This window comes from Pinus tabuliformis, chromosome 2_2, assembly GCF_031772625.1.
Source record: "Pinus tabuliformis cultivar Carrire ecotype Pingquan chromosome 2_2, CPIR1, whole genome shotgun sequence".
Taxonomy (NCBI): domain Eukaryota; kingdom Viridiplantae; phylum Streptophyta; class Pinopsida; order Pinales; family Pinaceae; genus Pinus; species Pinus tabuliformis.
In genome coordinates this window covers 522,346,957-522,419,045 of record NC_142300.1, presented here as the reverse complement: position 1 = coordinate 522,419,045, position 72,089 = coordinate 522,346,957, and the positions used below count along the sequence as shown (strand labels likewise).

Below are 72,089 nucleotides of genomic sequence, written 5' to 3'. Positions count from 1 at the left end.
GATTTTACTGTGCATACTTCGCTCACCGAAGAAATCAATTTTCTCAAACTTCCCACTTTCTTTTTTTATTTCAAAAAACATATGAATATCGATTTGAAGTTTGGAAAACTATTTCTTGTTTTTTAACTATATTTTTTAGTGAGATGAGCAAAAAAACATTTTCTTGCAATTATCTTTTGATTGAAAAATATATTGGAAGAAGTTTGACGTGTACTTTAACCTATCAAATATGCATTATTCATAAAAAAAATGCATGCAAGTCGTATAAGGGGCATAAAATATTTTTTTATCATTGAAACATTCAAATAAATCTAAGCTTACTATTGCTCTATCATGATCAACATTCTCGTCTTTGATTTCTAGTACATATTGCAATCCATGTTTGTGTTGCTGAAATTGCAATGACACTAATTATGCCAACTGGTAATGGATATCAACTATGAGACATATTTGTGATCATCATATTTGGGAAAGATTGGTACTCTCTGGTAGTAGGACAAATGTTTTCTGCAATGCTAGAGTTATTTACAGAGATAATTTTTACATAGTCATCACTATCATATTTATGCTTTGGAATTATTTCAAAATTTCTAATAGAGAAACTAGCATTTGCAATAGGTTTTGCCTCATGCTATTTAATAAACTATGTTGGTACAAGCATTGTTATTTTCATTTCTTCCTTCTTATTTGTCAAACATGCATGGAGTATTGATCTTGTCTTATTTATTTATTTTGTTAAGTTCGATATGTAACTAACACAACACCGTGGAAAATGCTTCTTGTTATGTTGTTACCAATATATGCGATGAATAATTGCATAGGTTGAATCCATTTTTCCTAGTCATGAGCATCGAATTGAAATTAATTCAACAGAAGAAAAAGAAAATTGATATACATTTAGCTAAACTTAGACATAACTACCTTTTTGTCTCTATTTCTTGTCTGTGTTCTTCTCTTTTCCATGTGCTCATGCGAATTTGCTTCTATAATAGTTCTCATTTCCATGTCTACTTCTCCGTCCATGTCTATCATTACATCATTAACAATATCTTTATTTGGGACCAGTTCAGAATTTGATATCTTTTTCTTATTCACAAATATCACACTCAAATCACTGCTTAAAATGACATTATAATTTATACTAAGTAAAAATTGAGTTATGAAGACAAAGTCAGATATCAAAAATTCATTGTTAATGTATATTATCATATCAGGTTCATACTTACCAGATAGAATTTGATTTCTATGCACATAGGTAAAATATTAAATATATTTTAGTTTTGATAAACTCTAATTTATATTTCCTTGTTACATATATTGAATTGAAAAATGAACAGATGTACAAATTGTTTAGATAATCTTTGGCAAAATCACATAACCAATCTGTTGTCGACGCGTTTCGAACCAACCAGTGTGGTTCATCATCAGGACAAGTTGAAGAACCAATCCGGCTTAGCTTGATTAAATAGAGTGTGCAGAGACTCCAACAGCTATAATGCTAACGGCTAATTTGACCTAAAGATCCTGGTCAAACCACTAAAATAGTTAATTAATATTTCTCGAAATAGGTAAATAAAGGCATTCATTTGTTAATTAAAAAATAGATGTATTATTATTATTATCTCAAATATTAAGAGAATTCATAGTATAATATTAATATTTTAATTATAATGGTCATTAATAAATTATATATATTAAATAATCTATATTTAATATTATTCAATATAATACAAGTAAAAGGTAATCAATTATTTTTAGAATATAGTTACCTAGATAATTGTGTAATAATTATTCAATGGTCCTTGGTAAGTTAGATCTTCATTATTTTGTTTTTTAGATTATATCATATTTATTAGTTAAATATAATGGTCCATTAAGATAATAATAATATATGTTTATTAAATAATCTATATCTAATTTATAATTCCAAACAAATTGTTAAATCAATATTATTCCTAGAATTTAGTCACATTAGGTAAATACCATAGTATAGGGTTGTTAAAGCCAAGTCTATTAATAATAGAATAACTAATATTATTGGTATATCCTAATTTATTCTATAAACCTAATGGTCAAATAATCAATATTAGTTCAATATTTTATGGAAATATTCAAAATACATTTTCCCTTGTATTTTTTCCCCTGGATCAAAATATCTAAATGTTATATGTTTCCTAAAAATTATAAAAACATCATTTTTAATTACAGTATATAAAAAAATTGAGAGTTATATAATGTAATAATCAAAAGATGATAAATAGAATAAAACACACCTCTTCGGAAAATTATGATTGTCTTTAACTGTATATGTTCTATTTTTGTTCATCTTCCCTACTTCGAATATATGAATGCAATATAATAATAATAATAACAATGATAAAAATTTCTAAAATCATAATACAAAAAAAATTCATACCTAACTATTACATGACATTAACGTATATTGTATAAATGTTTTAAGCACTCACATATTATCCACTTTTTGAGCTACAAACCTCATTGCTATAGGTTTTTAATGCATATTGTGTAAATGATCTAAGCACTTGCATACAAAAGGAAGGACACACTACTTACTTGGAAAAAATGCTACACATTTTGCATCTATGTTTGAAATGAGCTTGTTTTCCACACCGCATTTGTAATATGCAATATGAAACCATAGAACTTGAAGAGAAAATCACCCACGTCATGAAACTACCAGGACGACCATCATACAACCTGGGGAAAAAATATTTTTTTTCTAACTAGCTCCCCTGAAAAGTAATCAAACATGTGTTGGCAATGTGCATGCTAAAAATTGCATGATAAACACTTGGCCAATGCACCTACAAATAGAATAACTAAAACTGGTGGTTACAATTGGCACATTACCGCTTAAAATTTCAAGATATGTATCAGATACTAAATAATGATGATATGTTATTTATGATATCTTATTTTGAACACCTGAGCAATGAATCTGTGGAAATAATAAACATAATTAGTAGTTAGAATCGTCGCATTACCGTTAAAATTTCATGATATTTTTTAGACAATAACTAATGAAAATATGTTATTCATGATATTTTATGGCCCTTCCTTTTTATACATAATATGTAGTAGATACTAATTAATAATAATAGGAAATACACATAAACCGAACCTTTCATGCTCCAAACTTTAATAAGCCAAAAATCGCTAATTATTAATTTATTAATATTTAATTTTATGCGGGAGGGAGGTGTTTCGAAGAAGTACGTGAAGGGGGATGTATCTAGAGGCACGAACACTATAGTTGAAAGTATATATTTCTTTTTCTCGATATCTTTTATCCTATACAACACTTCTTCTTCATACGCATTGAAAATATGCTTCATTTAATATTGGATATTAATTATTTAATTAACAAATGTGAAATCACAAATTCACTTAGTATTCGGGAAGCTTAAAGAAAATGAACCCATGTCGACGTAGTGGTGGGGACAGTTCATCATCCACCCTTATTTCGCACCCGATATACACATAACCCAAATTTTTCATGCCCCAAAGTTTAAGAACCCAATACCATTAATTAATTGAATAATATGTAGCGTGTGGGAATGTATGTGAAGGTGTGAAACTATGAAACAAAGTTTTTGTTTCCTCCTCTGCATGCTCATTTTCCTACACAACACTTCCCCACACACATTAATAACCCAAAATTTCTAGTTAATTGATTAATATGTAGTCCTATGTGGAAGAGATGTGGACGAAAGAAGTGTGTGGATGAGGAATGTATGTGGAGTTATGAACATTGTGAATGAAATTTCATGTTCCTTGTTCTGGACACTCATTCTCTTGTACAACACTTCTTCCTCATACACATCAAAAATAAAATTCATTTAATACTGGATAATGACTATTTAATTTACAAATGTGAAATCACAAATGCACTTAATATTCGGGAAGTTCAAATAAAACTAGCCCACATCACCATAGTAGTGGGAATAGTTAATCGTTGACCCTTATTTCGCACCCAATATACTTGTAACCCAAAATTTTCATGCCCCAAAATTTAATAAGCCAAAACCACTAATTAATTGATTAATATGTAATGTTCATAAAAGTATGAAGAGATGTGGAACATTCCAGAAGAAAGTTTATGTTCCTTATTTTGCACATTCGTTCTCCCACACAACATTTCTTCCTCACACACATTAATAAGACATAATCACTAATTAATTAATTAATTAATATGTAATGTTATGTGAAATGGAGGTGTGCGATAGAAGTGTGTGAAGGGGGGGGAGTTTATGTTTCTTGTTTTGAGCATTCATTCTCCCACACAGCACTTCTTCCTCATATGCATTACAAAGGCACTACATTTAATATTGGATATTAACTATTTAATTGAAAAATGTCAAATAAAAATGCATGTAGCATCCAACAAGCTAAAATAAAATGAGCCCACATCAACAAAGTAGTGGGGACAATTAACTGCCCACCCTTTTCACACTTGATATACATGTAACTAAAACTTTTCATGCCCCAAATTTTAATAAGGTAAAACCACTAATTAATTAATTAATATGTAGTGTGCGAGAATGTATGCATTGGTATGGAACTTTGCAGAAGAAAGTAGTATTCGAGAACCAAGAATACCAAGATTCGTTATTTCTACTTTGATACAGGTTTTAAATGATCAAAGTCATCACATCAAATCATTGTAAAAGAAATTTTGATGCAACTTCCTTTCATCTCAAATATGAAATAAAATGTAAATGTAAACCAAAATTTTCATGCTCCAAACTTTAATAAGTCAAAGCTGTGAGTTAATTGATTAATATCTAGTGTTGTGTGGGAGGGAGTTTCACTGAAGCAGTGTGTGAATAGGGAACGTATGAAAAGGTACAAAATATTATGGGAGAAAGCTTTTGTTCCTTGCTGTGCACACTCGTTCTCCCACATAACACTTCTTCCTCGCACACATTAAAAGGAAGCTTTATCTAATATTGGATAATAAGTATTCAATTCACAAATGTGATATCACAAATGCACATAGTATTAGGGAACCGTGAATACCAAAATTCATTGTTTCTGATACATTTTTTAAACAATCAAAGCCTTCGAACATAGTTTTCAAAACCGCACATTGGATCATCGAAAAACCATTTTTTCCACAATTCCTTTGCATCCAAATATCAAATAAAATGAATCCATGTCGATATAGGTCAATATACATGTAAACAAAAATTTCCATGCCTCAAATTTTAATAAGCCAAAAACACTAATTAATTTTGTTGAATGGTATGTGGAAGAAGTGTTGAAAGAGGAAATGTATGAGGAAATGCAGAGGATTGTGAATCAAATTTTTTGTTCATTTCTCTGCACAATTGTTCTCTCACACAACACCTTTTTATTGCGTACACTAAAATGACACTTCATTCAATATTGGATACTAAGATTCTAATTAAATTTAAAATAATTTCACCCCTGATCGGGGTGAGAGTTGGTGAAGTGCTCTTGGTGAGATCCAAGCCAAGGGCAGTGCAACTACGAGACATAAGGTGAGGTGGCCAGATGAAGACACAATGAACATTGCAAGGTGTGACCTAAGGTGTGGGCTCCGATTAACAAGCTCATTTCAAAGGCCTGGCTCAAGAATTCCAGTTTGGTCAATTTCCGTGGTAGAATGACTCCTCCAAAATCAAAGGGTGGTTCTTACGCATCTTTGTTTCTCAGTTTGTGGGCATTTGGTGCAAGTATGTCCCTTTTGTCAACCTTAAATTCATCCTCCCTACTCTGGTTAATTGTCACTACTTCAATGTTAAGATTCTTATTTCTAAGTCGAGGAGATTGGAATGTTTTTAGAGTCCCTAGGAGTTATGTGAAACAATAATTATCAATTTTGATTTTTGAACCAGGCACCTAGGTAGTCTTTTTGTGTATTATGGTATTATGCTCTCTCTGATGGTTTTGCACTCTGTAAATAATGTTGGGGCTTTATCTAGTGTTATGGGTTTATGGGTTTTTTTCAAATCGTTTCCTTAATGATGAATTAGTTTCTTAAAGCGGTATGGAGAATTTTTAAGAAGAATTACCATGTTTGGCAGGTAACCTCAATCTCAAAGGGTTACTGGGTATCGAAGGAAAACAAAGGTGGCCCACTATGTTGGGGCTGGCTCAAATCTATGAAGTTTACTTGATTTTCTAAGTCTCTTGCTTACTATTGTGTTGTATTATGTCTTTATCTTTTTAGGGATACACCACTTCTAGTCTTGTAAAGCTTTTGTGCTAGGTTGTCTCTCTACGATTTGGTTTCCAGTTCAGACGGGCTCTTTGACGATAAGTGTTGTGGCTCTCAGTTTTTGGTTTAGTGTGCTCTTGTGTGATCTGCAAGTCAACCCTAAGGTTTGACTCTCCTCTCAGAAAGGGAATGTAGGAAGGGGGGGGGGGGGAGGGGGGTACCAAGCTCAAAGCCAGAGCAAAGGTTGTGGTCAAGGTGTTGCGAAATCTCCAGCCTTCGGAACCCAGGGCTCGAGGGTGACGTAGTACCTTTGGGAAGACCCAGTAATCTACTCAGGTTTACAATATTAATATGCCTTCCCCTGTCCGTTAGTTTATCTTAGGTTGGGAGACGAAATTAAAACCACAAGAAGAGAACATCAACCTACACTGAAAGGATTAGCAATCTTTGATCCAAGATCCAGGCCAGTCTCGAGGAATATATTCTTAGTTTTAGTAGACAATTTATTTATACTGGATTATGAAGAATATTGTGGCAAAATCAATGGCTTTCACTTATGTTGGTTCATCCAAACCAGATATTCAAACTTATATTGCATTGCTACACATTCTGAGACTCTTCAAATTTGGATGGATTACAATGCAGTTATATGTTCAACAGACTTGGTTGCCTTCTTTTGAAATGGAATAGAAAGGAATTTCCAAGCTTATAAAAAGAAAAAAAGTTAAAATAATTTCATGTCTACATAAAAAAGTTCCTTTTGAACCCTCATTCTCCTACACACACCCCATCTTCCGCACACCCTTCATTCTGCACACATTAATGGGTCCATACACATGTTCTCCCACGCAGATTAATTTGTAGAAGATTAAAATTAAAAAAAGTTTAAAATGAAATAAGAGGTAAACACACTAGGAGTCCTTGTCTTAGTGTCAGTGTCAATGTTAATGTCCATGTATTTCCTTTCGCACCTCCACAAAAATCTTTTAATTAAATATATTAAAATTTTAACTTTACCATCACTTGCACCTCTGCACTCCACACAATGAAAGCCTTGTCTACATATTTGTTCAGGCCTCCCCATAGCCCCCTTCCCCCACCTCCTCCCTTATGTAAGTGGCATGCAACCCTATCAATTATGGAATCATTGGGAAAAGCAGTAGTAATGTCAGACATAACAATGTCAGTGTCAGAGGGTTCACTGATAGAATGACCACTTACAAAATTAGTCTTTTTTTTTTCTAATAATTTGTTAAGAACTAAAAAATACCAAAAATAAACCACCCTCCACCAAGGGAATTATGTCACATAAAGGCTCATTTGGTCAATGGAAAATTAGAAATAAGATTTCCAGAAATTAGAAATATATATATTTAACATCTTCCTTAAACCTAGGTTAAAGTTACAACTCTACAAACTAATTGAGAGTCAACAGATTTTGACTGCGAAACTAATGGTTTTGTCCCTAGGGAAAAGAAGACTAATTATCAACCCTTATACATAAATCCAAACCTTCCCTATTAAATGGATGCTTGAAAAAGAAATAAAACATGAAAAATGATTTTGTAAACTAGATTTGCCATCAAAATATCCTTCCAAGACATCATAGCTCGGTGTAAGCTACAAAATTAGATTTTCCAAAGAGCCCTATCAGAAAATCATGGTTTGAAGTGATATCGCAAGCCCTCGTTGTTACTAACCATTATCAAGGTAAAATGGACTTGTATAACACTAAGCATATGGATAAAGTTCGAGATAGGAATTTGGTTTTACTTTTAATGAGTCTATTTTATGATGTTCCCCGATCATGTATTATTTAGGATGAAGGAAACGTATTTGGTGAGAGAGTTTTGTTGCTTCACATTGAGTTTTTAAACACAGCTAGAGTAGATTTCTAACTTGTTCCATTTTCAAAGAAGCTATAGAGGCTTGCAATTTTTGATATGGTATGAGAACCATGTTGGCAATGGCCATAAGAGCTAGAAAGCACATAGAAAGATGCTTCCCATGGAGTGGGATCTCCTTGTGGAGGCCGAAACGACCCAGGGAATGAGTATTGGAACACTGAAACCTCTCAACATGTTGCTGCATTTGCATTTGAGTTTAAGATGCTTACAATTAGAAAGGTAAGAATGGCCACATATTTAATGTAATTTTTTTCACTCAATTTTATAATGATTAGCATAGATTTATTTTACGAATTTAACATGAGTCAAGAAGATCAAATTTCTTCACTCACAAACTTCTTTAGAGTAAAAAATACAATGTGTTATTTTTCATTGTTTAAATTGTATTTTTGAATGATAAATAGAGTACATATAGGACCAAATAAACTTAATTTTTTCATGATACATGATTTTTTTTAATGATATAATATATATGTAGCTTACATTAAAATATTTTACATCACATGTACATTTAAACATTTTATCAAACAAATTTAAATATATTTTTTTTATATAAAACATTAAAATGATTTATTTTAACATTTTTTTTCTATATATAGATATATATGAAATTGATTTCGACATAAATGATGACACACCCTTCCACTGATGTGGACGCTGTGTGGCAACTGAACCACGTGATATTCACGTGTAGTCACGCAAGGGTTTTGGGGAGGTTTAATGAGGCTTTAGTTCCTCCACCGTTCACGAGGTTCTAGAGTTTCGTGCTGGCTCTATGGTTTTGTCTGAAACCCTTTCCTAGTCATTCACTTGCCCAGTTGGTAACCTGGTTGCTCTATCCGCTATTGGTTTGATTCCTGGTTGTGGCTACGTTACTCGGCCCTCCTCCATTCGCTGGCTCCATCACGTTCTCCCTACTATGGGTTCACTTTGAAGGCAGTTCGAAACTGAAAAGCCTTATTTGATTTACTGTCTACTGGCTTGATCTATTTGTATATGTGTGGCTTGACTATTAATAAACTGCTCTGGTTTCTCTGATAGGTTCTCGATTTGTTTGCTTTGGTGATTATGCAGTTTCTTCCATTGGTATCCTTCTTCTGCGATTTCACTTTTTCATGCTACTTTGTCTCTTGCTGACAATATCGCTCCTTGTGAGTAGTTGCGGATTTATATGGCTCTGTGGTTGTGGCTCTCTAGTTTTTGTTGGGGCTCTTGATTCTCGTTTCTCTCTTGGCATTGTTGCTGGTTTAGGGTTTGTTCAAACCCTCTTCTCACTCAGGTAACCTCAAGGTTCTCGATTGTCATTGCTTCTTTTTGTTCCATTTGCTTATTGTTTAGTCAGGTTATGCTACCCTAACTAATGTATTCGTTGTGCTGTGTAGGTGGCTCATGTGCCAGTGTCGAGGGCTCAGACTTGGTGGCTTGCCATATCTCCAGTCTTTGGTCTCAACCCTTGTTTGAAATGGGTAGGACCATTCCCTTAAGTTTTCCCTGGTGCCTGTTTGAGACTCTGTCTGTCAAATCAATATGTAGTTGTCTTCTCTGTAGGTTATGTAGGATTGTCATTTTTTTCCAGGTCTTCACAACTATACTTTGTAGTCAGTCTTGCAATTCTTATCTTTTTTTTGTGGTCGCAGTCTTTATATCTCACCCCATAGTCCTGCCTCTATTTTCGTTCTTGCCTGGTCATGTTGACCAAGCATTTCTAGTCCTCTCTTCTACAGATGAGATGGGACTCGAAGAAACCTGGAACTATGTGTCTATATATGGAATGTAAATATGGAACAACAGGGAACTTGAAATGCTAATTTTCTTTGACAATTATTTGTGTAACGTTTTCATTACATATAAGTGCATTTAGATGAAAATTTGTGTTATTGAAATGTTAAATTGTTTTGGTCTACGAGTACCTTTGGTTATGCATGGTAAAAAGTCGATTTCTGGGTATGCACACAGTTCCTGTTTTCTTTCCTCACTCCTAGTTGTTTATGCTAGCACAATCTTCATGTTCATTCTCCTTTTATAGTTTGCACTCATGCACATCTACAAAAAATGATTCATGAAATAATCTTTTTGATTACCTGAAAATAACAATGTTTATTCTTCTGGTTTACGCTTGTCAGCAAACTTTTACAATCTCAATATGTTTCTATTTTTCTCTATCTGGGTAGCAACCCCGTGCCTTCTATGAAATGTCTTTTTAATGGTTCAGGTAGCCTCATTCAATTGAGGAACTACTTGCTGTTACATTGCATAGTTACATTTCCTGTTATGTTGACAAACTAATTTTTTTTGTTAAACTCACATTCATAACTAAAAGAAACAGAAATAAAGAAAAGAAATTTACAATGGCTGTAACAACCTCCTTGGAAAAAAGTTAACAGTAAAATAAATCAATGTGAAATTTTCTAAAAGGTGCTTTAGGTGGTCTCTCCATCTATCGCCTTGCCATTGGATGCTCCTGCATTAGGCTCCCGGGGTGAATGAATCTCATGGCTCCTGTCCATGATCTCTTCAATAGAATATTTGGTGCGCTAAATCTGTCTAGTATCCATCCAGGTGTTGTCCTCTATCAGACGACCCTTCCACTCAACCAAGTACTGCAAGTACTGCTTCCGGTGTGTCTGTTGAGCTACCTGAGTGTCTAGTATTTGGTCAATCTCTAAAGGCTTGACTATGGGCAGCTACTTGATCCATGTCCCTATCTCTTTGTCTCCCTGGGTGTCCCGTGTGTGACCGTTTGAATGTTCCTCTATGTCTGGAAAAACATAGGGGTATAGGTCTGCGACATTGAAAATGGGCAAGATCCCAATCCCTGGGGTTAATTGTAGTTCGTAGGCATTTGCAGAGAATTTTCTTAAAATTCAGCAAGGCCCTATCTTTTTGAATTTCAACTTGTTGTACTTTCCTTTGAGGAACCTTTCCTTTCGTAGATGCACCAGTACCAAATCTCCTATATCAAACTGCACTTCCTGGTGCTTTAAATCTTCCTTTTGTTCATACTTCTGACTTCTATTTTGTAACCTATCTTTTACCTACTCATGAAGTTCACCAATCATCTTGGCTAATTCTTCTCCATTAGCACTCCTTCGTTCCAACCGACCCAAATCTTGTAATTCATGCACTCCTCGAGGGTGCATGCCATACAGGATTTGGAAAGGGTTTCTGCCTGTGCTCCTGTTTAGAGAGTCGTTATAAGTGAACTTTGCCTGGGCGAGTACGTGATCCCACTATCTTGAATTTTGTCCAATGAGGCTATGTAGCAGATTTCCTAGACTTCGGTTTACTACTTCAGTTTGCCCGTCTATCTGTGGATGATAAGCTAAACTAAAATTCAGTTTAGTGTCCAATTTCTTCCATAAAGTCTGCTAGAAATGGCTTGTAAACTTCACGTCCCTCTCTGAAAGAATAGATGTCAGCAAGCCATGTAACCTGACAATTTCTGTAAAGAATAGGTGAGCTACATGTGTGGCGTCACTGGTCTTCTTGCAAGGGATAAAATGCACCATCTTTGTAAAGCGATCCACCACTACCATAATTGAATCGTACCCTTTCTGTGTCCTTGGCAAACCCAAAACAAAATCTAAACTAACTGAATCCCAAGGTCTGTCCAGAACAGGCAATGGTGTCTAATCCCACATTCTAACTATGACACTTCGCTAGTTGACACATCTTGCATCTAGCCACATATCGTTACACGTCTCATTGCATCCTAGGCCAATAATAAAAATGACTTACTTGGTCCAATGTCTTGTCTACGCCAAAATGTCTGGCTAGACCTCCATTGTGCTTCTCCTGGATTAGATTTTCCCTCATTGAACACTCTAGAATGCACAACTGTCCACCCTTGAACAACAATCCTTCTTGCAAGTTAAAATCTAACCACAAGCTGTTGTCCCTCAACAACGGATTCTGGCAAGCTTCATATGCTTCATGAAAATATGCATTTGTCTCATACAGATCCTTAAGATGCTCAAAACCCAATGCATGTAGTTAGCTCTCATGCATAATCAAACTCCTTTGACTTAGTGCGTCTACCACCTTATTGGCTTGTCCACTGATGTGCTTTAACACAAACGTGAAACTTTGGAGATATTCCACCCATTTCACATGTTTGTGGTTTAACTTGTGCTGCTGCATAATATATTGCAGAGAAGAATTGTCTAAAAACAAGATGAATTCATTTCCCAACAAATAGTGTCTCCAGTGTTTCAGTGCTTGTACTACTGCATAAAATTCCTTATCATAGGACGAATATTTCTATCTGCTCTCATTCAATTTTTCACTAAAATAGGCCACCGGTTTATCCTCTTGACTCAACACTGCCCAATGGCTTTCGCACTAGCGTCGCAACGAACTTGAAAAGTTTGTTCAATTCTGGCAACCGTAAAACAGGTCGTTTAGTAATCTTTTTTTTCAGCAACTGAAAACTCTTTTCAGCTAAATCAGTCCAATGAAATGGCTGATTGACTTTCTTGACACTCTCTACCATGGGCGCGCAGATACTGCTAAAATCCCTTATAAACTTTCTGTAAAAACTTGCTAGCCCATGAAAACTTTGTACTTCAAATAAACTCTTTGGGGACAACTAGTTGACTATGGCTGCAATCTTTTCCAAATCCATCTTCAACTCATTTTCTGAGATCACGAAACCCAAGTAAATCATTTCCTTTTTGAAAAACATGCATTTCTTCAAATTTAACAATAGTTTATTTTGCTATAATTTTTCTAAGACACACCTAATGTGTCTGAAGTGTTCCCCCCTGGTCTTATTGAAAATAAGAATATCATCCAAGTATACAATAATGAACTTCCCGATGTATTCTTTCAGTATTTCGTTCATCAAGTGCATGAATGTACTGGGTGCATTACTCAATCCGAATGGCCCTCGTTGGTCTTAAAAGCAGTCTTCCACTCATCGCCTTCTCGAATCCGTATCTGATGATAACTGCTTTTCAAATCAATCTTGGAAAAGTAAGCTACTCCACTTAAACAGTCCATCATATCGTCGATGCGTGGTAAAGGAAACCTGTACCTAATAATAATCTTATTAATTGCTCAGGAGTTGGTACACATTCGCCACTCCCCTCCTTTCTTGGGAGCCATAACTGTTGGTACTGCTCATGGACTTAGGCTTTCCCAAATCAGTCCCTTATCCAACAATTCTTGTACTGTTTTCTAATCTCCTCATTGTCTTTTGAGCTCATGCGATAAGCAGCTTTGTTGGGTAAGCTGGCTCCTAGTATAAAATCGATATGGTGGCTGATACTCCATTTTGGAGGTAACTTATCTGGAAATTCATCCACTCGCTGAATTCATGCAACATATCTTGGATTTCTTCCGGTAAATCCTTAATTTCAGTATGAACTAACACTAGCCTTGGCCTCCGTATGACTGCAAATTTAATCTCATCATCTCCCAACTGTTGTAGGAACTCTTTCCCACCTAGTAACAAAGCTTTCGACCCATTACTTTCTGCAGTAGCTTCTTCCTTCATGGGTACCAATGTGTGTTTGACCCCATCTTTCACGAACTTAGAGCAATTTTTTTTTCCATCGCGTACCACCTTCCTGTCATACTGCTAAGGTCTTCCCAGCAGTATATGGCATACATCCATTGGCATAATGTCACATGTCACTTTATCCTTATATCTGCCAATATTAAATTCCACCTCACACTGCTTGTCAACAAGCAGTTGGTGTCCTTTCTATAGCCAAGACACCCAATATGGAGTTGCGTGTTTCAATCACTTCAGGCCCAACTTTCCCACCATCTCTATGGCTACCAAATTGTTCGTGCTTCCACTATCGATAATCAATTTACAACACTTCCCCTGCGACTTACACACAGTTCGAAAAAGAGCTTTCCACTGTGTCGGATCAGTTGATTCTTTAGCTGGCTTCAATAAAACTTTATTTAGTACCAAGGCTTCGCCTGTTTCAGGCATGTTCTCCACTTCTTGAGGTGGGGCCTCGGTCTCCTCAGGCTGAGCAACATATGCCCCCCTTTGTCCTGTCTGATCACTTTCAGGACATTCAAACGATTTTTGCCCCCATTTGTGGCACTTGTAACACTGGTAGGCAGTTCCTCTACCTCTACCACTACCTCTACCTCACTGGTAAGGCCTGCCTCCCCTAGTGTTACCCTCTTTTCCTATTGACCCTGTAGCTTTCGAACTGCTACCTTCATCATTACTGCTGGCAGTTCTACCTCTGCCATAGGACTGTCCCCTTCCTCGTCTGGAACCACGTCCTCTCCTCGCATTCTGCCTTCTGTTAAGTTTTTATTCCACTTTTAAAGCACTTTGATATGCTTCTTCTACAGATCTAGGAGAGAGAATATTGATCTCATCCAGTATCTCCATCTGCAACCCATTCACAAACCTTGCAGTTTTCTCTGGGTTGTCCTCGACATAACCTGCTCACAAATTTACTCTATAAAACTCCTCTGCGTACTCTTTTACAGTCATTGACCTCTGCTTCAGATTTTGTACTTGTCTATGCAGCGGAATCTAATAATATTTAGGTAAAAATTTACCCTTCAACTTGGCCACCATCCTATCCCACTTCTTAATAGGTGGTTTGTTGGATCTTTTCTGCTCCACTTGCACACTATCCCACCACAGTGCGACATGCCCCTTCAACTTCGTAGCTATAGACCTGATACTATTTTTGTCACTGATCTCTTCACACGTGAAGTATTTATCTAACTCGCTAATCCAATCCAGAAGCATTTCAGTAGATAGGCTGCCATCATAATTTGACAGTTCAGGTTTTAGTTTACTGTTTGCTAATAGGACAGATTTCAACAATATTATTTCTGGCCCTTCCCCTTCGGACCCATCTGTTGTAGCTATAGTCTCTGCATCACTGTCATCGCCATCCTCTGGATCCCTGCGCCTTCTTGCCTCCACTACTGCTAGCCAGGCACTTAGGACCTTGATTTCTTCACACAGTCCATCTTCGGCTCCTCTCCGAACACCTCTTCCTCTTCCTCTTCTCCCTACCTCCATAATTAAACTTTCTTCCCTAAGGAAAGAACCGCTCTGATACCAAAAATTGATGACAAACCCTTCCGCTGATGTGGACGCTACGTGGCAGCTGAACCACGTGATATTCATGCGCAGTCACTCAAGTGTTTTAGGGAGGCTTAATGAGGCTTTAATGCCTCCACCATTCATGAGGTTTTGGAGTTTCGCACCAATTCTATGGTTTTGTGTGAAACCCTTTCCTGGTCATTCACTTGCCTTGTTGGTAACCCGATTGCTCTATCCGCTATGGGGTTTGATTCCTAGTTTTGGAATGGCACTCAACCCTCCTCCGTTCATTGGCTTCGTCACGTTCTCCCTGCTATGGGTTCACTCTGAAGGTGGTCCGAAACTGAAAAGCCTTATTTGATTTACTGTCTGCTGGCTTGATCTATTTGTATATGTGTGGCTCGAATGTTAATAAACTGTTCTGGTTTCTCGGACAGGTTCTCAATTTGTTTGCTCTAACGATTATCCATTTTGTCCCACAGGTATCCTTCTTCTCTGATTTCACTTTTTCATGTTACCTTGTCTCTTGCTGACAATACCGCTCCTTGTGAGCGGTTGTGAATTTATATGGCTCTGTGGCCGTGGCTCTCTGGTTTTATCTAGGGCTCTCGATTCCCGTTTCCCTCTTGGCATTGCTGCTGGTTCGGGGTTTTTCAAACCCTCTTGTCACTCAGGTAACCTCAAGGTTCTTGATTGCCATTGCTTCTTTCTGTTCTATTTACTTATTGTTTAGTCAAGTTATGCTACCCTAACTAACGTATTCCTTGTGCTGTGCAGGTGGCTCATGTTCCGGTGTTGAGGGCTTGGACTTGGTGGCTTGACGTATCTCCAGTCTTCGGTCTTAGCCCTTGTTTGAAACGGGTAGGACTGTTCCCTTAAGTTTGCATTGGTGCCTGTTTGAGACTCTATCTGTCGAATCAGTATGTAGTTGTCTTCTCTATAGGTTATGTAGGATTTTCATTTTTTTTCCAGGTCTTCACAACTGTACTTTGTAGTCAATCTTGTAGTTCTTATCATTTTGTCATGGTCGCAGTCTTTATATCTTTCCCTATAGTCCAGCCTCTATTTTCGTTTTTGCTTGGTCATGTTGACCGAGGGTTTCTAGTCCTCTCTTCTACAGATGAGATGGGACTCGAAGAAACCTGGAACTATGTGTCTATATCTAGAATGTAAATATGGAATAGCAAGGAACTTGAAATGCTAATTTGCTTTGACAATTATTTGTGTAATGTTTTCATTACATATAAGTGCATTTAGATGAAAATAAGTTATGTTACTAAATGTTAAATTGTTTTGGTCTGCGAGTACCTTTGGTTATGCACGGTAAAAAGTCGATTTCTGAGTATGCGCACAGTTCATGTTTTCTTTCCTTGCTCCTAGTTGTTTATGCTGGCACAATCTTCATGTTCGTTCTCCTTTTATAGTTTGCACTCGTGTACATCTACAAAAAATGATTCATGAAACAGTCTTTTTGATTACCTGAAAATAACAATGCTTATTCTTCTAGTTTACGCTTGTCAACAAACTTTTACAATCTCAATATGTTTCTATTTTTCTTTATCTGGGCAGCAACACTGTGCCTTCTGTGAAATGTCTTTTTAATAGTTCAGGCAGCCTCATTTAGTTGAGGAACTACCTGCAGTTACATTACACAGTTACATTTCTTGTTATGTTGACAAACTAATTTTTTTGTTAAACTCGCATTCATAACTAAAAGAAACAGAAATAAAGAAAAGAAATTCACAATGGCTATAACAACCTTCTTGGAAAAAAGTTAACAGTAAAATAAATCAAAGTGAAATTTTCTGAAAGGGGCTTTAGGCAGTTTGTCCATCTGTCGCCTCGCCATTGGATGCTCCCGCATCAATAAATTAGTTAACATAAATTTTCAAATAGTTTATTTAAATATCTTTGGAAATATTTTTGAAAAGTATAAGATTTAAACATCTTACACATACATTTTTTACTTCTATTCATTTTTTTATAATAACTAATATTACTTTTCTATTTATAACATAATCTCTAATTTTTAATTTATTTTAAAGGGGAAATGGATGGACCAACTTACACATCCCCTGTATAGAATGAGTTGTAAAATGAGCTTTTCGGTTCAAAAATTTTAATAAATTATACGAAAGAGATTAATAGATTATATGAAAATTTTATTATTCTTTGGAGAGGTTTGATATGTGTTTTTCTTTTTTTTTTTACAAGAAGTTATGGGTTTAAATTTAAAGAAATAAAAGATATGTAATTTTATTTTGTAAAAGGTTATGGGTTTAAATTTAAAGAGATAGCAAATATATTTTTTTATAAAATTTAGCAGATAATTATTGTGTGGAGATGTGTATTTATTTCACAATCAAAATTGTTTAGAGAATTAAAAAATTCTTAAAAAAAAAGGCTTATACATCTATTTAAGGTTTAAAGTGAAAATGATTTTTTTTATAACATATTAACATTTATAATAATAGTTTTTTTAAATAAAAAAAATCTTAACCCTGAATTTATACTTTTCTCTTTAAAAGATAAATCTTATACATTAATTTATTGTTTAAAGTAAAAATGAATTTAAAAAATAAATTAAAAATACATCCTATATATTAATTTATTGTTTAAATTAAAAATGAATTTAAAAAATAAATTAAAAATAAATCTAGCATATTAACACTTACCATAATAAATTATTTTTTAATTTAAAATAAATTTTTATGACAAATTACATATTAAAAGTTATAATAATTCATAACAACAACTATTAGAATTATAATAGATTGTTGAATAAATCAATAATTTTTTTTTTATTATTTTATACATTACTTTAATGTTTCAATACATTTATTTATTTTTTTAACATTTACAATAATACGAAGCAAAAAAAACTTATACATCAACTTAATTTATAGAGTGAAGATGAACTATAAAATAAATAAAACTAGGCTTTTTAATGAAAAATTATATGTTAGAATTTATAATAATTCACAACCTTATTAGAATTATGATTAGAAGAGTGGTAGCCATACGATATGGGGAGCTGGAAAGGCTATCCTTCTCAAAATACTAAGGATAACCGTTAGTTGGATTGTTTAACTTGGTTGCTATATTTTGGATTCCAAAATATTTTGGAAATCTACAATGAAAATATGGTATGGAAAATATGGTACGAAGTGATAGAAAAAATGAAAAGGAATAGCCGTAAATTACATGTAAAAGTCCTTAACATGCAGACTGTTTTAATGGCGACCCGACCATCAATCGAAGCTTGTTAAATTGTTCAATATCGAAATTCCTCTTCTTCATTAGTCTCTTCTGCCTGCTCTTGAAGCGAGCTTTGAAAATGCCTTCGAAATTATGAGGAAAAATGCATATCCTATTAAGAAATAAATGGAGTTCAAGTAGAAGCATATGGGTTCCATCACATCCCAGCATAGTTGCCAGAAGGTGAGCCACATACAAACCGTGGTCTGGAGGCCCATAAATCCGAACCTGCACCATATCTCTCTCGGAACTATTTTCATGGCATCCAGGTCTATTACGGCCTTTTGCTTCTCCATCTCTTCCAGCTCTTCACTGCGACGATCGTCTAAAAGAGGTACCACTGTCTCAATGTTCCTTGCCACCTGCAAAAAGCATAGTTAACAACTTTTACCAGAAAAAAAGAAATAAAACTACAACACAAAGAAAAGAAGCGAAATTCAATAACCACCAAAGATTTTTTATGTTCAGGTTATTAAGACTTATTTTGTTAGTAGAAATCTGGAATATTTTTAAAAGCATAGTAATTAAGTTAATTTGTTTAATTTAATTGTTAAGAGTATTTGATTTTTCTTAATAGGTTACAGGTTCAAAACAAGAGAGATAGAGTATTACTAAGTTAATTTGTTTAACTTAATTGTTAAGAGTATTTGATTTTTCTTAATAGGTTATAGGTTCAAAACAAGAGGGGTAGAGTATGTATGCCTTCATAGACTTAGCACTCAAATGGCTACATGAAGGTGGGTCCCTTGTCCCACAAACAAGGGGTCTTATACACCACCCTTGTCTCACAAACAAGGGGTCTCATACACCACCTTGAGCTTATCTGGATGGACATGGGCGCGTCTAATTGCGGCAAATCAGCAATTAACAAGGGGTCTCATACACCATCTTGAGCTTATCTCGATTGCTGATTCAACCTCGGCAATCAAAGGGACATGAGGGGTCTCATACACCATACTTAGCTTATCTCGATTGTTGATTCGCCTTGGGCAATCAAAGGGAGATGAGGGGTCTCGTACACCACACTGAGCTTGTCACGCCCTCAGGCCTACGGTAGTCTTCCAACTGTACTTGGCGAAGTGCGGTGTTATGAAACCAACTCAAGAAAATATAGAAAAGATAGATCAATGCCTTAGAATTTAGCCTCTTCGAGGGGGCAACCTCCTTTACATTACATAAATGAACAATTCTTGGATGATACAAATTAAAAGACCTCCTTTCTATATATAGGAGTCTAAGGGGTCATAACATAATTAGAGCCAACATAACAATAATAATGTAAGGGCACAATAATAACAATAGTGAGCTTTTATGGGGCACAATAGTAACAATATGGGCACTACATGGGTACATCAATATAATAAGTGGGTTGTACTAATAACAATAAGGGGTTACACTAGTAGTATAGGGGCCTAACATGTCCCTCTCCTTCAAAAAGAGTTGTCCTCAATGCTTGAGTAGTTATTGATGCTTCTGTATAAAATTCTTGTCCTCTGATGTGGAATTTTCAGCGGGTAAGTTCTTCCACTTGATGAGATACTCTGAAATTGATTGATTTCGTAGCTGTCGGGTTTTTGTTTCTGTGACTGCTCCAGGTTCCAATATGATTTTTCCTTCCTCTTCAATTTCTGGCAATATTGTTTGAATTGGGATCTTTTGCAACTTTTGAATAAGTGGTCATACTTCTTCATCCTTCTTCCATTCATCCCTTGCTTCGTTTATCCAATCTGGTTGGATAATAGAAATAGCACAAAACAATGCTTCCACATCCTCATCCTTGAAGAGTCTTCCCATTCAGTAAGGTCGCTATTTTTTAAGTGCATGTAGTATTGCCAACATTTCCTTCTCATAAATAGCTTGCTTGAGATGTAGCAATAAAAATACCTAATCACCTACATAAAAAAAAATTTCACTATGATGTTGATCTACCTGTTGTTTTGTTTGATTTTGCACTAAAGTGGTGTTATCCTTTAAAAGTTGGAGAACTTGTTGTTGATGCTCGATGTGATCTTGCACTGCTTGAACCTTTTTCTTTATGATGTGTCCTTCTATCTCTAGAGTTTGAGGAGTGGTAATTTCTTCCAATCCTTTGCAAGATATCGTCAAATTCATTTTTTGATGCTCGATGTGATCTTTCACTTCTTGAACATTTTTCTTCTCGATATGTCCTTCTATCTTGATAGTTTGAGGAGTGGTAATTTCGACCAATGAATTACAAGATATGGTTGGATTCATTTCTTCTTTCTTGATGTGATATTTCACTTCTTGCACCCTTTTCTTCTTGATATGTCCTTCTATCTTGAGAGTTTGAGGAGTGGTAATTCTTGCCAATGCTTTATAAGATATGGTTTGATTCATTTCTTCTTTCTTTGGGGTGGGGTTCTAGCGTATATCCTCTTCTTTTGATGTTTCTTGATCTTTTTCTTCCTCCTCTTTATATTCTATGTAAAATAATTTCTTCTCCACACACTTATGACCTTTAGTGCATTTGCTATCACAATTGTAACAAAGCCCTTTTTCTCTTTTTTCTTCCAATTGTTGTGGTGTAACCCTTGTAGGTTGTGGAAGGCTAGGAGAAACAACACTTCCATCTTTATAGTTGTGAGGGGTATGCTTCCTGGTTTCCATAATTTTGCTTTCCACTGTGTCACAAAGCCCTTTTACTCTTTTCAATTGTTGTGGTGTTGCTCTAAAGAAGGTGTTGCTCTTTGTATCCTCATAATGTGCTATCATTTCCTCCGTGAAAATTTACCACGTAACAAGTTGTTTACGAGAACAAAGCCCTTCATACCATAAAAATTGATCCGGTTCTGAATATGAAGATGCAATACATACCCTTTGTAATAGTGGTACACCATGTAGATCAAAATATTGCTCCATCTGAAGTATCCAATTTACCGGATCATTGCCATCAAACTTCCTCATCTTTCTTTTTCTTGATTTTAGGAGCTCGATCTTGAAACTACTGTAACTTTGCACTTTCAGATCTTTAAGTTATGAAATTGCGACCTGCATTATCCCTCTACGTCCTCTTTCCAATGCCACCAGTTTGATCCAAATTGGATTCTCCAAGAAATAGTTATGCACAATCTCCCAAGACCTGATTATAGACCTTTCCAGAAGAGTGAACTTGTATGAAGTGCCACGTGTCACTGTTTTGACCTTTGGCACAGAAAAATATATACAAGAAACTATAGTATGTCCTATTTCTGTACCTTCTTATGAAATTTCAATCCGAAGCTCAGAGAGAAAGTTATGATGATTTTCTCTAAGTCACCTGTTTGGAATGTAATTCAGGATTATGCAAAAAGACCAAATTCATCAGATCATATCTCCACAAATATAGTGTGAAAAGCTCTAAAATTTGGACCCAAGGTTCACTGAGATTTCTTCGCAAATGGGGTTTTTTTTTAGCTTCTGAAATGTGGCAAAAAAAAATTTATAGCGAAAATGCCACAATGACCTATTTGGAGCAGCGAAACCCTAGAATCCAAAGCTCTGATACCAATTGTTATGAAACCAACTCAAGAAAAGATGGAAAAGTTAGATCAACGCCTTAGAATTCAGCCTCTTCGAAGGGGAAACCTCCTTTACATTACATAAATAAACAATTCTTGGATGATACAAATGAAAAGACCTCCCTTCTATATATAGGAGTTTAAGGGGTCATAACATAATTAGAGCCGACATAACAATAATAATGTAAGGGCACAATAATAACAATAGTGGGCTTCTATGGGGCACAATAGTAACAATATGGGCACTACATGGGTACATCAATATAATAAGTGGGTTGTACTAATAACAATAATGGGTTACACTAGTAGTATAGGGGCCTAACATGCGGCACCACCAAACACTTTCTTTTCACCAATACTTATGTTCATGAACTACGCCTAACCATATGTTCTACTTAGTTCGTGTTTCTCAACCAAGTAATTATTATTTTTCCTTTATACCAATGAACACCCATACACATTCATTATCATCAACAATTATATAAGAAAACACAATTGCATAGTATAAAGGGAGGGGCAACTCCCTGAACAATGAGTCTGCCCGGATACAATATGTTATACAATCTTTCAAGGTTACAAAGCTTTACAAGTATACTTGGAAACACCAAGTTTCATACTTAGCCAAAATTACAACTTTCCACACCTCTGTGTGATAACCAAAGTTCCTTGCCCGAGTTGGGTGGGTGCGCCCTCTCACGCACTGCAAACCGCACTCCTCAACCAAACCTTATATCTTCGTGCACAACAGGCGACTCACCCAAGTCACTTGTTCACTCAACAACCGGTGCCTTCACCCACGAGTCACCCATGTTCACCAACCGAACGTTGGCCGCTCACACCTAAGCTACACCCGTGTCGTTTACTTCTGTCCGGCGGGCACCCTCACCCGAGGCTTACCCACATTCCTCTGAACGACGAGCACTCCTACCTGCACCCTCACCTGAGACCTATGTGTTTACCTCCGTGCGGCCTTGTCCAAGGTTGGGTGCATAGAGTTGCGCCTTTCCTTCTTCACTACGACTACACCTTAACTTCACACTTCCTCTTTGCTCGAGTTGCTTGTTCGAAAGTTTGATGTCCAAATGACTCCATCGCATTGTTTACCTATATGGATGGAAGGGCGAGTCGAGCTGCCCAAGCCGACTCATCCTCCATGTGTTTGAAAGCCCCTTCCTTCGCACTTCGCCATCCGAATACATGTCAACCTTTGTTCATGTTGTAGGTCAGCCCATGGGTTGAGCCAACACTCCCCACGCTATATAAACATGTCGCTCTCATTTTCTTATGCACATTTACATATGTCTCCATGCACACTAAGCCAAGAGCTCGCACTTTGTTGTTCCAACCTTCGCACATCACATCTATGGTCATGGTAAGAACCACAGGTCCTTACATCCTCCTCCACCTAAAGTCATTGTCATCCTCGACAATATGCCATCCCGGTAGCCATCCACCAAGATCATCATCTCCAACTGTCTCATCCTTGGTCCATGATATCAATCAGTCCATACATTGCAACATCCCTGCAACATATGCAAAAACAACTGTCTCCATCATGTGTTGTCCCATCCTGTGAACTATCATCCTTCCTGCCTGCCTAATGCCAACATCTCTTTGGTACACTGCTAGCCCCCATGACTTGAACTAGTCAGGTGATCAGTCCAACTATCATGCTCAAGTCATAAGAATGTCCATCCTTATGCCTTCACTAGTCTAACTCGGATTTTGCCACATCCTGGACTCACCAAGAATCTCCCCCATGCTCAACTCCATGGAAACTCCATCCCATCTGCATCATGTCATGATGCTTGATGCCAAGCCATCCCTGCACCATCTGTCATACCTGCTCAACCTGTTTTAAGGACTCACTGCCATGAGCAGCTAACAATGAGCCCCATCTTCTATGTCATCTAAGAAGATGTGGAGGGAGTAGAGCCTGAAGGCTCGCCCTCACTAATAAGCTCAATCCATGCGTCAGGATTCTCTATCTCCATCCTCTGTAGATAAGTGACACGATCCTCCTCTCAGACATTCAGCCTTGCATAAGCCTCCTCATCATCATTATCATCCTCAACCACTTCTAGCCTTCTTGGCAAATCCAAGATACTATCAGATAGTGTCCTGATGACCAATGACTGCTCGGTAAGCTTTGTCTCAACCGTAGAAAATCGCTTACTCATGTCTTCCATTCGCTTCTCATCCTCCATTTGCATCATTGCCAACTTACAATCAGGCTTTGTCACACCAATGATTGGAACACCAATGGGTACATCTTCCCTTCCATCATAAATGTACAACCTCTTCAAATGTGGAAAAATCATAGTATCAAATTGTTTCAATAATTCCATTCCTAGCACAACTTCATAGTCATCAATTCACACTATAGTGAAGTCGACTTTCCCAGTCCACTCACCTAGTGTTGTGTCCACCCTTTTCAGCTACAGCAAGAACATAATCAGGAGGGGAATTCATTGTCTTCATTTGTGCCTTCACCGGTACAAATTTCAGCCCAATCCTTCTCGCAGTATCTTCACTCATGAAGTTGTGATTAGCCCCACTATCCACCATAGTGAGTATATCAACACCCCCACTTTCATCCGAACATACTCCAAACTTTTCCTCTCAGGATCTCTCCGAGAGACCACCTCCGTAGTAGCACCACCACCAAGTATCCACATCATCCCCATAGAAGCTTTTTCATTCTTCGTATTAGATTGTGCAATAGCAGCCACTTTCGGTCTAGAAGGAAAATTCTTCACCGTATGTGGTTCAACACATATCCAACACTTCAAGGCTTTCTTCGTCTTCGACTTATCATTCGATTTCGAAGCATCATCCTTCTTCTTCTCTTTCGGCTTATCGGACTTCGTCTTCCTATCATTAGAAGTCTCATCATAATGCTCCACCAACCTATCAACAGCAGCAAAAGCTTCCTCAAGTGTCTTAATCTTCCTTCACTTCATTGCGTGCCCAAGGCTTCAATCCAATAATGAAGTTGAACACCTTGTCCCTCTCTGCCATGTCAGGAAGTTCCAGAACCACACTTGCAAACTCCCACTGATATGTCTGTAGGTTAACTATCTGCTTTATGAACTTAATTTTCATCCTTGCTTCCCACATTTCATCTTGAGGACTGAAATGGGTCTGCAAAGCCTTCTTCATCTCATCCCACGAAGTTATGTCACCAGCACTGCCATTGGCAATCTGATCCATTCTCCTTCACCACCACATCTTAGCATCCTTTGCCAAGAACTGAGCAGCTACCTTCACCTTTGTCTCATCATCAGATAGACCCAGGTGCTCCAAGTATTGCTCCATGTCCCATAGAAATTTGCCAAGAGTTTTTTCACTCCTTGTACCATCATAAGATTCTGGTTCCTTGACTTTCACATAAGGCACTCCTCCACCTAAGTTATGCCTCACGGCCTTCTTCAACACTATGATCTCATCCTTGGCTTCATTAAGAGACTTCTGCAAGTTCACGATCTCTACCAGACCCTGATATCTTGCCTCTTCAATCTCCTTGACCTTTACTTCAAGTTGTGTACACATAAGATTAGTGTACTCGTGTTGAGTCGGGAGTTCATCGAGCTCTTCCCTCATCTTCGAATTGGCCTCTTAATCCTTCTCGACCAAGTCCATCTTCTTAGTCCAGTAAGCCTCTAAGTCCTCCATCCGTTCCAACACCTTTTCAATGAAAGCTAGCGAAGCATCCTTCGCACCATGGCTAGATCCGACCTGAGATTCACCTGCCATTACTAACAGCTTCCTTCTTTGCGATCTAGTTTCAACCATCCAACAGCTTCACCAAGTTTCCTACAACCATGAACCAGCCCTTGTTCCACTTGTATGTGAAACCAGCTTCCTTCACCTGCAAGTACCTGCTTCACTGTTACCAACTTCCAAGCTTCCGAGTGTGCATACACTTGCTTCAATATCACCTTCAACTTCCTGCAAGACTCCTCCAAGTCTTCAAACTAGCTCTGATACCACATGTCACGCCCCCAGGCCTACGGTAGTCTTCCAACCGTACTTGGCGAGGTGCGGCACCACCGAACACTTTTTTTTCACCAATACTTATGTTCATGGACTACGCCTAACCATATGTTCTACTTAGCTTGTGTTTCTCAACCAACTACTTATTATGTTTCCTTTATACCAATGAACACCCATACACATTCATTATCATCAACAATTATACAAGTGCAATTGCACAGTATAAAGGGAGGGGCAACTCCTTGAACAATGAGTCTGTCCGAATACAATATATTATACAATCTTTCAAGGTTACAAATTTTTACAAGTATACTTGGAAACACCAAGTTTCATACTTAGCCAAAATTACAACTTTAAACACCTTCGTGTGATAATCAAAGTTCCTTACCCGAGTTGGGTGTGCGCGCCCTCTCATGAGCTACCAACCGCACTCCTCAACCGAACCTTGTATCTTCGTGCACGACGTGCGACTCACCTAAGTCACTCGTTCACTCAACAACCGGTGCCTTCACCCACGAGTCACCCATGTTCACCAACTGATCGTTGGGCGCTCACACCCGAGCTACACCCATGTCGTTTACTTCTGCCCGGCAGGCGCCCTCACTCGAGGCTTACCCGCACTCCTCCGAACGACAGGCGCTCCTACCCACGCCCTCACTCGAGACCTGTGCGTTTACCTCCATGTGGCCTTGTCCAAGGTTGGGTGCATAGAGTTGCGCCTTTCCTTCTTCGCTGCGGCTACACCTTAACTTCACACTTCCTCCTTGCTCGAGTTGCTTGTTCGAAAGTTCGATGTCCAAATGACTCCATCGCATTGTTTACTTATATGGATGGAAGGGCAAGTCGAGCTACCCAAGCCGACTCGTCCTCCATGTGTTTGAACGCCCCTACCTTTGCACTTCGCCATCCGAATACATGTCGGCCTTCGTTCATGTTGTAGGTTGGCTCATGGGTTGATCCAACGCTCCCCATGCTATATAAACATGTCTCTCTCATTTTCTTGTGCGCATTTACATATGTCTCCACGCACACCAAATCAAGAGCTCGCACTTTGTTGTTCCAACCTTTGCACATCGCACCGGTGGTCGTGGTAAGAACCATAGGTCCTCACAGAGCTTATCTGGATTGCTGATTCATCATGGGCAATCAAATGGATATGGGTGCTTTTAGGCAATCAGACAGACATGGATGTTCTCATGTCTGTCATGTCTATCTAATTTCCAAAGAAAATCGAAGATTCAGATAAAAATGGATGCCTCATACACCAATTTAATATCTATCTTAACCATAACTTTAAAGTTAGATAATAATTATTTATTTAATTTCGGAATATACCATCATAACAACAATGTGTAAATAGATGAATAAAAAATGCATGACTATATTGATGGCGGAATCAGAAATTGTTTGAGCTCGCCCAAAATATTTTGGCCATCGACAAATTTTAGGAGAAAATCTAGTAGCTGCTCCGGCCTGAGGTAGACGCGATCGCTGACTATTAGAATCTGCCCGGATTCATCGAGCGAATTGACAACTTTCTTGACATCCTCTTTGCCTGCGAAGTCCATACTAATATAGATATGTAATAATTCCTTGCGAGAAATGCAGGCATGGGGTATTTGGCGCAACTTTTTAATTAGAGAATCTACCTGCACGAACCATAGCAGCCTTCTCCCTTCCTCCACAGATATTTTCCCCTCTTGCAAGCTGAACACCTCCTGGTGAAGGCAGTCTCTCGTAGCATTATTCAAATTCTTTAACTCCCATCACCAGCAATCACCATGGATCACCGGGCGTTGGGCCTAAGAGTGTCGGGGCATAGCCACGTCTCGCCTCTGCAGAAACCAAGGATCAAACCTATGGATTTTAATTGTCTCCATACATTTAGCGGGTCCGGTGCCATGAAGGGCATCCTGAGCCTTGCGTAACAATTGTGGCCCTTCAAAGGCGTGACTGAGCAGTCCGTGAGCAGCCATTGATGCAACTCAAATACATGAATACACAACATAAGAAAGAGGATGGGAAACCCTACGACATCCTCGATTTTTATATTGGCTAGTGATTAGGACTAAGTGTTGGCTAGCTGCATTTCAGTGATTGAAAATAATTGAGTGATTTGTTGTGAGGCCAAAAATCATGGAAGATAAGTATAATATTATTTAAGATTAAATTTGTTTTCAGCGAGATTTTTTGGAAATTTTTTCAATGGGTTTTTCTAGTCTAATTTCTTTAAAATCTGGCAAAATTTTATTGAAATCACAAGTTTGATGGGTAATCTCTGAACAATCGAAAGGCCTAATTTTTTTCAGGATGCTGAATCCATATATATATTCAAAAAACCAGTTTAAATAACACATATCCAACTTTCATCTCAAATTTTTCCACGAAAATCTAACACCCCAAAGTCCAAAAAATCACACTAAAAACAACTCCTTAAAATTCCAAAGGTTTTACACCTTCATGTAAGAGCAGGAGGCTAACTTTGGATAAAAGAAGTCGTGGCATCACTATTCCCTGAGTGGTACCTTGTTTGAAGCTAAGATTGATCACGTGGACAGACCTCATGACGCAACGCTTTGAGAGTTTGCATGTACTTTTCAAGGAAGCAAAGAGAAGCATTAAAGATACACACAAAATCAATGCACTAGGGGAGGGACGTCATTAGGCGAACACCTCCACGTCAACCACCTATAATAGTGTGCTGGCATACCCATTTTTGTACGACACATGTCCTGTGTATGCAATGACATGTTGCCTACCTATTAAAACTGGTTTGGTAGGTATTTGACGAGGTCTAGGGTTTCATTCAATGATTACGCTGCGGGTAGTTCATTCCAACGTTCATTTTTGTTTCAGACCATTTCTTGTCAGTTCACAAAGCCAGTTGTTGAGCGTCGTTGCTCCACGTCGCTGCTCCAATGGTAGTCACCGCCATTATTGTTGTGTGTAGTGCGGGTAGTGACTTTGTAGTGCCGGGTGGTGGTTTATTGTTCAGCAAAGGTGGTCGTTCTTCAGCTCACAATGTTGTATTCATCTGTTTCGTGTTGTTTTTCTACCTGGTTTTTCTTCTCTGTCTAGTGGTATGGGCTCGTTATTCATCTGCCTTTATCCCTGTGGCTAATTACACTTGGCTCGATGTTGGAGATGGTCATTTCGTACTCCAAATAGATTTTTCAGGTCTGTGGTTGAATAACTTAACTGTAGTTTCATTGTTTAACTAATTTTTGGTCCCTATCTAACCATTTTGATGTTGTTTTGTAGGTTGTTGCGGTCTGAGCTACTGTTTGAGCATTTGAGGTTCTTGTGGCTTTCTAGCATGGAGAAAAAAGGTAGGACACTGGCCTATCAGCCAAATTTACTCTGTTTTTAACACATTTAGCCTACATTGGAAAATTGTGCCTTTGTTTACCTGTGTGTATGTGTTTACCTGTGTGGGTTTTGGCTAATTATTGGGTTTTGGGTTGTGGGTTTTGGATAATTATTGGGTTTTGCGGTCTCATTCGATTTTGGGTTGTGGGTTTTGGATAATTATTGGGTTTTGTGGTCTCATTCAATTTTGGGTTGTGGGTTTTGGATAATTATTGGGTTTTTGTGATCTCATGTGGTTTTGCGGTTGTGGAGTAGGAAGTATGTTATTTTCTGATAGAAAATCATGGTATTTCTTTGCTCCTAGCTCGTAGCTACCTCTTGGCAATGTGAAATGGCCTTAAAACCCTTCCCAGACTTCCATCGAGCTCGAGGGTGGGACCAAGTTCTGGGTTTCCCTGACCACCCTGCTATAGGTAAAAGAAAAAAATTTCTTTCCTCCTTTGGTTTGATGGTTCTTTATTTCTTCGATTATCACTCTCAGTGATTGCATTAACCCCTCAGTGATTACATTAACCCCCCTTCCGCTTGCATCCTGTGGAGGTACAAAGAGGACTCGTTCTTGTGAAGAAATTTCCTCTATCTTGGATCTATCAATTTTGCTGATGGTAGCTCACACTCTCAATTTCACTTTCAACTTCAACCATGAGTAGATGCAAAAATATGAATTACTTTCGTTATGAATATTTTGGTATTTTTCTCTTGGGTTGTCTAGATGTTTGTAGTTGTTAAGAATTGAAATATTGTTTGTTTTTGTCTAGGATAATTGAAATAAGACTAGTATGCATATGAACTTCATCTTATTCATATTAATGAAGTTTCCAGCTTCCAGCTATCCAATACCTGTGTGAATTGGAGATTTTATTTTTAGCCATCTATGTTTTACAGGGTTTATAATTTCCAACTTATATGTCTTGCTAATTTGACATAAATTAATGGTGATTATGCTTAAGTGATTTATCATTGTAATTGAAGAAGATAAGGGTTGTTTTGTTGTTATATTTAGAGTTGTAATTGTTTGTGTTCATTTCTGGCCTAGAAGGCTGGAACTTATCAAAACATTTTGGTATTTTTCTCTTGGGTTGTCTAGATGTTTGTAGTTGGTAAGAATTGAAATATTGTCAGTATGCATATGAAATTCATCTTATGCATATTAATGAAGTTTTCAGCTATCCAATACCTGTGTAAATTGGAGATTTGATTTTCAGCCATCTATGTTTTTCATGGTTTATAATTTCTGACTTATATGTCTTGCTAATTTGACATAAATTAATGGTGATTATGCTTAAGTGATTTAGCATTGTAATTGAAGAAGATAAGCATTGTTTTGCTATTGTATTTAGAGTTGTGATTGTTTGTGTTCATATCTGGCCTAGAAGGCTGAAACTTATCATAACATTTTGTTATTTTTCTCTTGGGTTGTCTGAATGTTTGTTGTTGTTAAAAATTTAAATATTGTTAGTATGCATATGAACTTCATCTTATGCATATTAATGAAGTTTTCAATTGTCCAATACCTGTGTGAATTGGAGATTTGATTTTTAGCCATCTATGTTTTTCAAGGTTTATAATTTTCGACTTATATGTCTTGCTAATTTGACATAAATTAATGGTGATTATGCTTAAGTGATTTAGCATTTTAATTGAAGAAGCTAAGGGCTATTTTGCTGTTGTATTTCGAGCTGTGATTGTTTGTGTTCATATGTAGCCTAGAAGGTTGAAACTTATCAGAACATTTTGGTATTTTTCTCTTGGGTTGTTTGGATGTTTGTAGTTGTTAAGAATTGAAATATTGTGTGGGTTCTATATGATAGAGATGCAATTTCTATTTTACATTAATTTATGTTTGTATAGAAATTTCTATATGCCTCAAAGCACTTCAAAAATTTCTACTTTGACCTCTTGCTATCTTTGTTACACTTAAGTTATCCAATCTTAGTCCTCTAGGCTTTCCAACCAGAGAGTCTTCACTGCCCTTGAGTCCTCACGTTGGAAATGAACAATATCAGGTTTGTTGAGGCCTTTAAGTTCAAACTCCTATCTGATAACTAGTGTTGATTTACCACACACTTGAATGTGGGTTTGATCTTTGTGTCCCATTGCATGTGAAAAAGTAACCACCAAGTTGCCTCGTTACCAGCTATGCGTTAAACCTTTTATTTATTTTTCATCACTCCCCCTTGAAATCTATGCCAATGCCAACAGGAGACCTCTCTTATACTCCAATTCCATCTTTTGATTTAATTCTCAATAGGAAAACCTTTCTTAATGCCTTTTCCATTAAAAATTTGTTCTACCTGTAGTGTGATTGTCATACAAAGGTTCAGGGAAGGGCCTCTTAATAGTAGAACTAAGGCATGGACTAGGGTTTCTCTCTAGAGTCTGAGATTGTATTCCCTTTTTCCCATAGGGTAATATAGAAACCTAAAGGGCCATGGCAACAAGCTACAACACTCAGAATGAGAGAATTTTGGCTTCTATATCCATAGGAGTGGAACTGCTCCGATACCAGTGATATGGAACCAAATCCAAGTTTGAGTGTTGCTCTAAATTACTACTTCTTTTCCTCTGTAATGTTGTTTCAAACTGGATTCAATTGATCTTTACTTTCTATTATATTCTCTTGAATTTCCTTTAGTGAGAACAAAGGGATTCTTTTGTTTACTGCCTTTGTGAGTAGACAGAGGGTTGGTTTCTATTGAACTTCTCAAGCACATGCTCCTGGGCAGATCTTTCCTTCCATTGGTAGCTACTTTTGTTTCCTGTTCACTTCTTTTCCTGAGTTATTATGGTGCCTTTCATCATAATTCTAGACCATAATTCCAATTCAAATTCAATTTAGTTTATAGTTTAGCTTCTACTATGAAACCAATCAACATATTGGATCCTTACAACATTCACGTATCTAAGTTTGAGTGTTGTTCTAAATTATTACTTCTTTTCCTTTGCAATGTTGTTTCAAACCGGATTCAATTGATCTTTATTTTCTATTATTTTCCCTTGAATTTCCTTTAGTGAGAAAAAAGGGATTCTTTTATTTACTACCTATGTGAGCAAACAAAGGGTTGGTTCCTATTACACTTCTCAAGCACATGCTCTTGGGCAGATGTTTCCTTCCATTAGTAGCTACTTTTGTTCCATGTTCACTTCTTTTCTTGAGTTATTATGTTTCCTTTCATCATAATTCCAGATCATAATTCCAATACCAATTCAATTTAGTTTATAGTTTAGCTTCTACTATGAAACCAATCAACATATTTCATCCTTACAAAATTCACATTGCGAATATTATGTTGACTTTCATCATAATTACAATTCAAATTCAACTACCTAGCAAAGCGAATGAACAAGAACAAGTCCCAAACAGAAATGAACAGGTCCCAAATAGAAATGAATGTTGGAATGAACAATGCACAGAGTAATCACTGAATGAAACCCTAAACCCCACCATAACCTGCCAAACTGGTTTTAAGAAGTAGCCAACACGGCATTTCATGCGTGGGCAGGTGTTACAAAATTCACATTGCAATATCGGTTACAAAAATTAATTCCTGCCATCCCTATGCTTGATGGCCTCCATTTCTTGCATTGCCCAGAATTGTTGAGTCTCCTCCCTGACCCAAGTATGGTGGACTACCCAAGATTGGTTGATTAGGATGTGCCTGAATGTTACCATATCCTTGACTCCAATTTTCTCCTTGTAGCCATGGAGGGACTGAGTAACCCAAGTGTCCACTTGTGTTACTAACTACAACACTAGGTGCAGGTGTCATATAAACACAGTTTGGATTTATACCTACACTGATAGAGGTATATGAGGTGGACAGAACCACTGGTTGATAGCGGGGGACTTGGATGTTAATAAGCTCTTGGTATGATGGTGTGTGCTCTGCAATGTGGTCCAGTGTATTGGACATCATCTTATTTGCCTCAAACTGGCTTGGACCATAGACTTCCGTGCTTGTCACTCCTCCTCCTGTTTCCAACACTTCTTGAACCTTTCTTGCCTCCCTCTCTTTCCTTGCCAATTGTTTTTGATGTTCCTTATCTTCCCTTGCTTTTTGTCTTTCCATCCTTTCCTTTGTTCGAGCTTCTGTTGTTGCAATCCTTGCAGCTCTCTTGTCCTTGGCCAACTCCTTCTTTCTCTTTTTAGTTTCCTGAATTTCATTTTTTTTACATTCAAACCCAAACAATAAATTCATATAATCTTGAGATGTGAGCAACTGTGAACTCCTCCCCAAATGAAGACAATCTATAGTTGAGTGCTTTGATGAGGCCTTCATTCTCTCTACTGGTAGCTTTAGGAATTCACCAAGTAATTTGCAATTTTCCCCTTGCTCCCTAGGATCTAACACTTGGATTTCAGCCTCTGGTATAGCTGATTGGCCCCCATTATCTTCTTCAGGTACCTCATGCTGAACAAGCTCCTCTTCCAGTGAACCATTGTCCACAAAATAATGAACAAGTTCGGTGTTCAACTCTGATGGTTGTGAAGGCATGTCCATACTTTCCTCATTGGTGGTAGAGACATTATGTGGGTTGATATTCATCATGGCCTCTGCCAACCATGATGGTGGGCTTACCTGGGTTGGCATGCTCAATTGTTCATTGTTTAGTCATGTTGCATTTGAAATCAAGTTTACATTTTCATTTGCTTCATCAATTGCCTCATATGGAATATCACATGAAAAATTTTCACATGGTTCAGTAGGTGTGACAACCTCCATGACATTGACAGTTGGTTCATGACTGAAATGTGTCTCATTCACATGTTCATCATCATAACCACATAAGTGCCCTTCATAAAGGTACATTATACCTTCAGCAGTAGCAACATGTTCTTGGGCATCAACATGGTCTTGTAAGTTCTTTGCTTCTTGACCTTCCACATAAAATGCTTGGCTACAACAAGTATCATGCATGAGAGCATCAACATTAAGTGGCCATATATCAGTCCTCCTAAATCTAGCCTTGATATTAGAAGTTGTGAGAGACCTTTTTAATTCTTTACTTGCAAGCTCAGCTAGCTCAAACCTCTTTACTTCCACCCTTGGATTATTTGCCATCCACAAAGTTCGCTTGATCCCAAAATAATTATTGAAAGGCCCAAACATGTTGAAATCAAGGGATTGCAATTTGTGAGTGGTATGAGCTGGTAATTTTAACAGGTCAATGCCAAAATTGTTGGCCTCTTCAATTGTTTGCAAAGCCATGTGTCTTCCATGGCCATCTAAAATTAGTGGGTGTCTATTTTAAGGCGAGACACCACCTGGTACAGATGCAGAAAAATGACAAAGCCAATTTAGGAATAGTTCCTTTGTCATCCATGCATGGGGATGTGCTGCCATGCATGCACCTGGTTCACAGCTCTGTATATAATTTTTTAGTTGTGTTTTACATTTGAATAGGTAAAATCCTGGGATTGAAGAACCAATTGCATTGACACAAGAAAGTATAGTGATCCACTCCATTCTCTTTGGCAAAATCTTAGGCACATTTCTACTCCCTCTTTTGGCAATTACCCGCATACCACAATTCCTTCCTGCATGTAAGCCTATTTCATCACAGTTCCATATATGGTCTGGGGCATATGAGTGTTGCTCATATGCAGCAAAAAGAGTGTTATAGAACTTGGACATAATTGCAGGGCATAGATTTAAAGCCCTGTCTCTGTCAAGGCCATCAACTATACATAGCACAAAGTGTGGATATCTTTTTTTAAATCCACTCCACCATGATTTACCAGGAAACCCATCTTTGAAGGGGTTTGGCCTCCCCTGACAGATTTGAGCTACTGTGGATTTAAGTTGCATAATCTTTAACCCATGTCCCAATTGGGCCATCTCCTTACACCACTCAACCACCTCGGCCTCCTCCTCTTTAGTCATAACTGTAATAGGCCCTCTACGCTTCGTATTAGTCAACCCATTTATCTAATAATGTATGTTAGAAGAATTAATACCATGTTTTTTTGTAGAGGCACAAATTGAATATCCATTAAATTCGATGTCATCAATTATAACTCGCATGTCTTGCTTTCTCTGATGGCACTGATTTTCTTTCTTGAACTTGCACCTTGCACTATGGTTGAAGGCGACTTTGTGGTTGATGGTGGGATAACATGATCTGCAAACACAACGTCCTTTTCAACAACATTACTAGGTGCATTGTGAGCATTCACATCACCCGCCCTATCCTCATCTGATGAAGTGGACTGTAGTTGGGCTCCCCTCACCCCTCGCCTCCTCTTGTTCCTTGTACAATCTATAATAGAAACTCTTGGCATGGCTGCAACAACCTGCAAAGTGACCACCAAATTTGATTTTAAAAAACTTTATTTAGAAAGCAAGGAAATTCATTGGCCTTTGCAATCAATAAGCAACAACAATCAGTGCTTTATCTATATATTGTAGTTGAATACATCTCAGATATGAAAATCATTATTGGAAGGTTTAAAGTTCTTTATTTGATTCTTAGATGATTTTTATGAGTTATAGGGAAGAGCTATTCCTTTTTAATTTTATAACAGGTTTGACATAACATAATTTCTTTAACCCAACTATTTTGTTGTGTCCTCAAATGATTGTTTCTGGGAACTGCCATTCCTTTCTTCAATGAAACCAACAACACGTTTAAGCATGTTTGTTGTTTAACATGATTCTATCTTGAGAAAAGGGTCAGGTGGTATCTTTTAAGGGATTCATTCAGTGGTCTAAAGCTAACATTTTTAGCTCTAAAGAGTTAGTAATGAAACACTTAAGTAATGGAGAGGTGAGGAACGAAGTGATATGGTCCTGCTTATGCTAATAAGAAGTCCTAATAGTGGTAGTGTACTTAAGTAAGGGAGAGGTGAGGAACGAAGTGATCTAGTCCTAATTATGCTAATAAGAAGTCCTAATAGTGGTAGCTACTCTACCAAGTGCTTAATTCAATAAGTAGCTACTCTAGCTCTGAAATTTTATGGTTTTGGAGTTTATTATTAGAGAAAATGCTAGGCTTGGGCTAAAAAGAAGGGAGACACTGACCAAACTATCTCCTCTTGCACCATTTCATGGTCAAAATTCAAGCCTTTATGTTGCTCAATAATTGTTGTAAGTGTCTAGTAATAATTGGCTACCCCAAATAAGCAAATAAAGTGTTATTGAGTGCACCAAAGAAAAACTAGTACTAACTCGAAAATGAACCACACAACCAACTGCAACATTGGGTGCAAAGGGATTTCTCATTTGCAAGAAACGAGAGCCCTGCTTTCCAATGAAAAATAAGCTTCTATTAACTCAATTAGAGGTATTGTTATGTTGATTTGGCTATATTTTGACATGACTTGACTTGGTTTGGACCTTTGTATGTGAGCTCCCAAATTCATGTGTGCATCCATAGCTCAATGATGGTTTTCTTAGCACATTCACACTTTGTGTAGAGAGAGAGCACTACACCTTTGGACCAATTGATGATGATGTAGCCTTCAAAGGGGTTACATACAGAATTGAAGTTGGCTTGATAATGATCTATCAACACAATTTTAGTGATTCATTTACCACATCTAAGGTCCTTGTTGAGCATTTAAAATATATCCATTGCTCAGGCATTTTACCTTGTACCATGTTGGGTTCTTGATTTTTCCAAGTCTCTTTTATATTTTATTGCTAATAGAAATCGTAATGGAGACCCACACATGAAGGTAAACTTTGTGTGAGACAATAATTGTATTTTTGGCAGTATTTCAGATATTACAAAGAATTACATGCGCATTAGATTTGAAAGATCGTTCCTTGAAAGATCATTCAATGCTTTGTTAACTCATTGACATGTTACATAGTGAAAGAAAACACATCTCTTTTTCAAACACCTAGACCTATATTTGAAAAATGGCTTATTCATAGGAAAATTGGACAATTCAATTTTTTTATCAAACCTAGTGCATATATTGTTGTACCATAGATCCACCAAGTTTAATTTAGAATGTCATAATATCATATTCTGAAATGTTATTTCTGTAGAATGTCATAATATCATATTTTGAAATGTTAAGACTACAAAAATAATAGTAGCACAAAACAAGATTATTATAGTAGCTAGATATTGAGTTGCAGGGTCAGATTTTAGGTGCACTGTAATGGCTTTAGTACCTGAGGCTATTTGTCTTTGCTCTTTGAAAGGATATTATTTGCTATTATAGTAGTTTGATATTGAGTTGCAGGTTCAGATTTGAGGTTATAATGTCAATGAAATTGGTTTCTAAATCAGTAAATTAGTAATGAAATTGGCTATAATGGCTTTAATTTACCTTTGTTTTTCAACAAAAATAACAATATTCATTATTAAAAAGAAATGGTAACATTATTCAATAAAAACATACCTATATGTCTCCAGCAACTGGTGAATAGAATGAATGTAACACTGTGCACACACTCAGTTTGTATGTTTCCAACAACTTCTAAAACTTCTGAATATAATGAATGTAATAGTGTCTGAACACTTTGATTGCATATCTCCAATAGCTAATGAGTAGAATGAATGTCTGAAATGAAAATAAGTAAGAGTTGATGTTTTATAGTTTTTTCATATGGAATTTAATTGGTAGGGAAGTTTGGCATAGATTGCCATCTCCCAAATTCAAATGTGTGGCTTGGATTGATTTGAACATGATCAAATGGTTGATAATATTTGAAGGCTGATCCATGTGCTTTCCTGTTTTTAATTCCCGAATTGAAAAGTCTAGTGTGTTGGTGACATTTATTGAGAATGTTGAGAATTGAATGTTGTCATTTATTGTCTTTAATCCTAAATGGAATGTTGTCATTTATTGTCTTTAATAGGTTGAATGGTTAAATACACATGTACATATGGCTGACACACATTTCACCTATTCTTATGCAGGTATTACTGAGCAATGGGATGTGTTTCTCTAGTGGAAATCTGTAGGTGACAGTTTGATGGGATAGGTATACTCCTAAATAGAATTCAATGGAATGTTTTGTAGTGCATTTTGCCTTATTTGGTAATTCAGAGCTAGAGATATTTGGGACATTATGTCTTGTCAATATGTGATGTTAAGGTTTGGTATTTGACAAGTGTTGGCCTAATCAATTTGTGGGCCCATTTTGGACTAAATTATATAACTTATAACTTAATATAAAGTATTTATGTACAAATTTTTGATGCTTATGAATATTTTTAGATAGATGTGTGAGGGCAGTACTATAACTAGTATTGGTCCCTACACAACAATAGAAAACTCTCCCCTATATAGTTCCTTTTATTTTTCTCACATGGGCAAAAACAGTCCATGAACGTCCATCTGTATTATATGGATTGGACTTGCACAACCACAAGCAGTGACTGTGATCTTATCTTTTTCCATTTATTTGATAAATTTTTATTTTGTCCTATTAAGAATGTATTTATGGTGGAATAGGTTTATTTTGACTGCAAACCTATCATGCTTTTGGGAGCGATCGAATTCTTACGGATTAAAATAATTATTACACCTCAAAGAATTTGTATACGGTCTCTCGTAAATTTGGATATATATATATATATATATATATATATATATATATATATATATATATATATACTCTTAAAAAAAATTACAAATATTATTTTTAATATTAACATTTTTATGGATTTGGAGTATATCCTAAAACTACTTTTATTTGGTAAAGAGAATTTTTTTCCTGCGACATAAGGAAATAAGTTAATGACCCAAGACTTAGAGGCATATGGCAAGAGTGAAAGCCCACACCAGTTGTTATTCTAGGTGGTGTGGTTTTCTTTCAATAATGGGGATGAATCAGCCTACATTCCTCAGTTAGCAGCCATAAATGGTTGTCCTCACTGCCGTTTGACTACTAAATTATGATAGATTTTCCCACATATGAAAAAAAAGCATTAACACAAAGTCATCATTGCATATGAGATATTCATCACTACAACTATTTTATTCCATTTGTTGTGCAAATTACCTTTCGAATATTCGAGAAGGATTGAATTTTTTCACACGCAAACTTCTTTAGAGTGCAAAATACAATGTGTTATTTTTCATTGTTTAGATTGTATTTTTGAATGGTAAATAGAGTATATATAGGACCAAATAAACTTACTTTTTTCATGATATATACATAATTTATTTTAAATGATATATAATATATATGTAATTTACATTAAAAATTTTAACATCACATGTACATTGAAACATTTAATGAGACAAATTTAAATATTTTTTTATATAAAACATTAAAATGATTTATTTTAACAATCTTTTTCCATATATAAATATATATGAAATGAATTTCACATAAATTAGTTAACATAAATCTTCAAATAGTTTATTTAAATTTTTTTTGAAACATTTTTTAAAAGTACAAGATTTAAACATCTTACTAATACATTTTTTTTTTTTACTTATATTCATTTTTTTATTATAGCCCATATTATTTTTCTATTTATAACATAATCTCTAATTTTTAATTTATTTTAAAGGATTTATTTTAAAGGGGAAATAGACAGACAAATATACACATCTCCTCATACTAAGTTATAGAATGAGTCTGGCTCAAAAAGCTTAATAAATTATATGAAAGATTTATTATTCTTTTGACAAAATTGATATGTGTTTTTAATAAAAAAATTATGAGTTTAAATTTAAAAAGATAGGGGATATGCATTTTTATTAAATTTAGGGGTTTATTATTGTGTGACTATTTGTATTTATTTGACAATTAAAATTGTTTAGAGAATTAATACTTTTTCTTTAAAAGGAAAGTGTATATGCTTATTTAATGTTTAAAGTGAAAATGAATTTAACTTTTTTATTTATTTTTAATGTTGAATAGTATATTAATATTTATAATAATAATTTAAAAAAAATTTCTTATTCTGAATTTATACGTCTCCTTAAAAAGAAATCTTATATGGAAATGGATTTAAAAAATAAATTAAAAATAGATCTTCTTATGTTGAATTGCATATTAAAATTTACAATAATATTTTTTTAAGCAAAAAAATTATACATAAATTTAATATATTATATAAAAATAAATTTAAAAAATAAATTTAATTTTTTTTTGGAAAATTACATATTAAAAATTATAATAATTCACAATCACAATTATTAGAATTATAATAAATTGTTGAGTAAATCATTTTTTTTTAATATTATACCTTACTTAAATATTTAAAGTAGAAATAATATTTAAGCATTTAGCAAAAAAGAAAAATCTTATACACCAACTTAATGCATACTTAATGCATAGAGTGAAGATGAACTAAAAAATAAATAAAACTAGTTTCTTTTATGAAAAATTATATCTTAGAATTTATAATAATTCACAACCCTATTAGAATTATGATTATAATTATGGTAACTATACAGTATGGGGAGCTGGAAAGGCTATCCTTATCTCAAAATGCTAAGGATAACAGCGAGTTGGATTGTTTAACTTGGGTTGCCATATTTTGGATTCCAAAATATTTTGGAAATCTACAATAAAAATATGGTATGAAGTGATAGAAAAAGTGAAAAGGAATAGCCCTAAATTACATGTAAAAGGCCCTAACATGCAGACTGTTTTAATGGTGACCCGACCATCAATCGAAGCTTGTTAAATCGTTCAATATCGAAATTCCTCTTCTTCATCAGTCTCTTCTGCCTGCTCTGGAAGCGAGCTTTGAAAAGGCCCTCGTAGGTGGGATCAGTTGAAGTTCCGAGGCAAAACATGTAGCCCGATAAGAAATAAATGGAGGTCAAGTGGAAGCATATGGGTTCCATCACATCCCAGGATAGCTGCCAGAAGGTGAGCCACATACAAACTGTGGTCTGGAGGCTCAGAAATCCGAACCCGCACCATAGCTCTCTCCGAACTATTTTCATGGCATCCAGGTCTATTGCGGCCTTTTGCTTCTCCATCTCTTCCAGCGCTTCACTGCGACGATCGTCTAAAAGAGGCACCACTCTCTCAATGTTCCTTGCTGCCTGCAAAAAGCAAAGTTCACAACTTTTACAAGAAAAAAGAAATAAAACTACAATACAAAGAAAAGAAACGAAATATAATAACTACCAAAGATTTTTTTATATTCAGGCTATTAAGACCTATTTTATTAGTAGATTTCTGGAATATTTTTAAAAGTATAGTAATTAAGTTAATTTGTTTAATTTAATTGTTAAGAAATAGGTAAGAGGTTCAAAACTAGAAGGGTAGAGTATGTATGCCTTGGTAGACTTAGCAGTTAAATGACTACCTGGAAATAGGTCCATTGTCCCACAAACAAGGGTTCTCATACACCACTCTGAGCTTATCTACATGGCTGATTCACGCAGGACAATCAGCCATGTCCGTCTAATTGCCTAATATTCTGCAAATCAGCAATTAACAAAGGGTCTCATACACCATCCTAAGCTTGAATCAGCCATGTCTGTCTAATTGCAAAGTATTGGGCGACTCAGCAATTAACAAGGGGTCTCATACACCATCCTCAGCTTATCTCAATCATTGATTTGCCATGGGCAATCAGACTGGGATCCCATACACCATCATAAGCTTATGATTCGCGCTGGGCAATCAGCCATGTCAGTGTAATTGCTGAATATTCCGCCAATCAGCAATTAACAAGGGGTCTCATACACTATTCTCAGTTTATCTCGATGGTTGATTAGCCTTCAGCAATCAGACTGGACCTGTCATATCCGTTATTCCGCAAATCAGCAATGCAAATAAAAATAACTTATACACCAATTTGATATCTAACTTAACAATAACCTTAAAATGAGATAATAATAATTTATTTAATTTCAAAATATACCATCAAAACAAGAATGTGTAATTCGATGAATAAAAAATCCACGACTATGATGATAGCGCCCGAAATATTTCGGCCATCGACATATGTTAGGAGAAAATCCAGTACCTGCTCCGGCATGAGGTAGACGCCATCGCCGACTATTAGAATCTGCCCGGATTCATCGAGCGATTTGACAACTTTCTTGACATCCTCCTCGGCCGCGAAGTCCATACTAATACAGATCTGTAATAATTCCTTGCGAGAAATGCAGGCATGGGGTATTTGGCGCAACTTTTTAATTAGGGAATCTACCTGCACGAACCTCAGCAGCCTTCTCCCTTCCTCCACAGATATTTTCCCTCCCTGCGGGCTGAGCACCTCCTGGTGAAGGCGGTCTCTCGCAGCGTTATTCAAATTCTGTAACTTCTGTCGCCAGCGATCGCCATGGATCACCGGGCGCTGGGTCTGAGAGTGTGGGGGCATAGCCACGTCTCGCCTTTGCCGAAACCAAGGATCGAACCTATGGAATTTATTTGTCTCCATACATTCAGCGGGTCCGTTGCCATGAAGGGCATCCTGAGCCTTGAGCAACAATTGTGGCCCTTGAAAGGCGTGACTGAGCAGTCTGCGAGCAGCCATTGATGCAACTCAAATACATGAATACACAACATAAGAAAGAACATGGGGAACCCTACGGCATCCTCGATTTTTATATTGGCCACTGATTAACATTAAGCGTCGGCTAGCTGCATTTGAGTGATGAAATAATTGAGTGCGCGATATTTGTTGTGAGGCTTAAAATTATAGAAGATTAGTGTAATATTATTTAAGATTCGATTTGTTTTTAGTGAGATGTTTTTAGTGGGATGTTTTGGAAGTTTTTTTTTGGGTTTTTTGGTTTTAATTTTTTTTATTTGGTAAGATTTTATTGAAATTATAGGTTTGATAGGTAACTTTTGGACAATCGAAGTGTTTGCAAATTTTTTAGAGTCAAAACACTAATTCAAATAACACATATCCAAATTTCACTTCAAATTTTTAGACCAAATTCTAACACCACAAAATCCAAAAAATCACACTAAAAACAACTTCTTAAAATTCCAAAAATTTGAAACGGTTTTACAACTTCCACGTAATAGCACGAGGCATAAAAGAAGTCATGGCGTAACTATCCCCAAGTGGTACCCTGTTTGAAGCTAAGATTGATCACGTGGATAGACCTCACGACACAAGGCTTCGAGAGCTTGCCTGCACCTTCCAAGAAAGCAACGAGAAACATTAAACACACAAAATCAACGCACTATAAGGTTCCTTGTATTTTTCTCACATGGGCAGAAGCAGTCCTGTCATTCTTTTAGGTATTGTTTTATCTTTTTGGAAGTATATCAAGTTACGAATTTTTTTATCCTTCAGAAAAATGAATTATTTATTTATTTACTAAAAATATTGTAATTTTGTTTTAATTTTTGGAAAAAGAAATTTATATTTTGTAGACGCTAAAAACATTTAGTATGTGTATTTTAACCGTTCAGGAGAGTGAAAGAATTAAAAATAAAAAATACAAAGAAGATATTATGTGATATAAAATCACTTATCTTTTTTTTAACTTTGTATGATGGACAATAGGAACCTCTGCCAAATCATTTTAGGTCATCTCTAGTAGATGCTTTTTGTTACAATCGAACTTTCTCAGAATCTCAACTTTCTCTCTGAAGCATGAATTCATTTTGTGCTTGTCATCTCATCTTCTTTTCCGCCCACTACTTCATGATGTTCCTCTCCATGGAACGATTTTATTTCTGAGTTGTATTGCATATGAGGTGCATGCCCATCATGAACTTGGGTATTATAATCTTCTTGTTTTGAAAAAGAGTATTAAAAGATTACCATTTATTTTTTTGTTAGTGGCATGCCCCTTTATTTTGGTAGCTCTTTCACCAAGGGGCATGAGCCCTAAAGATTTCTTGTTTGAAAACATGTGTGACATCTGAATGTTGTGTTTTCATAGTCCAAAATTTGAATTGATTGGAAGTGTCTATGTTTCAAAAAGATGTGGTTAAGTAGACCCTTGCTTAGTTCTATTTTTATACATATACAGGCAAAGGTGAATAAACCTTTCTCATTCTTTCAACATTGATCTTTCTAGAGGAACCCAAAATGTTCTCGACACCCTTTAGAATCTTAGGATTCAAAAGAGAAGAGGGAGGCTTGGAAACCTTACCCAACCTGGTATCTTTGTTACCACCATTGTAGAAGAATCAAACTTTGGAAAACAAGGGGTGATGAAAAGCCTTGTTCTTCCCCAAAACCAAGGCTCTTCCTTCAAACCTTTCACTAGATCTTCTTGGGAATCAAATTGATTAGTGAAAAAATGTTTTGAATAGAGGTAAATATCACAATTTTTGGAGCATGTCATAAAAACCCATTGATGTTAAGCTTTAGGCCCTTGAAAAAACCGTTGAATGTGAAAATCACAACCTTTGATGATTGACGAATAAAAAAGAGTTGAATTACCTCTTTTGGATTTACTTCCGGAACTAGCACTTGTTCTAATTGTCAAATGATATAAGGTCCTAGACTCAACTTTGGTTGTTCCAATGTAATGGAACCTTTCCCCCAAGCCACATCTTTGTAAGAAACTGAAGCAGTTGGGTTCCTATAGCCCAAAGTACATCGACACAACCTCAAAAGCAATACAATAGTGGAGTCCATAGTTATGTAAAGGGAAGTAGTTGCAGGTTTCGTCTTTCCCACCAACCCCAATGGAGGAGAACAAGGAGTTTTTTCAATTAGATCTACTTTGATATAAAGGTAACGATGGGATAAAACATGGAAATCATACAAACTTTAAGAGCCAAAGTGAGGGAGTTAAAATAATGAATGCCAACTCATAAGCTTGCTTAAGAATGAAAAAAACTAAAAAATGAATTAAAACGTCTTCTCATTAGGTAATTTTTTAATTTAAAATGTCCTTTTGAATATATAAATAGATTTAACATTTTTTAAATATATAAACTAAAATTCAAACTCGTAATTCTAATAAATCATTTTCTAATTTCCAGTTAAATTATAAAAAAAAAAAAAACAAAAAACAAAACAAAACAAAACAAACAAACTAACTTAAATTACTTCCACTACCGCATTAAATCACATATAAATAGAACTTGTGTACTTAAATAAAAGTGATGAGTTCCAAATGACTAATTTAAAGGTGTTGATAAAAATATTGTTTACTTTAACAACTTAATTATGATGTGTCCTCTTTCTTTATTCTAATGGATAAACTAGGAAATAGGAGGAAGAATAATGAGAAGAATTTGAGGAAAAAAAGTAACAACTTAATTATGATGTGTCCTCTTTCTTTATTCTAATGGATAAACTAGGAAATAGGAGGAAGAATAATGAGAAGAATTTGAGGAAAAAAAGTAGAGTATAGGACGAATAATGAGAAGAATTTAAGGAAAGAAAGTAAAGTAGAGTATATTTAACAATGGAAGAGTAAGATTGAAAAAATAAAAGATAAGAAAATATAGATAATTTAATAAATAATAAAGTTATAAGTTTGATGTTTATGTGAACTTTTCAATATTATAGTGTTTAATTAAAATTAAGATTAATTTTATATATAGCATGTGCTTTTGTGAATTTTAGGGCTTATGGTGATTTTGTTTATGTTTAGTGTGTTGGTTGAATATAAAGTCTTATAAAGAACTAAGCTCAATTGAGCATTAATTAGTATCACAGTAGAAATATCATGTTGAAGAATTGCAACTACAATAGTTGAATTTGTTAGGTCAAGATGCATATGAAGGAAGATATCTAACCCTAACTATAGTTTGATAGGTATTATGGAGATTTGAAGGTGTAAACTAATGAGGAAAGGGAAATTCCAATGTGTGTTTGGAGATCTCAAGGTGGATTTAAATATGGATGTATGCATGTGAAAATAGCTCCAACCTTTGACTAGGGTAGAGCTACAATTTGAAGAAGAATATGTACACCAAAAAGTGTGGAGATGTGTCACAAAATAGGAGTAAAAATTGGAGGTGTGAGTAGGAGAACATATTATGAGGAGGATGCCTTATAGGAAACTTGTGTGGAGGTGGAGAGGTTTACAATTAGGTTTGAAGTAGTGCAAGTGTCCCAAGGGTTTGGCCAAAAAAACAAATCCTAGGAGAGGGCAAAAATAACCTTTGTCCAAGAGAAAATTTTGAAGACTTTAATGGAGAAAATCATACCTTTGATTGAAGTTGAGGATCTCCAAATAATGGAGTGGATTTTGTCAAGAATGGATGCCTTAGAGCATGCAGAGAAAATTGGTTGCGTGGTTGGAAAAGAGGGAAGTTAAGATGAATACCTCTTAGTTGAGGATAATTGTGAGAATGACAAAGCAAATGAAGATTGCGATGAGAAATTAGACTATGCATTGAAGGAAGGTGAGTCTTTATAGAAGAATTAAGTGTAGAGGAAGATATTCAAGTAGTGGAGGTAAGAGGTGTTGAATAACATAAGTAGGTTAGGTCTTCATAATTGTACATGGGTCAAAATGAAATATACTTGTCAAAAGAAAGAAAAGGAATTTTATTATTAATTAAATTGACTTGTTAAAGCATGGGCGCCATGCTTGGGTCAATTTTTATAGGCCAAGCCTCCATTGTAGGCTTTAGGATTGTTTATTTAAGTGAAAGTAAAAAAAAATTGGTCAAAGACTCATTAGAAATATCTATCTGAGGACTACAAATTTTCATTGCAACCATCAAGTCTCCTTGCATGTCGGCCTTCCAAATAATTGTCTACTAATTGACAAATAACCTCATGTCGGCTTATTTCATTAGGAAACAACTATATATAAGCATAAGGACTTCGCTCAAAACACAATGAGGCAAGTTTGGATCAATTTCAAAGAATGAGTTCATAGAAGATCGGTGAAATCACAGTATAGTAGAGATGTAACTTCACTCAAATTGCATAGAATATTTTCGGTGGAATTAAGTGACAAGGTTTTGGTATACCACGAGAACAAGTTCATATTTTCATTTGGTGAAAATTTTAGAGAAGAATTAAGATACTTATCTTAGAATAACTCGAGTTACATACAACAAATGAAGGAGGGCTACAGTTCGGACTACATCGAGGTATTTCAAAGTCTATATATATTACAAAAGGATTGAAGTGTATATGTATTACATTAAGAGAATTGAAGTCTAAACCATGATGTCACATTAGAAGGCTACCATAGAACGAAGTATGATGACAAATCGTAGTACTCTCTGAGATCAAATTCATTGTCAGGAGTAGTTCGAAGCATCCAAGACGATAAAAGGTCTAAAGCCTCCTTAGTTAAGATATATAACTTGAAGGAACCTTCACTACAGGCAGAAGTTCATCATTTAAGGGCTGAGTTTGAGTTCATCGTTATCACCAATTTGTTACTAGAAGAATATCAGTCCTCCTACACTTGAAGAATAGATTGAAGTCCTCCTACATATTGAAGAACAAATTGAAGTCTAAGAACTAAAGCATTCTTTTGAGGATTGCGAAAGGAATTTGAAGTCCGTCCTATGGAGAAAGAAATACAAACTTACTCTTTGAGGATTTGAATTAATAGTCCAAGCATAAGGAACCAACTCAAATAAATTGAATAAGTATTGTCACTTTTACTTACTTAACAGGATGCATATGCAACAAGTTTAATGGGGTATCAAATCAAAGGTATGTAAACACTAGGTACATATATTCATGAGCTTTCATACTTTCAATATATATAATCTCAAATGGTTCATATAATCCTTGTTTATAGCCAGTTTAGGCTAAATATTGTAATCCCTAGATAACATATGAAAATCTCATATTAGAAGCTTAATCCTTGCCTTCTAGAGTTTAGAAGTAATCTAGGATGTCAAGCAAAATTCCTAATGTTGATTGGAAGAAAGAATAAATTGATCTTCGATATCATAGGATTCCATCCTGCATTGTTACATAGAAAATCTAACTTGATAAGATAAAATCATGTTCTTGGTATCACATGTTTTGCTTGAAAGTGTTACAGGTATAAAATATCATGGCTAAATACAAAGGGAACACTCTAAGTAATTGTTACAAGGTTTGTCATGGACATCTCTAGGTATGTCTTAGACTATACACCTTATAAAATTATCTTAGTATAAGAGGTATGTTCATCATATTTTGAAATTTGCATTACATTACTAACATCGTTATGTCTATCTCTCTTGAATCATGAATATTCTTGATTGGGTGATCCAACATTAGATAAATCTACCCTCCTTATATCTTTGATTACTCTTATGGAACCTTAGAAAGGTTCATTATGAAAAACCCTAACTTAAGTGTATGTTGATGATAATGTGTGAAAGCCTAACCTGCTTAGGGTTATTGGAAAATGCTATTTGAAGTTTTTGATTATGTCATGTTTGGGGTTTTGGTATGATTATGGAAACCCTAACTTGTTATGGTTGAGTGGTAATGTCTAAAATACCGAACCTTTGACAAATTGGTAATTTAGGGTTTGTTATCTTCTTTTATTGAAACCCTATATGTTTAGGGCTTAGTAGAGTGTATAAGAAAGACCCTATAATGTATTAGAGATAAAATCCTTGGCATGTGTGTGTTTTTATGATCAAACCCTAGTTTGATCAAGTTTGTTACATATCTAACTTCATATTTGTAGTTGGGTTTGACTAACACATGTTATGATATGCTTTTGCATGGTGATGGGATGCTAGATGTATGCACTGACCTAATTGTTGATGGTCATGAGTCCTAGGGTTTGGAACTAAGGCCTAGTCGAATTTTGATTCTCTAGGATGATAGTATTTGTGAATTCTAGGGTATTGTAATTAAATCTTAGTAGGAGTGAAAATATTTGATATATGATGACAATGTGACAATGTGAGATTTATGTAAGACCGTTGAAGTATGATTTCTAGTTATGATTGATGTTTGTTGAGAATAAGTGAAATATAGGGTTTACAATAAATCCTAATGGAAGTAATTCATGTTGTTGGTTGAGCTATGATTGGTTTTTATCTCATGTATGAAGTCTAGGGTTTGTATGAAATCCTAGTAGAAAGTCTAACATATGAATTCTGAAAATTGTTAGATACATTGTAGATCTATATTTGTTTGAATTATTTCTAGGGTCTGCAATATGATCTACTAGAGTATGTCATACCTCTAGAAGAAACATTGAAACCCTAAATGTAATGAAAGTTGTGATGAAATTCTCAAAGCCTTGATGAAGTAGTTTAGGGTTTATGAAAGACCCTAGTAAGAAGTTGAAGAGTATGAGTCTCTTGTTTAAAATTAAGTTTTGGCATCTGATATATAAATTTGAATTCTTTCGTGGTTATGTTATAGTTAACTTCATGCTTCTATAGAATTGGTTGTACTTGGTATCTAAGTTGTGCAGGTACACAATCTTCAAGATGGTGAAGATGTTCGTAAACTAAGTTGATATGATAAGCATGATGTGAATGATGATGATCAGATAACTCTCATGAGAAGGATGGAAGCCATCATAGATTCTCCAATGTTGCAAGAAATAAATTGAGCCCCATATTTTAAGAGGGAGCTTGAATGAAAGATCTCCCTAAGTTGAGAAGGAGCCTAGATGAAATATATCCTTAGATGAGATGGAGGTCATATCATAGTCATAATAGACACCATGATAGAAGAAATTGGAGAAGCTATTTTGAAGGGCTGATAAGATAAGAAGAGCCAGATCTATTTGAAGAATATGTTGTTGCATGGGAAGTAGGAAGGGAATATGCATGATTAAGGAATCTTCTATCAATATTTATTTGGAAAGATCTAAGTCTTACTTTGAAAAGTTGAGAAGCAACATGAATTTTTATAGAATACCCCGCAGGTTTGTGTCTATTTATATACATTTGAAAGTTTGTTACTGATTTGGGTTGTGTTTGAAGGTGTGATAACTTATTTTACATGATTAGGGTTATCAATTAGTTTGATGGGTAGAGATTTGTTATTGATCTATTTGATCAGGGAGGATTTTTTACCGATTGGAAAGTTGAGGCTTTGTGTGAGACATTGCATGGGAAGACATCTAGTCGATAGTCTGTGTTGATGTCTAGTTCCCGAAGTAGGAAGGGTGGTGTTGGTCATGGAGATCTCACCTTGAATACACACCTAGATCCCTGGGTTGATGGTTAGTAAGTAAGCCTGATGGTACCTAGAGAGGCTGAGAGATTTAGTCTGTCTTAGTCCCACTCGGATAGATTTCCCTGGTCAGGAATATAGTCCATGGCATTGTGGTGCCTAAACCGTTGAGCGACCTTGGAAAGATTTCCCTTGTTAGGAATCTATTCCATGGCTTTGTGGTGCCTAAAATCTTCATAGATTATGTGTCTCGATATCTTCCATGTATCTCTCTAGTTATATGTAAGTATGAATACCTCCCTCGTTAAGAGGGAGTGTTGAAGAATTTCACTAGGTTTTGTCTTCATAATTGTACATGAGTCAAAATGAAATATACTTGTTAAAAGAAAGCAAAATATTTTTTTATTATTAATTAAATTAACTTGTTAAAGAATGGGTTTCATGCTTGGGTCAATTGTTACAGGTCAAGCCTCCATTTTAGGCTTTAGGATTGTTTATTTAAGTCAAATTCAAATTTTGTTTGGTCAAAGACTCCTCCATCAAGTCTCCTTGCATGTCTTCCTTCTAATTAATTGTCTACAAGTCGTCTTATCCAAATAACCTCATGTCGAATTATTTTAGTAGGAAAAAACTATAATCATAAGGACTTCGCTCAAAACACAATGAGACAATTTCGGATAAATTTCAGAGAATGATTTCGTAAAAGATTGGTGAAATCATAGTATAGTAGAGATGTAACTTCTCTCAAATTGCAGAAAATATTTTCGAATGAATTAAGTGACAGGGTTTTGGTATACCACAGGAACAAGTTCAGATTTTCATTCGGTGAAAATCTCAGAGAAGAATTCGGTTACTTATCTTAGAATAATTCGAATTATAAACAACAAATGAAGGAGGTCTATAGTTCAGATTACATCAAGGTATTTCAAAGTCTATATATCTCACAGAAGGGTGGAATTTTATGAACGACTGAAGTGTATATGTATTACATTAAGAGAACTAAAGTCTGAACCATGGTGTCACATTAGAAGGTTACCATAGAATGAAGTATGATGATGAATCACCACAAGAAAAGAAGGATAAAAGACCAAGGGAGGATGTTTCCCCTTCAGTTTTCGAAATTCAGGGGAAAGAATTAAAAACATACAAAACGATGTAGAAAATTAATCCAGTAGAAGAGTCTCTGCAGGAAGAAAATCTACAGTCTATAGTAGTCTTGACAATTCCTTATACTTCTACTTTCCCTTGAAATGAAGACATTTTCATAGGGTCACCATCATCTTCAGCTTCTCAAGAACCACCAGAAAAATCTCAATCAGGAGACTTGGTCCATGATCAAGCTGAACCAAATATATTTGCAAGGTATAAGGAAATTAAAAAGAACAATGAAATTCTGAAAGAAACAACTTATTCTCAGTTCTGGAAATAAACAACATCATCACAACACAGACTTCTCTTAGCTTTTGATACTCAGAAAGGAAAGATGCAAATAGATTTCCTTCAAGCTAAAGTTCCTTTTCCTAAAATTGCAAATGACTACAAAATATCTATATTTTCTTTTAAGATTTTTCCATCATATTGATCAAATGGACTTGCACAAGAAAACAGGTGAAATGTTGTATTATACCTTGACAAAGTCAACAATGATAGCATCTAGGCTTCAGGGTTTAGTCAACAATATTCAATCTCAATTAAAATTTGAAAAAATATTTTTTTTTAGCGAAAGACACTAAGATAAATTATTTAGACGATTTAGTGATTAAACTAGGATATGATCTCATTAATGTGAAAGTTGTTTAGGAAATCATTAAGAGAAAAAATGCTGACATTGCAGCCCTAAAGAAGTAGCTCAAACATCCATCCATTGAAGATCCACAAACAAAGCAAGTTGGTCAACTAGAAAAGGAAAAAGAAGATATGTTCAAAATTATCATTGAACAGAATGGACAGATAAAATATATGGATACTAGAATATAAATCCTGTTATAGGAGAAAGAACAGTCAACTAAATTAGTAGTCATTCCTCTCACAATAGTTTCAATTACAAGTAAATCAGTAGCAGGGGCTTTTACTTCAAAAACTACTACAACAGAGACACAGTCTACGGATACAATAGGACAATTAAGAAAAGTTGTGGGAGAATTTTCTATTGGAGGGCAGGAGATTGAAAAGCTGAAAACTCGGCTTAATAATCTCCAAGAGAAAAAATAAAAAATTGATAATGTGTATTTGTTGGAGCTTTAAAACACTCACCGATTAACTTAGAGAATTGAACTTTTAGACAATGAATATGCCATGGCACAGAATTTCACAAGCAAAGGAAAACATTTGGGTATATATTAATGGAGCCATGTTTGAAATTTGGCCTTCCATTGAAATTATTTTTGAGCAAGAGGAATTGGTGTAGAAATAAAAAGAGGTCATAGAAGATATAAAGGAAAGTTTGGGTCAGAAACCAGGTGAAGCTAATTCCTTAATAAGAATTATGAATTCAAAGAAAAAAGAAGAACTACAAGAATATGAGATTACAGACAAAACTGAGACAATTTTTGAGGTAAGAAGAGTTCTTACAAAAATGAATTTAATTTTGTAGTTAGAGAATAAATTTCATAACTTGGAGGTCAGCATTCAAAAATTCCACAGAAAGTTCAATATACTACATGAAAAGGGGCTTCCAAGTTTAAAGGGAATGGGAGATAAATTAGTTCAGCTAGAGGATTATCAACAAAATTTATATTCCATAGCAAGAGATAAATCCAAATTTTCCACCATAACGGGAACCATTACAGGGAAATATTTCATGGAAGGTTTGAATTTCGACTTTCTTATCAAACATGAAATAAAACATTTGCAGTCTTCTCCCTCCATAGATATTTTCCCTTCCTGCGGACTGAACACCTCCTGGTGAAGGCAGTCTCTCGTATTGTTATTCAAATTATTTAACTCCTGTCGCCAACGATCGCCATGGATCACCGAGCGCTGGACCTGAGAGTGTGGGGGCATAGCCACGTCTCGCCTCTGCAGAAACCAAGGATCGAACCTATGGAATTTAATTGTCTCCATACATTCAGCGAGTCCGTTGCCATGAAGGGAATCCTGAGCCTTGCGCAACAATTGTGACCCTTGAAATGCGTGACTGAGCAGCCTGCGAGCAGCCATTGATGCAACTCAAATACATGAATACACAACATAAGAAAGAACATGGGGAACCCTACGACATGCTCGATTTTTATATTGACCAGTGATTAGGATTAAGCGTTGGCTAGCTGCATTTCAATGATTGAAAATAATTGAGTGATTTGTTGTGAGGCCAAAAATCATGGAAGATTAGTATAATATTATTTAAGATTAATTTGTTTTTAGTGAGATTTTTTGGAAATTTTTTTGTGGGCTTTTCAAGTCTAGTTTCTTTAAAATCTGGCAAGATTTTATTGAAATTACAGGTTTGATGGGTCATCTCTGAACAATCGAAAAGCCAAAAATTTTTCAGGATGTTGAATCTATATATATATATATATTCAAAAAACCAGTTTAAATAACACATATCCAAATTTCATCTCAAATTTTTCCGCAAGATTCTAGCACCCCAAAGTCCAAAAAATCAAACTAAAAACAACTCCTTAAAATTCCAAAGATTTTATACCTTCATGTAAGAGAACGAGGTGAACCTTGGATAAAAGAAAAAGTGGCATCACTATTCCCCGAGTGGTACCCTATTGGAAGCTAAGATTGATCACGTTGACAGACCTCATGACGCAACGCTTTGAGAGTTTGCATTTAATTTTCAAGGAAGCAAAGAGAAGAATTAAAGATACACACAAAATCAACGCACTAGGGGAGGGATGCCATTAGGTGAACACCTCCACATCAACCACCCACAACGCCACGCTTGCACACCCTTTTCTGTGCGACACATGTCCCATGCATGCAATGACGTGTAGCCTACCTATTAAAACCAGTTCGGCAGGTATTTGGCGGGGTTTAGGGTTTCATTTAGTGATTACGCTACGGGTAGTTCATTCCAACGTTCATTTATGTTTCGGACCATTTCTTGTCTGTTCGTAGAGCCGGTTGTTGACCGCCGCTGCTCCAATGGCAGTCACTGCCATTACTGTTGTGTGTGGTGCGGGTAGTGGCTTCGCAGTGCCGGGTGGTGGTTTATTGTTTAGCAAGGTGGTCGTTCTTCAGCGCGCAATGTTGTATTCGTCTATTTCATGTTGTTTTTCCGCCTAGTTTTTCTTTCCTGTCTGGTGGTATGGGCTCATTATTCGTTTGCCTTTATCCCTGTGGCTAATTACGCTCGGCTCGGTGTTGGAGATGGTTGTTTTGTGCTCCAAATGCATTTTTTAGGTTTGTGGTTGAATAACTTAACTGCAGTTTCATTGTTCAACTAATTTTTGGTCCCTATCTAACCATTTTTATGTTGTTTTGCAGATTGTTGCAGTCTGAACTATTGTTTGAGCATCTGGGGTTCCTGTGGATTTCTGGCATGGAGAAAAAAGGTAGGACACTGTCCTATCAGCCACATTTACTGTGTCTTTTAAGACATTTAGCCTACATTGGAAAATTGTGCCTTTGTTTACCTGTGAGTATGTGTTTACTTGTGTGGGTTTTGGCTAGTTATTGGGTTTTGGGTTGTGGGTTTTGGATAATTATTGGGTTTTGCGGTCTCATTTGATTTTGGCTTGTGGGTTTTGGATAATTATTGGGTTTTGCGGTCTCATTCAACTTTGGGTTGTGGGTTTTGGATAACTATTGGGTTTTTGCGGTTTCATGTTGTTATGAAACCAGCTCAAGAAAAGATAGAAAACAAAGATCAACGCCTTAGAATTCAGCCTCTTCGAGGGGGCAACCTCCTTTACATTACATAAATGAACAATTCTTGGATGATACAAATGACAAAACCTCCTTTCTATATATAGGAGTCTAAGGAGTCACAATATAATCCAGCCGACCTAACAATAATAATATAAAGCCACAAAAATAACAATAGAGGGATTCTATGGGGCACAGAAATAACAATATGGGGGTAATAGGGGCACAACAATATAAATAAGGGGTATAACTACAATAGTAATGGGGTAATCACTAGTATTATAGGGACCCAACATGCCCCTCTCCTTCAAAAAAGTGTTGTCCTCAACGCTTGAGAAGTTCTGGATACTTCTGCATAAAATTCTCATCCTCCCATGTGGAATCTTCAGCGGATAAGTTCTTCCACTTGATAAGATACTCTGAAATTGATCGATTTCGTAGCTGTCGAGTTCTTGTTTCTGTGACTGCTTCCGGTTCCAATATAATTTTTCCTTCCTCGTCAAGTTCTGGCAATATTGTTTGAACTGGGAGCTTGTCGCCTATAACCTTCTTTAAACATGAAACATGGAAAACTGGGTGCAATCGAGAAGCTGCAAGAAGCTCCAATTTGTATGCCATAGTACCAATCTTTTCCAACACCTTGTACGACCATAATACTTTGGTGATAATTTATTATCCTTCTTAGCTTGCTTTAGGGACATTTTCTTATATGGTTGTAGCCGTAGGAATACCCAATCACCTACATCAAAACTTCTTTCACTGCGATGTTGATTTGCCTGTTGTTTCATTCTATTTTGTGCCAACACGAGGTTATCCTTTAAGAGTTGGAGGACTTGTTGTTGATGTTCGATGTGATGTTCCACTGCCTGAACCTTAGAATTTTCTCTTAAATATGATGTGATTGATGGTGGTTGGTACCCATAAAGTGCCATAAATGGGGTCATTTTTGTTGTTGTATGGAAGGAAGTGTTATACCACCATTCAGCCAGAGGCAACCATTTGACCCATTGTGTCTGTTTATCAGATACAAAGCAACGAATATATCCTTCCAAACATTTGTTTACTATCTCAGTTTGCCCATCAGATTGAGGATGATAAGATGAGCTATGAGCTAACTGAGTACCAAGACAAGAAAATAATTCTGTCCAAAAATTTCCAGTGAAAATGGGATCTCTGTCACTTACAATAATCTTTGGGTTTCCATGTAGCTTTTGAACTGTTTCCATAAATGCAGTAGAAACTGTACTGGCTTTAAATGGATGTGATAATGCACAAAAGTGTGCATACTTGGTAAGTCTGTCAACTACCACCATGATGACACTCTTTCCCTCAGACTTGGGTAAACCTGTGATAAAATCCATTGAAACCTCCTCCCATCGTTGGCTTGGAATGGATAAAGGTTGTAATAGACCCGGTGTCTTAATTGTTTCAACTTTATTTTGTTGGCAAACCAAACATTCCGCCACAAACTTTTGAATATCTGATTTAAGGCCATCCCAAAAAAATTCCTTCTTAACCTTGTGGTAAGTTTTTAAAAATCCCGAGTGCCCTCCTAAGGGAGAAGTGTGCAATTCCATAAGAATCTTTTGTTTTAGCTGGGAATTCTTACAGAGGTATAAGCGATCTTTGTACCATAATGAATCATTTTGCCAGCTAAATGTATCAGAAGTACTGGAATCTTGTTGTAGCTTTCGAATAAGTGCCCACACTTCTTCGTCATTCTTCCATTCCTCCTTTGCTTCGTTTATCCAATCTGGTTGGATAATAGAAATGGCACATAGCAATGCTTCCATATCCTCATCCTTTCTTGAGAGTGCATCTGCCACCACATTTTGCTTCCCTTTTTTGTAGATGATTTCAAAGTCATAACCCAACATCTTTGTGACCCACTTTTGTTGCTCTTCAGAGGATAATCTTTGTTCTAAAAAGTATTTAAGGCTATCATGATCCGTTTTTACCTTGAAGTGTCTTCCCATTAGGTAGGGTCGCCATTTCTTAAGTGCATGGAGTATTGCCAACATTTCCTTCTCATAAATAGCTTTGCTTAAAAACTTTCCCTTGATTGGACGACTTTCAAAAGCAATGGGTCTTTCATCTTGCATTAGAACAGCACCAATTCCATTTCCTGAAGCATCACATTCCACAATAAAGGTTTTTGTGAAGTCCGGTGTAGCTAAGACCGGTGCTTGGCACATTGCCTCTTTAAGATGTTTAAAGGCCTTTGTTGCTTCCGGAGTCCATGAAAATGAATCTTTCTTCAATAATGTTGTTAGAGGTGCTGCTATTCTCCCATAATTCTTAACAAACTTGCGATAATACCCTGTCAACCCAAGAAATCCTCGCAGATGCTTTATGGATGTGGGAATTTTCCATTCCTTAATGGCTTTAATTTTGCTAGGGTCTACCTTAACTCCTTCATGAGATACAATATGACCCAAATATTCCACCTCCTGGACTCCAAAGAAACATTTGGATCTTTTTGCATATAATTGTTTCTCCTCCAATAGTTGTAGCACCTTGTCAACATGTTCAACATGATCCTTCCAAGACTTGCTGTAGATTAGTATATCATCAAAAAATACTAACACAAATTTTCTAAGGAATGGTTTGAAAATTGAATTCATCAAACCTTGAAATGTTGAAGGTGCATTGGTAAGGCCAAAAGGCATGACCAAAAATTCATAATGACCCTCATGAGTTCTAAATGCCGTTTTCGGAATGTCTTCAATCTTCATTCTGATTTGATGATATCCCGAACGAAGATCCAACTTGGTGAAGTAAATTGATCCATGCAATTCATCCAGTAATTCATCAATGAAAGGAATGGGGAACTTATCTTTAATAGTGAGCTTGTTGAGCTCCCTATAATCTGGACACATGCGCCATGATCCATCCTTCTTGTGCACCAATACTACTGGAGCTGAGAAAGAACTTTGACTCGGTTGAATTATACCAGCCTCTAGCATTTCTGCAACCATACGTTCAATTTCACTTTTTTGGACATATGGATATCTGTACGGCCTGATGTTTGGAGGAACACTTCCTGGAATCAGATGAATAGCATGATCATGATCACGCATAGGTGGGAGACCTTTGGGAGTCTCAAATACCTTGGAATGATTGTCCAGGACTTTTTGGAGATCTGGAGAAATAGATGATTCCAATGTGGAAACATCTAGCGAACATAATTGTGCAATTACACCTCTTTGCTCCTTTTTTAGAAGCTTTGTCATGCCATTAGAGCTGATTATCTTTCCTGGTTTCCCTGCAATACCCCTTAATTCAACTTCCTTTCCTTCCACAGAAAATTTCATGAAAGGTTCTTGAAAATTAAAAGCTATTGTACCCAAGGATTGTAGCCATTGGACTCCTAGTACAACATCAGCACCTCCCATTGGAATGGAAAGCATTGGGCTAGTCAATACATATTCTCCCATGGATAGCTTGATATTATGGCACTTTCCAGAACAATTTATTGTTCCTCCATTTGCAATCATCACTTGACACTCTGGTGCTGGATATAGGAAGCAATTCAATTCTTTTGCTACCCTACAATGAATAAAATTGTGGGTGCTTCCTGAATCAATCAACACTATTACCTTTTTCTTCTTGATTTGTCCTTCTATCTTGATGGTTTGAGGAGTGGTAATTCCCGCCAATGCATTACAAGATATGGTCGGATTTATTTGTTCTTCATCTAGGCTTTGTTCCTGGAATATATCCTCTTCTTTTGACCTTTCTTGCTCCTTTTCTTCTTCCTCTTCACAATCTATGTAGAATAATTTCTTCTCAGCACACTTATGACCTTTTGTGTATTTGCTATCACAATTGTAACAAAGCCCTTTTGCTCTTTTTTCTTCCAATTGTTGTGGTGTCAACCTTGTAGGTTGTGGAAGACTATGGGCAACAACACTTCCGTCTTTATAGTTGTGAATGGTATGCTTCCTAGTTGCCATAATTTTGCTTTCCATTTTTCTTGCTAACCTGAATGCCTTCTCTAATGAATTAGGTTCCCAAAGGCGCACATCATGTTGGATATTATCCTTTAAAGACCCTATGAACACATCAATCCTATGCTCCTCTGGAATATCTTTTACCCTTATGTTCAATTTTTGGAACTCCTCAATGTGCTCCATTATTGAACCCTTTTGTTTGAGACTTATCAATTGGCTAAAAAAAGTGTTGCTTTTTGTATTCTCATAATGTGCTATCAATTCTTCTGTAAAAATTGCCCAAGTGATAAATTGTTTACGAGAACAAAGCCATTGATACCATACAAACTGATTTGGTTCCAAATATAAAGTTGCCATACGTACCTTTTTTGTGTTTTGCACATTATTGAGATCGAAGAATTGCTCCATCTGTAATATCCATGTGGCGGGATCCTTGCCATCAAACTTCCTCATATCGATTTTTGGAACATGGTGAGTCTTTGATCCAACATTAGAATCTATGGAATCATGATTAACATTTCTTTTGTTCTCATCATGAGTTTCCTTTAGTACTCTTTCACCCTTAGTGACCATTTCTTATATCAACTTGTTCATATTTATCTTCAATTCTTCCATCTTATCATCCATGCCATCAATTTTAGCGTCCATGCCATTCACCTTAGCTTCCATGCCATCCATCTTAGCTTCTACGCCTTTCTTTAAACAGTCCATCTTAGCTTCTACACCTTTGTTTAAAACATCCATCTTAGCTTCTACCTCTTTCTTTAAACCATCCATCTTAGCTTATACCTCTTTCTTTAAACCATCCATCTTAGATTCTGTTCCTTTTTGTGCAAGGGACAGTTGTTGCACTTGGTCTTGTAATTTTGATATATCATGTTGCATTTCTTCCTCTTCTTCATGAGTCATGCTAGAGCTTTCAGGTTCCTTACTAGGTGTTTGCATTTTCTTTCCTTGGGACATCAGTTATCGATAATAATGCTCTACTATGCCCTTTGAATTCCTTCAAAATAAATTTTCAAACCAAGCTTAAGAAAAAATTTAAAAAAATCTACACACCTTTTTTCACTTTGTAGGAGCTTGATGTTGCCTCTGATGTATCTCTGTACTTTCCAATCATCTAGTTTTGAAATTGTGACCTATAGTAGCTCTCCGTGTCCTCTTTCCAATGCCACCAGTCTGATCCAAATTGGATTCTCCAAGAAAGAGTTATGCACAATCTCCCAAGATGACCTGATTATAGACCTTTCCAGAAGTGTGAACTTGTATGAAGTGCCACGTGTACAATTTTCGACCTTTGGTTCTGAAAAGGATATACAAGAGACTACAGTCCGTCCTATTTCTGTACCTTCTTATGAAATTTCAATCCGATCCTCAGAGAGAAAGTTATGACGATTTTCCCTAGGTCACCTGTTTTGAATGTAATTCAGGAGTCTGTAAAAAGACCAACTTCCTCAGAGCATATCTCCGCAAATATCGCGCGAAAAGATCTGAAATTCGGACCCAAGGTTCAGCGCGATTTCTTCTCAAATGTTTTTTTTTTGTGACTTCTGAAACGTCATAGAAAAAACGTTATAGCGAAAATACCACGATGACCTGTTTGGAGCAGCAAAATCCTAGAATCCAAAGCTCTGATACCAAATGTTATGAAACCAACTCAAGAAAAGATAGAAAAGAAAGATCAACGCCTTAGAATTCAGCCTCTTCGAGGGGGCAACCTCCTTTACATTACATAAATGAACAATTCTTGGATGATACAAATGACAAAACCTCCTTTCTATATATAGGAGTCGAAGGAGTCACAATATAATCCAGCCGACCTAACAATAATAATATAAAGCCACAAAAATAACAATAGAGGGATTCTATGGGGCACAGAAATAACAATATGGGGGTAATAGGGGCACAGCAATATAAATAAGGGGTATAACTACAATAGTAATGGGGTAATCACTAGTATTATAGGGACCCAACACATGCGGTTTTGCGGTTGTGGAGTAGGAAGTATGCTATTCTCTGATAGAAAATCACGGTATTTCTTTGCTTGTAGCTTGTAGCTACCTCTTGGCAATGTTAAATGGCCTTAAAACCCTTCCTAAGCTTCCATCAGGCTCGAGGGTGGGACCAAGTTCTGGGTTTCCATGACCACCCTGCTATAGGTAAAAGAAAAACATTTCTTTCCTCCTAGGGTTTGATAGCTCTATATTTCTTCGATTATCACTCTTAGTGATTGCATTAACCCCTCAGTGATTACATTAACCCCCCTTCCATTTGCATCTTGTGGAGGTACAAAGTGGACTCGTTTCTGTGAAGAAATTTCTTCTATATTGGATCTATCAATTCTCCTGATGGTAGCTCACACTCTCAATTTCACTTTCAACTTCAACCATGGGTAGATGCAAAAATATCAATTGCTTTATTTACGAATATTTTGGTATTTTTCTCTTGGGTTGTTTGGATGTTTTTAGTTTTTAAGAATTGAAATATTGTCTGTTGTTGTCTAGGATAATTGAAATAAGACTAGTATGCATATGAACTTCATGTTATGCATATTAATGAAGTTTCCAACTGTCCAATACCTGTGTGAATTGGAGATTTGATTTTCATCCATCTATGTTTTACCGGGTTTATAATTTCCGACTTATATGTCTTGCTAATTTGACATAAATTAATGGTGATTATGCTTAAGTGATTTAGCATTGTAATTGAAGAAGATAAGGGTTGTTTCGTTGTTGTATTTAGAGCTGTAATTGTTTGTGTTCATATCTGGCCTAGAAGGCTGAAACTTATTAGAACATTTTGGTATTTTTCTCTTGGGTTGTCTGGATGTTTGTAGTTGGTAAGAATTGAAATATTGTTAGTATGCATATGAACTTCATCTTATGCATATTAATGAAGTTTTCAGCTGTCTAATACCTGTGTGAATTGGATATTTTACTTTCAACCATCTATGTTTTTCAGGGTTTATAATTTCCAACTTATATGTCTTGCTAATTTGACATAAATTAATGGTGATTATGCTTAAGTGATTTAGCATTGTAATTAAAGAAGATAAGCATTGTTTTGCTGTTGTATATAGCACTCTGATTGTTTGTGTTCATATCTAGCCTAGAAGGCAGAAACTTATCAGAACATTTTGTTGTTTTTCTCTTGGGTTGTCTGGATGTTTGTAGTTGTTAAGAATTGAAATATTGTCAGTATGCATATGAACTTCATCTTATGCATATTAATGAAGTTTTCAGCTGTCCAATACCTATGGGAATTGGAGATCCGATTTTCAGCCATCTATGTTTTTCAAAGTTTATAATTTCCGACTTATATGTCTTGCTAATTTGACATAAATTAATGGTGATTATGCTTAAGTGATTTAGCATTGTAATTGAAGAAGATAAGGGCTATTTTGTTGTTGTATTTAGCGCTGTGATTGTTTATGTTCATATCTAGCCTAGAAGGTTGAAACTTATCAGAACATTTTGGTATTTTTCTCTTGGGTTGTCTGGATGTTTGTAGTTGTTAAGAATTGAAATATTGTCTGGGTTGTATAAGATAGAGATGGCATTTCTATTTTACACTAATTTCTGTTTGTATAGAAATTTCTATATGCCTCAAAGAACTTCAAAAATTTCTACTTTGGCCTCTTTCTATCTTTGTTACACTTAAGTTATCCAATCTTATTCCTCTAGGCTTTCCAACTAGAGAGTCTTCGTTGCCCTTGACTCCTAACTTTGGAAATGAACAATATCAGGTTTGTTGAGGCCTTTAAGTTCAAACTCCTATATGATAACTACCGTTGATTTACCACACACTCAAATGTGGGTTTGATCTTTGTGTCCCTTTGCATGTGACAAAGTAACCACCAAGTTGCCTTGTTACCAGCTATGCATTAAACCTTTTATTTCTTTTGCATCACACCCCCTTGAAATGTATGCCAATGCCAATAGGAGACCTATCTTATACTCCAGTTCCATCTTTTGATTTAATGCTCAATAAGACAACCTTTATCAATGCCTTTACCATTAAAAATTTGTGCTACCTATAGTGTGATTGTCATACAAAGGTTCAAGGCAGAGCCTCTTAATAGTAGAACTAAGGTGTGGACTAGGGTTTCTCTCTAGAGTCTGAGATTGTATTCCCTTTTTCCTAAAGGGTAATGTAGAAACCTAAAGGGCCATGGCAGCAAGCTACAACTCTCAAAATGAGAGCATTTTGGCTTCTAGATCCATAGGAGTGGAACTGCTTCGATACCACTAATATGGAACCAAATCCAAGTTTGAGTGTTGTTCTAAATTACTACTTCTTTTCCTTTGTAATGTTGTTTCAAACTGGATTCAATTGATCTTTACTTTCTATTATTTTCTCTTGAATTTCCTTTAGTGAGAACAAAGGGATTCCTTTGTTCACTGCCTCTGTGAGCAGACATAGGGTTGGTTTCTATTGCACTTCTCAAGCACATGCTCCTGGGTAGATCTTTCCTTCCATTGGTAGCTACTTTTTTTTCATGTTCACTTCTTTTCTTGAGTTATTATGTTGCCTTTCATCATAATTCCATATCATAATTCCAATTAAAATTCAATTTAGTTTATAATTTAGCTTCTACTATGAAACCAATCAACATATTGCATCCTTAAAACATTCACATATCCAAGCTTGAGTGTTGTTCTAAATTACTACTTCTTTTCCTTTGCAATGTTGTTTCAAATTGGATTCAATTGATCTTTACTTTTTATTATTTTCTCTTGAATTTCCTTTAGTGAGAACAAAGGGATTCTTTTATTTACTGCCTTTGTGAGTAGACAGAGGGTTGATTTCTATTGCACTTCTTAAGCACATGCTCCTGGGCAGATCTTTCCTTCCATTGGTAGCTACTTTTGTTTCATGTTCACTTCTTTTCCTGGGTTATTATGTTTCCTTTCATCATAATTCCAGATCATAATTCCAATTCAAATTCAATTTAGTTTATAGTTTAGCTTCTACTATGAAACCAATCAACATATTGCATCCTTACAAAATTCACATTGCGAATATTATGTTGACTTTCATCATAATTACAATTCAAATTCAACTACCCAATAGAGCGAATAGAAATGAACAAGTCCCAAACAGAAATGAACGTTGGAATGAACAATGCACAGTGTAATCACTGAATGAAACCCTAAACCCCACCATAACCTGCTGAACCGGTTTTAATAAGTAGCCAACACATCATTTCATGCGTGGGACAGGTGTTACAAAATTCACATTGCAATAGCGGTTACAAAAGTTAATTCATGCCACCCCTATGCTTGATGGCCTCCATTTCTTGCATTGCCCAGAATTGTTGAGTCTCCTCCCTCACCCAAGTATGGTGGAATACCCGAGATTGGTTGATTAGGATGTGCTTGAATGTTACCATATCCTTGACTCTAATTTCCTCCTTGTAGCCATGGAGGGACTGAGTAACCCAAGTGTTCACTTGTGTTACTAACTCCAGCACTGGGTGCAAGGGTCATATAAACATAGTTTGGATTTAAACCTACATTGGTAGGGGTATATGAGGTGGGAAGAACCCCTGGCTGATAGTGGGGGACTTCGATGTTAATCAACTCTTGGTATGATGGTGTGTGCTCTGCAATGTGGTCCAGTGTATTGGACATCATCCTATTTGCCTCAAACTGTCTTGGACCATAGACTTCCATGCTTGTCACCCCTCCTCGTCTTTCCAACACTTCTTGAACCTTTCTTTCCTCCCTCTCTTTCCTTGCCAATTGTTTTTTATGTTCCTTATCTTCCCTTGATTTTTGTCTTTCCATCCTTCCTCTGTTCGAGCTTCTGCTGCTGCAATCCTTACAGCTCTCTTATCCTTGGAAAACTCCTTCTTTCTCTTTTTAGTTTCATGAATTTCATTTTATTTTTTTTATGTTTAAACTCAAACAATAAATTCATATAATCTTGAGATGTGAGCAACTGTGAACTCCTCCCCGAACGAAGACAATCTATAGTTGAGTGCTTTGATAAGGCCTTCACTCTCTCTACTGGTAGCTTTAGGAATGCACCAAGTAATCTACGATTTTCCCCTTGCTCCCTAGGATCTCACACTTGTATTCCAGCCTCTAGTATAGCTGATTGGCCCCCATTATCTTCTTCAGGTACCTCATGTTGAACAAGCTCCTCTTCCAGTGAACCATTGTCCATAAAATAATGAGCAAGTTCGGTGTTCAACTCTGATGGTTGTGAAGGCATGTCCATGCTTTCCTCATTGGTGGTAGAGACATTATGTGGGTTGATATTCATCATAGCCTCTGCCAACCATGATGGTGGGCTTACCTGGGTTGGCATTCTCAATTGTTCATTGTTTAATCATGTTGCATTACCATTTGAAATCAAGTTTGCATTTTCATCCACTTCATCAACTGCCTCATATGGAATATCACATGCAGAATTTTACGTGGTTCAGTAGGTGTGATAGCCTCCATGACATTGATAGTTGGTTCATGACTGAAATGTGTCTCATTCACATGTCCATCATCATCACCACATAAGTGCCCTTCATAAAGGTACATTATACCTTCAGCAGTAGAAACATCTTCTTGGGCATCAACATGGTCTTGTAAGTTCTCTGCTTCTTGACCTTCCACAGAAAATGCTTGGCTACAACAAGTATCATGCACAAGAGCATCAACATTAAGTGGCCATATACTAGTCCTCCTAAATCTAGCCTTGATATTAGAAAGTGTGAGAGCTGTTTTTAATGCTTTACTTGCAAGCTCAGCTAGCTCAAGCCTCTTTACTTCCACCCTTGGATTCTTTGCCATCCACGGAGCTCGCTTGATCCTAAAATAATTCTTGAAAGGCCCAAACACGCTGACATCAAGGGGTTGCAATCTGTGAGTGGTATGAGCCGGTAATATTAATAGGTCAATGCCAAAATTGTTGGCCTCCTCAATTGTCTGCAAAGCCATGTGGCTTCCATGGCAATCTAAAACTAGTAGGTGTTTGTTTTCAGGCGAGACACCACCTGGTACAGATGTAGCAAAATGACAAAGCCAATTCAGGAATAGTTCCTTTGTCATCCATGCATGGGGATGTGCTGCCATGCATGCACCTGGTTCACAGTTTTGTATATAGTTTTTTAGTTGTGTTTTACATTTGAATAGGTAAAATCCTGGGATTGAAGAACCAATTGCATTGACACAAGAAAGTATAGTGATCCACTCCCTGCTCTTAGGCAAAATCTTAGGCACATTTCTGCTCCCTCTTTTGGCAATTACCCGCATACCACAATTCCTTCCTGATTGTAAGCCTGTTTCATCATAGTTCCATATATGGTCTGAGGCATATGAGTGTTGCTCATATGCAACAAAAAGAGTGTTATGGAACTTGGACACAATTGCAGGGCATAGATTTAAAGCCCTGTCTCTGTCAAGGCCCTTAACTATACGTAGCACAAGGTCTGGATGCCTTTTTTTAAATCCACTCCACCATGATTTACCACCCATATTTGAAGGGGTTTTGCCTCGCCTAACAGATTTGAGCTACTGTGGATTTAAGTTGTATAATCTCTAACCCATGTCCCAATTAGGCCATCTCCTTACACCACTCAAGCACCTCGGCCTCCTCCTCTTCAGTCATAACTATAGCAGGCCCTCTACGCTTTGTATTAGTCAACCCATTTATCCAATAATGTATGTTAGAGGAAGCAATACCATGCTTTTTTGTAGAGGCATAGATTGAATATCCATTAAACTCGATGTCATCAATTGCAACCTACATGTCTTGCTTTGTCCAGCCTCTGATGGCACTGATTTTCTTTGTTGAACTTGCACCTTGCACTATGGTTGAAGGCGGCTCTATGGTTGATGGTGGGATAGCATGATCTGCAACCACAATGTCCTTTTCAATGAAATTACTGGGTGCATTGTGAGCATTCACATCACCTGCCCTATCCTCATCTGATGAAGTGGACCATAGTTGGGCCCCCCTCGCCCCTCACCTCGTCTTGTTCCTTGTACAATCTACAATAGAAAATCTTGGCATGGCTGCAACAACCTGCAAAGTGACCACCAAATTCTGATTTTAAAAAACTATATTAGAAAACAAGGAAATTCATTGGCCTTTGCAATTAATGAGCAACAACAATCAGTGCTTTATCTATATATTGTAGCTGAATACATCTCGGATATGAAAATAATTATTAGAAGGGTTTAAAGTTCTTTATTTGATTCTTAGATGATTTTTATGAGTTATCAGGAAGAGCTATTCCTTTTTAATTTTATAACAGGTTTGACATAAGACAATTTCTTTAACCCAACTATTTTGTTGTGTCCTCAAATGATTGTTTCTGGGAACTGGCATGTCTTTCTTCAATGAAACCAACAACAAGTTTAAGAATGTTTGTTGTTTAACATGATTTTGTCATGAGAAAAGGGTCAGGTGGTATCTTTTAAGGGATTCATTCAGTGATCTAAGCTAACATGTTTAGCTCTAAAGAGTTAGTAAATAAACACTTAAGTAAGGGAGAGGTGAGGAACGAAGTGATCCGGTCCTGCTTATGCTAATAAGAAGTCTTAATAGTGGTAACGTACTTAAGTAAGGGAGAGGTGAGAAACGAAGTGATTTGGTCCTGATCATGCTGATAAGAAGTCCTAATAGTGGTAGCTACTCTACCAAGCTCTTAATTCAGTAAGTAGCTACTCTAACTCTGACATTTTACGGTTTTGGAGTTTATTATTGGAGAAAATGCTAGGTTCGGGCCAAAAAGAAGGGAGACACTAACCAAACTATCTCCTCTTGCACCATTTCATGGTCAAAATTCAAGCCTTTATTTTGCTCAATAATTGAAGTTGTAAGTGTTTAGTAATAATTGGCTACCCCAAATAAGAAAATACAATGTTATTTAGTGCAAAAAAGACAAACTAGTACTAACTCAAAAATGAATCACACAACCAACTGCAACATTGGGTGCAAAGTGATTTCTAATTTGCAAGAAACCATAGCCCTGCTTTCCAATGCAAAATAAGCTTCTATTAACTCAAATGAGAGGCACTGTTATGTTGATTTGGCTATCTTTTGACATGACTTGACTTGGTTTGGACCTTTGTATGTGAGCTCTCGAAGTCATGTGTGCATCCATAGCTCAATGATGGTTTTCTTAGCACATTCACACTTTGTGTGGAGAGAGAGAATTATGCCTTTGGACCAGTTGATGATGATGTAGCCTTCAAAGGGGTTACATACATAATTGAAGTTGGATTGATCATGATCTATCAACACAATTTTAGTGATTCATTTACCACATCTAAAGGTCATTGTTGAGAATTTAAAATATATCCATTTCTCAGGCGTTTTATCTTGTAGCATGTTGGGTTCTTGAGTTTTCCAAGTCTCTTTTATGTTTTATTGCTAATAGACATCGTAATGGAGACCCACACATGAAGGTAAACTTTGTGTGAAACGATAATTGCATTTTTGGCAGTATTTAAGATATTACAGAGAATTACATGCACATTAGATTTGAAAGATCATTCGATGCTTTGTTAACTCATTGACATGTTACAAAGTGAAAGAAAACACATCTTCTTTTTAAACACCTAGACCTGTATTTGAAAAATGACTTATTCATAGGAAAATTGGACAAATCAGTTTTTTTATCAAACCTGGTGCATATATTGTTGTACCATAGATCCGCCAAATTTAATTTAGAATGTCATAATATCATATTCTGAAATGTTATTTTTGTAGAATGTCATAATATCATATTATGAAATGTTATTTCTGTAGAATGTCATAATATCATATTCTGAAATGTTAAGTCTACAGAAATAACAATAGCATAAAATTAGATAGAGGGATGCTAACGGCTAGGCACAATAACTCTATTTGCTATTATAGTAGTCTGATATTGAGTTGCAGGGTCAGATTTGAGGTGCATTGTAATGGCTTTAGTACCTGAGGCTATTTGTCTTTGCTCTTTGAAAGGATATTCTTTGCTATTATAAGAGTCTGATATTGAGTTACAGGTTCAAATTTGAGGTTATAGTGGCAATGAAATTGGTTTTTAAATCAGTAAATCAGTAATGAAATTAGCTATAATGGCTTTAATTTACCTTTGTTTTTCAATAGAAATAACATTATTCATTATTTAACAAAAATGGTAACTTTATTCAATAAAAACCTACCTGTATGTCTCCAACAACTAATGAATAGAATGAATGTAACACTGTGCACACACTCAATTTGTATGTTTCCAACAACTTTTGAATAGAATGAATGTAACAGTGTCTGAACACTTTAATTGCATATCTCCAATAGTTAATGAGTAAAATGAATGTCTGAAATGAAAATGAGTAAGAGTTGATGTTTTATAGTTTTTCATATGGAATTTAATTGGTAGGGAAGTTTGGCATAGATTGCCATCTCCCAAATTCAAATGTGTGGCTTGGATTGATTTGTACATGATCAAATGGTTGATAATATTTGAAGGTTGATCCATGTGTTTTCCTGTTTTTAATTCCTGAATTGAAAAGTCTGGTGTGTTGGTGACATTTATTGAGAATGTTGAGAATTGAATGTTGTCATTTATTGTCTTTAATCCTGAATGAAATGTTGTCATTTATAATAGGTTGAATGGTTAAATACACATGTACATATAGCTGACACACATTTCACCTATTCTTGTGCAGGTATTACTGTGCAATGGGATGTGTTGCTCTAGTGGCAAGGTCACTGTTTGATGGAATAGGTGTACTCCTGAATAGAATTCAATGGAATGTTTTGTAGTGCATTTTGCCTTATTTAGTAATTTAGAGCTAGAGATATTTGGGACATTATGTCTTCTCAATATGTGATGTTAAAGTTTGGTATTTGACACGTGTTAGCCTAGTCAGCTTGTAGGTCCATTTTGAACTAAATTATATAACTTATATAATATAAAATATTTATGTACAAATTTTTTTATGATTTATGAATATTTTAGATAAAGATCTGAGACTAGTACTATAACTAATATTAATCTCTGCACAACTATAGAAAACTCTCCTCCATAAAATTCCTTATATTTTTTTTCACATAGGCAAAAACAGTCCATAAACATCCATACGTACTGTATGGATTGGACTTGCACAACTACACGCAGTGATCTTATCTTTTTCCATTTATTCGATAAATTTTTATTTTGTCCTATTAAGAATGTATTTATGGTGGAATAGGTTTATTTTGACTGCAGATCTATCATGCTTTGGGGAGCGATCGAATTCTTTGGGATTAAAATAATTATTACACCTCAAAGAATTTGTATACGGTCTCTTGTAAATTTGGAATTAATATGAATTAATATTAATAAATATATATATATATATATATAAATTTTAAATAAAAATAAAAATTATACATATTATTTTTAATATTAACATTTTTATGGATTTGGAGTATACTTTAAAACTATTTTTATTTGGTAAGGATTTCTGTTTTTAAGACATAAAGAAATAAGTTAACGGCCCAAGATTTAGAGGCATGTAGCAAGAGTGAAAGCCTACCTCAGCTAGTTATTCTAGGTGGTGTGGTTTTCCTTCAATAATGGGGATGAATCAGCGTGCATTCCTCAGTTAGTCGCCAGAAATGGTTGTCCTCACTGCCGGTTTGACTACTAAATTATGATAGATTTTCCAGCATATGAAAAAAAAAACATTAACACAAAGCCATCACTGCATATTACATATTCATCACTACAACGATTTTATTCCATTTGTTGTGCAAATTACCTTTTGAATGGGTGGTGAATAGTTGGATTCATATTTTACTCAACAAACATTACCTTGTCATTAACAACATTTATAATATTTAAATACATTGGGCAACATGAACCAAAATTTACTAAGCTAGTAGACTTAGAACCTTTGAGTTATTTTTCACTGTTAAATAATGCAATAAACGTAAATATTTATTATTTCATTATCTTCTGTGTTCATTTAAAGTGAAATGATATCTGAAGTACGGATCTAACATGATGGATCTAACATGATTCGAGAAAGATCAAATTTTTTTAGGGGCAAACTTCTTTAGAGTGCAAAATACAATGTGTTATTTTTCACTGTTTAAATTGTATTTTTGAATGGTAAATAGAGTATATATAGAACTAAATAAACTTACTTTTTTCATGATATATACATTTTTTTATTATAACCCATATTATTTTTCTATTTATAACATAATCTCTAATTTTTAATTTATTTTAAAAGGGAAATGGACAAACAAACTTACACATCTCCTCATACTAAGTTGTAGAATGACTCTGGCTCAAAAGCTTAATAAATTATATGAAATATTTATTATTCTTTTGAAAAAATTGATATGTGTTTATTATAAAAAAAATATGAGTTTAAATTTAAAGAGATAAGGGATATGTAATTTTATTTTATAAGAAGTTAAGGGTTTAAATTTAAAGAGATAAGGGATATGTATTTTTATTAAATTTAGGGGTTTATTATTGTGTGGCGATTTGTATTTAGTTTACAATCAAAATTGTTTAGAGAATTAATCTTTTTTCTTTAAAAGGAAAGTTTATACGCTTATTAAATGTTTAAAGTGAAAATGAATTTAATTTTTTTTTAATGTTGAATAGTATATTAATATTTATAATAATAATTAAAAAAATCTTATTCTTGAATTTATTCTTCTTTTTAAAATGAAATCTTTTATGGAAATGGATTTAAAAGATAAATTAAAAATAGATCTTCTTATGTTGAATTGCATATTAAAACTTATAATGATATTTTTTTAAACAAAACATTTTTATACATAAATTTAATATATTATATAAAAATAAACTTAAAAAATAAATTTAAAATATTTTTCTTTATGACAAATTACACATTAAAAATTATAATAATTCACAATCACAATTATTAGAATTATAATAAATTGTTGAATAAATCATTTTACATTAAGGTAGAAATAATGTTTAAACATTTACAATAATACATAGCAAAAGTGAAAAATCTTAGACACCAACTTAATGAATAGAGTGAAGATGAACTAAAAAATAGACGAGCTAAAAAAATAAATTTTATGAAAAATTATATCTTAGAATTTATAATAATTCACAACCCTATTAGAATTATGATTATAATCATGGTAGCT

The 72,089-nt window shown here is 35.7% G+C and overlaps 2 protein-coding genes and 1 long non-coding RNA gene across 5 annotated transcripts in view; 1 reads left to right on the top strand and 2 right to left on the bottom strand.

The window, feature by feature from the left end:
- Window positions 1–18,607: 18,607 nt before the first annotated feature.
- Window positions 18,608–69,932, top strand: LOC149193645 (uncharacterized). Of its 2 annotated transcripts, XR_016254970.1 has the most exons (3): window positions 18,628–18,740; window positions 54,643–54,710; window positions 69,635–69,932. It is a non-coding gene; the product is annotated as an uncharacterized LOC149193645 (long non-coding RNA). The 2 variants fall into 2 exon arrangements; XR_016254971.1 differs by lacking the exon at window positions 54,643–54,710 and having other exon boundaries at window positions 18,608–18,740.
- On the bottom strand, window positions 40,630–42,828 carry LOC149193646 (calcium uniporter protein 5, mitochondrial-like). Its single transcript, XM_089406803.1, has 2 exons — window positions 42,196–42,828; window positions 40,630–41,263 (listed from the first exon to the last, which is right to left on the bottom strand). Exons 1-2 carry the CDS (start codon window positions 42,706–42,708, stop codon window positions 40,844–40,846), a joined length of 933 nt encoding a protein of 310 aa, XP_089262929.1. The 5' UTR covers window positions 42,709–42,828; the 3' UTR covers window positions 40,630–40,843.
- Window positions 69,933–72,061: 2,129 nt separating the features above from the next.
- Window positions 72,062–72,089, bottom strand: part of LOC149193644 (calcium uniporter protein 3, mitochondrial-like) — a 2,186-nt gene continuing 2,158 nt past the window's right edge. For both annotated transcript variants that reach the window (XM_089406802.1, XM_089406801.1), the window contains exon 2: window positions 72,062–72,089. This exon is cut by the window's right edge and continues 588 nt beyond it. The gene's annotated coding sequence lies outside the window, so the exon portion shown is untranslated.

Coding starts and splice junctions, on each gene's coding strand:
- LOC149193646 (XM_089406803.1), bottom strand. CDS start 42,708: ATGGCTGCTCGCAGACTGCTCAGTCACGCCTTTCAAGGGCCACAATTG. Junction 41,264..42,195: donor TCTACCTCATGCCGGAGCAG/GTACTGGATTTT, acceptor TGCTTTTTGCAG/GCAGCAAGGAACATTGAGAG.